Here is a 65,147-nt window from a genome sequence, read left to right on the forward strand (position 1 = left end):
CCCCGCGCCCCGTCCCGCCTCCTGTCTCCCCGCTCGCTGTCGAGGCAGCGGCGCGGCTAAGGGCACCCAAGGTAACCCCCGAGGTGCAGCCGGTGCCGGGCCCGAGGGCACCGTGCCCGCCCACAGCCCCGGCTCTCCGCCCCCTCCGGCTCTCCGGTCCCGTCCCGTGTCCTCCCGTCCGCCTCAGAGGGGCGGGCCTGGGCGGGGCGGTGTGGCAGGGGTTCTTTATGCGGCGGGAAGCCGGCGGCTCTCGGAGCTGCGGGTGGCTGCGGCCACAGAGAGGAGTGAGCCGGGCAGGGGAGAGGCGAAGAGAGGAGCCGAGGAGGAGAAAGAAGGAGAAGGAAACGAGCAGCGGCCGGAGTGCTGCCATTGTTCCGCACCTGCCGCCGGCCGAGACACGTGGCGCCGCCGCTGAGCCCCGCTCCTCGCACGCCGCCGGTTCACCCGCACGCCGTTGCCCGGCACCATGGGCAGAGGGGTGAGCGGCGGGGCTGGGGGGAAGCGCAGTGCCGGGAGCGGGAAATTCAAGGAGCCGGAGCATGGCTGCTCCCCGTTCCCCGCCGGCTGCGGCGGGCGCGGCTCCGCTTTGTCTGTGTGGGGGAAAGGGGGGGTGAGGGGGAGGCCACGTCGTGGCCGGGCCGGGCTGGTGAACGGTAACGGCCGTTAGAGGGCGTCGCCGGTGCCGCTGCCCCCGAGCAACGCGGCCGCCAGCCCGCCTGCCGCCTCCGGGAGAGGAAGTAACGGGCGGGGCGGGAGCGCGCACGGTGGGCCTGCCACAGACATGGCCGCGGAGGGGCCCGGTGCCGGTTCAAACCCACCGCCGTCCCCATCGCCGAGGTCTCCTTCAGAGGGGCCTCCAGCCTCCCGGCCATGTGGGGCCCGCAGCGCCCGGGGCTGGTGTTATCTGATGCCCTTTTGGAGCTGAGCTGCCGAGCATAGCTGCTCCCGTGTCTCCCTAGGAGTACTTTAGACTTGTTGAGGCGGGAGGAGGAAAGAGTTGTCAAGATTATTAGGGTTAATTTTCCTCTTGGTACCAGTGGGTGGTGATGGTGGTAGGAGGGTGGTGATAGCCCCTGGCTTTGTTGTGCATATACTGCTAATAGGGGTGGTAAAAGCCTCGCAGAAGGCCGTGCCATGGTTTCTGCCCTGTACCAGCGTTGTTTCTACCTCCTAGCCCGCAAGGAGGAGTTCTTAAATCAGATCATACCTTTTAACTAACGAAAAGTGAACGTGAAGGCTGTTGAACACAGGAGTGAAGACTTTTTGAAGTTGGATGTTGTGATCAAGTGCCCGTTTATGGAGCAGAAACACCTCTTGGGTTGCTCCAGTTTTATTTTGCTTTCAGAAAGTAAAGACCAGTTTCTGAATGTTACTGTTTGGATGCTTGCTTTTTCCTCTCCATTCAACACTTCCCTGTGTATCCTGTATAGTTGGAGGTGTGTAGACTTTTATTTACTTCTGGTTTAGACTCATTCCTGGAAAATTCCCAATTTCCTCTGCTCCTCCAGGAGAGGGTGAAGCATGCAGGGCCTTGAGATGCAGAGGTGGCAGCCGTCCCTGCCTGCAGGTGCTCTGTGCTTCCCAAGCACTGTGCAAACATTGACTTGGCTTTGCATTGTCCTCATCGGTGTGGTACAACAGGCGGCAATGTTGACATGACTGCCGGAATAGTAGGAGAGCTGCAAGAGCATGGCTGAAGGCACAGTTACTTGGAGAATGGAATTGTGAGGAGGCAATGGGGTGGGCTTTGGGGGTGTGTTTGTGTGTATTCTTTTTCCTCAGCGAGGTTCTTTTGGTGCTTGGCAGCCCAGCATGTTGTAATTCAGTCTGGTGGGCAACAGGTAGTGTGCACAGTAAGAAGTCATCTGAAAGATAAAACAGTGAGGGAGGATTTGGTGTTGTAGCAGTCTTCTGGATGATTTAAATCGTCAAAGAAGCCTTGGAGTTATGTGTGTATGTATAACAGTGCAGAAGGTTTTGGGGGTTGTGCACTACGTTGGCTGGACTAATAGGAGATACAAATGCCTTCTGATCCAGAAGACTGTTAGCTGTGTGTCTTCCACTTCAGCTTTCGTAGGTTGCATGGATAATAAAGCAGCATTTGGTCTGAACCCGAAGTGCCAACACGAGGGATAATTCAACAGTGTACAGCTGCCTCAGGCTTTCTTATAGCAAGACACAAGATTTAGCAGTGAGAATGCATGTGGGTAATTGGGGACCCCCTGAAAAATGGAGATGTGAGAGAGCAAGGCTTGTGAAAAAGGCAGTGTGTAGCTGCAACCCTGTACAGCATGTGCCTGCCCTGAGTTAGGGTGCCTGGAAAGGAAACTTCCCTTCCGTGGGAGCCTGGGCTGGAAGGAAAGTAGGAGTGTTGAGTGTGAGAGAACAAGTTCCTTGCTTCTGCGCCCGTGAGGAGAAGCCGAGCGGGGTGTCTGTTTTACTTTAAATGGTAACGGGACAAGGGGAGGGCCGTGAGCTGCCCAGCTATGTTGTTCAGCCCAAAAAGCAGATTATCCAAGGGGGTGTGTGTAGTGGAGGAAAGCAGACGGGATTTCATTTCTGCTCAGGGCTGCCTGGAAGCTGTCTGCAGGCAGCAGTGTATTTGACTCCATCTCCCTGGCTGCACAGGAGTAGCACGCAGTCGTTAGCAGGTGATTTGAGTTGCCTCTGGATTTCAGTGCTAACGCTTGAACCCAGTTCAGGTTTTTGCCTGTCATAAACTAGGGAAGGATTATTGCATAATGGACCAACTGAAGAGAAATGTTAGGAATCAAAGCAGTGCTTATCTGGTGCAATTAAGAAGTCTGAATAAATTACTGTTCCACCACCTTTCTTATTCCAAGTTTGTGTCACTATAGCTAGAGGATATGCCTTTTGCTAAAGAAAACCCTGGGCCTAGTTAGCCTATGTTTTTGCAAAGTGTGGTGTAACAGGTTGAAGGGTTTCTAGCAAGTGGTCTGTCCCGATGGATTATCACACAGCCCAGTGGGATCCTGACCTGCTGAAAAGTGCAGAAAGTTGTGCTTCACCCAGGCCTTTGCAAGGGGAAGCTGAAGTCACCAGCTCCTGTAGAGAACTGTGTCCAGGCCACTCATGTTCATGTGTTTGACAACGCCTACAGATGTCTAGTTTGATGGAAAGGTGTACTAATGTTCCAGGCAAAGAAGTGTGGGAGATGACACTCTGTAGCTGGCACAGCATTGAAAAGCCAGGAAGGGCTGGTCAGCTGCGCAGTTTGGTAGCTTTTGGAAAGCCAGCTCTGCAGCTGGGTCTTCAGGCAGCTTCTGTGAGAAGTAGAGATGTTTGTCCTAATATCCAGAGAAGACTTAAGGTGTTTTTACCCTAATGATAAAAACGCTTGCAAGGTTTAGATCCCCTGTGTTGGGAGGTAAACTTGTCCTTCCATAATCTGGGAAGTGGCACTGCATCCCCAATGAGCAATTACTAGCTGTTGAGTAAAAGCTGCTTTGTACTGGCCTACATGCTGGTCAGTTGATGCAGTTGATTAGACTTCTGATTAAAGATAGGCGATTGAATGCAGCTCTTGCGAGGGAGTAAGAAGGATCCAGAGGAGGTATTCACATCCCTTGCTAGGATTATATAGGGTCACAGAGTGGTATTTCCAGTCCAATAGGCATAGTCCGTACCATGACTCATCTGGTTAATATATTTACTGAAGACTGTCTCATGAGGCAGCAGCACAGTAACTTTTCTGTTTTCTCTGCACAGTTGATTATAATGACATAAGTACTAGAACAGACCAGGCCTCCAGAGACAGTGTAATTTGTTTTGGCTCTTACTTGACGTTTCTTCTTGGATTAGGTGATGTTAGAATAGTGTACTTCTGAGGCTGATTTGCACCCCTCCCTGGTGCAAATGGTTTCCTGGTCAATCAGACCTTGTGTTGAGAACATCAGCCACCAATGGCTCTGTTAGTCCAGAGTGGAAAAGCATAAGCTGTATCTGACAGATGATAGGATTTTCTGGGAGCTATATGAAACTTCTTATACTGGTATATACAAATGTTGTGCTTAAGTCAGTTGGGGGGGGGAACACTCCAAAGCTATGTTGTTTTTTCTGTGGCACTTTTGATGAGTCAGAGTTCCTAGGCCAAGTCAAGTAACGGGTGACATTTCTGATGAGACAGACCTCCCTTTGTGTTCAGGCCATGTGATTATTTCTCAGCAAGATGTGGGTCTGGAGTACCGTAAACCCTTCTTCTCGTTGTATGGCAGGAGAAGGAGGGAGAGAGCAGGGAAATCCTACAGTGGTGAGGGGTGGGATGAACCCCTCCTCCCCTGGCAGCCCAGCCAGAACTAGGCTTTTGTTGAACGGTTGGGCTCATCTTGCCAGCAGAGAAGCAAAGGCCCTGAAGGCACAGAAAAGGGGCAGGACTTTGAGGGATGTGTCTAGTTTAGATTTGAATGATGAAGCAGGAAGTTTCATACTCTGTGTGAAATGATTGTATGGCAAGAGCTGAAACCAATGCTACTGACTTACCTTTTGTGTGAGGGTGAGATGCAGTACTAAAGCAACAGAAGGGAGGAACTCTGAGCTCCAGAAGATGGATTACATTCAGGCTCAATTACTTGGGTGCTTAAAGAAACAAGTAACTGCTTTCTGTCCAGACTGCAGCTGATCGCTGGGGGTTTTGCTGAGTTTTTTTAAGCAAATCATGCTTAAACAAGAGCAGTGAACCTTTTCATGCTTACCCATTTGTCATTTGTCTCTGTAGCTGAACGATCTAAATGCCTGCCACCCTGTAAGCTGGGTAAGTTTCAAAGAACTAGGAGGCTTTTAGGTCACCAGGAAAAGCTTGCCAAGCTTTTCTTGGGGAAGGGGGGTGAAACTGAAGGTGATGGATTGTTACTGAAGGCACCAGCCCCTTCCCTTTCACTAGAAATCATTTATTGCCTCATGCAGTAATCAAGAAGCATGTGTTATATGTAGGACTGTGTTTGGACTTGTCTGCTAGAGCCCTAGCAGAAATCAAGAGATGTTTCCTTTGGAGACTGAATGAGAGAAATGTCTCATGGTGACTGTTTGTCAGTTGCCCCATGGCAAATTCTTGTGATGCTGGCATGCAAGAATTCTGCTGATTGAAGTTCTCTGGCTTTCACTTCTTTTTTTAATGAAGTGAAATGGGAGTTTTGGTGCAGGAAAGAGAATGTCAGGAATGCTGACAGTCTGTAGTTCTGTGTCCTTTTCCTGGATGAGAGGAGGCAAACTGCTCGGCTCCACTTATTCAGAGCTTGTTCCATTGCACAGCTCTATAGCTGTATGCAAGGCTGCGGGGGATGCCAAGACTGCTTTTACTGAACAGGGCAAGGGAAAGCATGTGAAATGTATGACTGTGGCTGCAGTGGTGTGCACAGAACTTTCTCAGAACAATAAAAACCTTCATCCTGATGTAACTGACAGCTGCTTTTAGAAAAGTCATGGGTTTATTTTGGGTTTTTTTCTGTTCTCTTTAGTGTCACTTTTGGTTTTGGTTTCTACTTCTCTTGGAGTAAATAATAAAACTTTCCCATGTTTGCTGCTCAACAGGACAGTTCTTGCATCCTAAGAACAGTTTCTGTGTCCAGATAGCTCAGGAATCCAGTTTGTGATTCGAGGTGCTCATGCAGAGATGAAGCAAGGCGATGCCTTTGAAACCTTTCCTTTAATCGTGTTAACAGTTTGACTCTGGTGCCACTAACTGCTCTTTGATCTCAAAAGACTTCTTGTGGAGCTCGTTGTGTGAAAATCTCATCACATAGAACTTGGCAGGGATATGGTGGGTCCCACACGGAATGGAAGGAAGGGAGAAGTTGCTATTGGAGGCTCGCAAGAGGCTGGAAATGCGTGGAGTACTTGATGAAGGAACTGCGCTGCAAGGCTGTGGTGGTGCCTGGTTTTGATACCTTCCAGTGTGTTCAGTTTAGGATGTCTTGCAGCTTAGGGTTATTTCTGCCTGTATGTAATTCTTCTGTATTTTTTCATCTTTTAAGTGATGTTTATATGTGCTACGTCACAATTTGTCCTTAGGTGCTTGTTTACTCCATCATTACAAGATCTAACTCTCTGCATGATTTCATGCAGAATTAACCACAGTAGAAGTGAATGAAAATCCATCTGAGTAAAGAAGCTTTAATCAAGTCGTCTGCTCTGTGAAGAGTAAGCAAGATTGAGCACAGACTGGATTTGTGGAAGTGTGCTATGGCTTTGTAGACCATTCTCAATGGTCAAACTGCCATAAATTGAAAGCAGATTTCTGTTGTGTAACCAGCTGGCTAGAGTGCCAAACTGAAAGTGTTAGAACTGATCCCCCAGATTTGAGCCATCAGAGCTACCACTTTTTATTTATCTTCAGTTGATAGGCTGCTCCCTACCAGAGGATGTGGAAGATTGAGAGGGGAGGAGGAGTTAAAGCCTTGAAGGGACCATACTTGTGCACCGGAGTCTTGGTTTCTTCTACTCTTTCGGCTTGAGCTGGAGCTTGTGCATAAAGACTGATTGAATAGCGTGTAGCCTGCTTTCTTCCCAGCTATACTTGCACAATGCCTGGCTTTAATCTGTCAGGGGTGCTGTTGAGCAGACTTGCCTGCTCACTAGCTTGTTTGTTGGGGTTTTTTTATTTATTGAAGTGGCCTATCTTTCATAGAGTCATAGAATTCTTTAGGTTGGAAAAGACCTTTAAGACTGTAGTCCAACCATTACCCCAGTGCTGCCTAGTCCGCTATTAAACCATGTCATTAAAGGCCGCATCTACATGTCTCTTGCATATCTCCAGTGATGGAGACTCCACCACTGCCGTGGGACTTGACAACTCTTTTGGCTAAGAAGTTTTTTCTAATCTTCAGTCTAAACCTCCCCTGGTGTAATTTGGGGGCAGTGCCTTTTGTCCTGTCACTTCTTACTTGGGAGAAGAGATCAGCCACCTCCTGGCTCCATTCTCCTTTTGGGCAGTTGTAGAGAGCAATAAGGTTCCCCCTGAGCCTTCTCTTCTCCAGACTAAACCCCCCTCAGGTCCTTCAGTAGTTCCTCATCACACTTGTGCTCTACGCCCTGCACCAGCTCCATTGCCCTTATCTGGTCCCCTTCCAGCACCTCAATATCTCTCTCATAGTGAGGGGCCCAGAACTGAATCCAGTATTTGAGGTGCAGCCTCACCAGTGCTGAGGGTACACTCAATCCCCTCATCTGGATCATTGATAATACTGATCCCTGGGGAACACCACTTGTGACTAACCACCATCTGGATTTAACTCCATTCACCATCACTCTGGGCTTGTCTATCTAACCAGTTTTTTTACCCAGTGAAGGGTATGAGCACCTGTTTCTCCAGGAGGATGCTGTGAGAAATGGTGTCAAGGGCTTTAGTAAAGTCTAGCTATAGACAACTTCAATAATCCATAATAATTTTGTCTGCCTGTCAGTATTGTGTGTATGGTTAGTGGTACTGCTGTAGAGGCTGTTTCTAATGGTATTGTGTCTTCTCTTTCAGGATGGAAGAGACAAGTATGAGCCCACTGCTACGTCAGAGCATGGCTCGAAGAAAAAGGGGAAGAAGGAGAGGGATATGGATGAGCTTAAAAAGGAAGTTGCAATGGTAAGAGTGTAGGGCATGGAAAAAGCAGCTTTAAGAATGGTCACTTCCCCCAAAGCTGTGTGCCTAATGTTGCTGGTGTACCAATAGCATGGTGTAACTGAAGACACTGATATCCCTTCTTGTTCCTGCTGTCTCCAAGCCAGTCATGCTGCAAATGTTTTGGCATAAAGGCAGACACACAGGCCCTGAAACATCACTTCTCAAAAGGCACTTGACACAGAACCCAAGTCTCTGCTTGCCTTGTTGCCCATAGCGCAGTCTAGCTGCATTTCCTTACCCAAGCCAGCACTGTCTGGATAGCAGTGGTGCAGGCTTTATTGTGCTGTCATGTGAGTAAGACTGCTGTTTTCATTCCAGCTGAGTGGAGTCTGTACAGCTCCATTTACTGCTGGCCTCTGCTCAGACCTCAGTATTATTCCTTCTAATAATGTTTGAGGCTGTTGGGAGTCTCTCCCATCCCCATCTGTAAATGTTGGGTGATGCTGTACATCTGTCTGTGAGTGTTATCCAGCTTAGATCTGCTCTCCTTGAAGATGATGCAGGTGTTGTTTCTGTGCTGTGGTTTTGATTCTGGACTTTCACATTTTTGGACCCTCTCTTAGGATGTTTTAGGGAAAGAGAAATCTAAAGCTTGCTCAGAGGCGTGATTGTGCCCAGTAGCAATGCTAACTTAAAGTATCTGCTCCTTCCAGTAGAACCTCTTCAGTGAGGCACTGCTCTGCACCAACATGATCCAACTGAAAAACAGCCTGGCTGTGAAAAGGAGCCTCTTTGAGGGAAGAAACACTGCTTAATCTGGCAGCATTACTTAAAAATGTGTGAAACTACAGGGTTAATATTCTGTACATTCTGACCTTCCCCCCCAACTCCTTTCCTTCCTGCCCCCAATCAAAAAAACAGCCCAACCAAACAAAAACACACCACCAGAAAGAAAACCCAAACCAAAGAAAAGCCAGCAGAACCCACTGAGGCTTCACAGAATCTTCTGGGAGTATAAAGGCAGCACTGAGATAGAGTCAGTTTGTTTGAAAAGCCATCGTGTCATTCCTAAATAATCACAAGAATGCTTAAGATGGGACTACTTTGAGTTGCAGAATGAGATAGAGATTCTCTTCACAGGGAAGATGTCTTAGGGTCCTGCTCTCTCATCAGACTGTTACAAATGGGAAACCTGGGGTGAAGGGTGAATTGCTGAGTTCTTTCTTATCAACCTGCAGGGACTGTGATCTCTTCTACCCCCAATCATTTTCTTGTCTTTCAGGATGACCACAAGCTGAGCCTTGATGAGCTTCATCGTAAATATGGAACAGACTTGAGTCGGGTAGGTAGACTTTATTTTCCCTCCCTTCTTCCCTGATCTGAAAAGGAACAGTCTCGGTTCAGAGCACTTCACAAAGGGAGATCTGGGTGGTCTGCATTTTTTTGCTTAATCTCCCCTCCTCCACTTGAGTTTCCCAGGCTTTGGGAGAGCTGTTGAGCTCACAAATAATTCTCTTCATCCTCCCCCTGAAGAGCCTGGCTGCACTGATTTTGTGACTTTATCTGAATAGTTCCAAGGTCAAGTTGATTCTTGGATTTATGTTGGGCTTTTTTCCTGAGGAGTTTGTAATAAAGGCAGATGTTTGTTAAGTTGCAGATGTAGTCTAGTGAGGTAACTAGCCCATACCTACAGACTTCATGGTGGCTAATAGCACTTAAAATGTTACCCTTTTATAGTAAGAAATGTGCAAATGGCCTAACTAGCCTCGAAGTCCAGTACGGAAGCAGTGCAGTGGCTTTGCACCTTGGCTGTTGTTTGCTTTGCTTCATGCATTCTTTTTGCATGGTTGTGTATAGCAACAAGTCTGCTCTTACTTTATAACATCAGACTTGCTTATTTCTGTCAAAGACCTTGGCTTCTGAAAGCTGAACTTCCTGGAAAGCTAATCTAAAGTGTCATCATCTTTATGGCCCCCAGCTTTCACTTGTTCCATAATTTCATAGAATGGGCTGTTCCTCAGATCTCGAGGTCTGCTGCTGTAGCCTTCTTGTCCTGCCCTTCTTCAGTGTTTGTAGCTCGATGACTCCTCCACCAGAATTCAGCATACTGTAGCTCCTCTTCTTGAATTTGACTTTCACATCCTGCACTTGTGTTGCAGAACCCTGGCTGTTGTGGAGGTCTCCATTACCTCTTAGCATCTCTTTGTTGCTGTGGTAGAACAGGAGCAAACTCAGAGCTACTTTTCCCAGTTGGTCTTGCCATGATGCTTATAAAGGAACCTTTCTTGTAGGGTTTAACTTCTGCACGTGCAGCTGAGATTTTGGCTCGTGATGGCCCAAATGCCCTCACACCCCCACCCACCACTCCTGAATGGGTGAAGTTCTGTCGGCAGCTCTTTGGAGGATTCTCACTCCTGTTGTGGATTGGTGCTATCCTCTGTTTTCTGGCTTATGGCATACAAAGTGTGATGGAGGAAGAGCCCAACAATGATAATGTAAGTAAAAACGTCTGGTTTACCTCAAGGGCATGCTCAGCAGCCTCTTTGGCTCAAAGCAGATTAACTTCCTTTAAGCATTCAGTCCAGAAGCTTTTCCCATAACCAGGGGAAATTCAGTGTGTGAGCTTAACATGCCTTGGAATACTTCCACATAATGAAATGAACAGCCAACTTCCTCTGTGTTGTGTTAACACTAGCTTGTGGACAGCCTTTGTGTACAAAATGTACAGAGACTGCAAGTACCTCCATGCTTTCTAATGGGGCACTCAAATACCAAGCCAAATACCATTTATCTGAACAAATTGCCTCTCAGGCAGATCATCTTCTGACTCACTTTCTCTGCTCCTTGTAGCTGTACTTAGGTGTTGTGTTGGCAGCTGTGGTTATCATTACTGGCTGTTTCTCTTATTACCAAGAAGCAAAAAGTTCCAAGATTATGGAGTCCTTCAAGAACATGGTGCCTCAGGTATGGAATACCTCATTTCCTTGAGATCTGCCAAGCTATAGCATGCTCAAGGTTATTAACTGTTTTAAATATTGACTTCAATTGCAAAAGGCCTGGCTATTAGTGTGGGTTACTAGCTCTTAATTTTGAGGGGTCTGTGAGACTCCTTTATGCTCTAAGTAACTATAATATACCAGGGTACTCTTGGGTTCCACCAGCTTACTAACATTCATAGGACACTTTCTCTGTTGCCTGGGGAGTTCAGTAACTGGTGTGATAAGTACTAAAATTCAGATTCCTTCACAAACAGTCTGTATCATAACTATCTTACTGTCACCTTGGCAACAAGGAACTTTAATATCAATAAAACAAAAATAGTTGTTTTCCTTAAATAATATGCATATTGGAGATAAATGTCTTGATACAAGCAGAAACCTCTTAGAGCCATAGCACAACTATTAAGATACTCTGGTCTTTTGATTCCCTTCTTAAGAGTTTTGTTTGACATAGGTTGTTTTTTCACTGTCTTTCAGCAAGCTCTTGTAGTCAGAAATGGTGAGAAGATGAGCATAAATGCTGAAGGTGTTGTAGTTGGAGATCTAGTGGAGGTAAAAGGAGGAGACAGAATCCCAGCTGACCTTCGGATCATATCTGCACATGGTTGCAAGGTACAGCAGCGACAGACTCTCTGAAAGCTTCATTGAGAAGGATGATGAATTGGTCTGGTTTCAAAGAATGTCTCCTATGCTGTCAGTGGGTGATGGAGTAGAAGAGAAGTGGGGAGAGTGCCTAGTATTTTACCTCTTTGCATTGCTGAAGGCACCAGCCTGCTTGTGTATAACAAAGTATTCTCTTCCATGTAGGTAGATAATTCCTCACTCACTGGTGAATCAGAACCTCAGACAAGGTCTCCAGACTTTTCCCATGAAAACCCACTGGAGACCAGGAATATTGCCTTCTTTTCCACCAACTGTGTGGAAGGTATGTGACTGTCCTACTTCCTTAAAGTATCAACAATGCTAGTGATTGAACTGCAAAGATAAGCAATGCAAATGCTCTGAGTTCAGTTGGTAGCTTACTCTTGCCATGCAGGAGCAGGCTGGAAGTTCCTAGCAAAGGCTTTGTCTGTTCCAACTGCAGTAATGTTTAATGGCCCAAGAAGACTCCACAGCACTGTTCTTTTCTGCTCAGACACACACAGCTATGTAGTGTGCTTTTGGGCATGACTGCCTTACTACGGCAGTATTAAAGTGCAATAATGATATCTTATGATGGATAACGTGATACAAAGCAAGATGGTTAAGTAGAGCTGTAAGGAATACTACAGCTGCTGCAGGAAGTAGGAAACTAAAACATCTCTGGCAGAACTTCCTGTTGTAGCTGAGTATGATGGTAGGCAGTCTTTGTGCTGAAGCCCAGAGCATCTTTTCCACTTCCACAGGGTGTCAAGCTATGACTTTTCAGTGATGGTGCAGAGTTCTGTCAGGAGAGGACTCCTATTGTGTCATCTCCTGATAGATTATCACCAGCAAACTGTTCTGTGCTTTTTTTGACCTGTCTTGGTTTAAACCCCCATTTTTCCCCTTCCTGCTCCTCAGAGGTGTGGGGGAAGAATTGAAAGAATGTAAACCCCATGGGTTGAGATAAGAATAGTCCAATGACTAAAGTATAATACAAAACTATTGCTACTACTAATAATGATAAAGGAAATAACAAGGGGAGAGAACATAAAACTAAAAATGGAATGGGAAAAAAGCCCCAAGAAACACGAATGGTGCCCAGTGAAATTGCTCACCACCTGCTGACCAAAACCTGAGCAGCGATCTGGGCCTTCCAGGTGACTCCCCCCAGTTTCTATACTGGGCATGATGTGCTGTGGTATGGAATACCCCTGTGGCTAGTCTTGGTCAGGTGTCCTGTTTCTGCTCCCCACTGGCTTCCCGTGCTCCTCCTCACTGGCAGAGTGTGAAACTGAAAAGTCCTTGATGGGGCAAGTGCTGCTGAGCAACAGCTAAAGCACTGGTGTGTTATCAGCCTTGTTCTCAGGCTGAAGTTGAAAATAGCACTGCACCAGATACTAGGAAGGAGAAAAACAACTGCTACAGCTGAACCCAGGACACTAACCCTCAAAGAAAAAAACAAAACAATACAAAAACAACCCAGCCAAACTGAAGGATATTCTTAATATTTCTCAAAAGCCTCAGGGAGAGAAAATGGGCCCTCTCCTAAAGGGGGGAAGAGGATATTGTCTACTTGAAGACAGCTTTTAATTCCCTGCAACTGGCACTTGATTCCCTGGCATTGAAGGGAGAGAGCTTACAGCTTGACCAGTCACATGAGAATCCTGTGCAGCACACACTTCCACATGTTTCTTATTCTACTAGAGATTAAGAAATGCTGCAGTGAGAGACTTTGGCTGCTGTAATGCCTACCTGCAGAATCTTGGGCAAAACTTGCTAAACTCTAGGACAGGCTGAACAAATTCAGTATTGTGTGTTTTGGGAAGGGTTTTTGTTTTCTAACACCTCTCTTTTTATTAGGCACTGCCCGTGGTATTGTCATTAGCACTGGGGATCGCACTGTGATGGGCCGTATTGCCAGTCTGGCTTCTGGACTTGAAGGGGGCAAAACTCCAATTGCCATGGAGATTGAGCACTTTATCCACCTCATCACTGGAGTGGCTGTGTTTTTGGGTGTCTCTTTCTTCATTCTTTCACTCATCCTTGAGTACACATGGCTGGAGGCCGTGATCTTCCTCATTGGGATCATTGTTGCCAATGTCCCTGAGGGGCTGCTTGCAACTGTCACGGTGAGTGAAGCTGGGAAAAAAGGCTTGCATGAGTTACATATATGACTTATGAAGAGGTGCAGTGCTTCCTGCTCAGTGTGCATTCAGAGGTAAACACTAAACTAATAGAAGGTACTTTGTGGTGAGTGTGTAGTCTTAGGCTTTCTGAATTTGATGTACTCAGACTAGCTGCCTGAATCTATGTCAAGTTCTGCAGCTCTTTACCTAATAAAGATGGGTCCCTAAGCTAGACCTGCACAGAGGCTTGGCTTTGTAGAACTGAAATGAGCAAGACTGGGAGTTCTGGACTTTTTTGTGGCAAAAAGGGGCTTTTCTGTTACAACTGTTTCTATACCTGCATGCACATGAGCCCTTCCAACCCTGAAGGGCTGGCGGAGCACCCTGCAAGCTTTGCTCTAGCCTCAGCTCTTGATCTGGGATCTGGCAAAGGTTCTTGTAAATTTGGTTTCCCAAAGACATAGTGTGAGAGACCATATTGAGAATATCTAGTTGTGCTCAGTTGTGGAGGAGGTTGACAGGGCTGGAGGCTTCCATGCAGTCTTAGGAAGCAGAGCAGCAACTGGAGTAGGTAATGAACAGTTGGGAGCTAGAACCAGCTAAGAGCCTCTGGCAAGAAAGGACAACTGGGACTGCTCGTTTCCTACACCAGTAAGTTGCAGCCCTATCACTAAAGCTATTTTGGGCCTTCTCATATGTGGCCTCCCTCCATCTATTTTGAGAATTCCTATGATTGGGGAACTGCAGCTTTAACTAAAATGTTACTCTGGGGCATGTTACTTGCTTCCAAATGCCCTGAAAAGATGGAAACTGAAGCCTTGTGAGTCCTTCTGGAAGCTTTATGAGGAAAATGTCACTTAAGCCTAGCAGCTGGGCCTAAATGCTGCTGTTTATTTTGCACTGGCAGGTTTGAGCATGGAGTTAGGGAATTGCTACAGGCACATAAGCAGTTTATTATTCCCTGCTCACGGTGAGTTGGGTAGCACAGTCACATCTAACCTGTCTTCTTCCTTGTCTCCAGGTATGTCTGACACTAACAGCCAAGCGTATGGCTCGTAAGAACTGCTTGGTGAAGAACCTGGAGGCTGTGGAAACCTTGGGCTCCACATCCACTATCTGCTCTGACAAAACGGGCACCCTGACACAGAACCGCATGACTGTTGCACACATGTGGTTTGACAATCAGATTCATGAGGCTGATACAACAGAGAACCAGAGTGGTAAGAACATCTCTGTGTTTGAGGAATTTCCCTTGGGCTTCTTGTACACCTGTACTTCTAAGAGCCCATGTTTCTAGCTGTCCAGTCCAAGTGAAGTTAACATTGCAAAGACTTCAAACATGACCTACAATGAGCATTAAAAGACTTAAGGTGTCACATAGAAAGCTTGCATTTTTCCACAGTTCTGTTTAATCCCTAAACTCCACACAAACTGCTTTTGCTCAGAGTTACTCCCCTGGAATTTGCGTTTCCTGAATGTTCAGTCCTTTGTTTGTCCTGTGTGTAGAAATGTTTGCTGTTCTCTACTTCAGAGTAGCTAATTATTTTTTGCCAGAATATATCTGATGAAGTTGCCCCTCCTTAAGTCTTGCTGCAAGTGTGGACAGCAAAGGTGTTGACCCTGGTAATAAATTGACCTGGACGTAGATGGCAAATTTCCCATGTTGAAATAGATGGGGTTTTCCCAAAACATCCTGGTTGTGTTTGCAGAACAGTAGCAATGAATGTAAGACTTCTGTGGGAAGTTTCTTCTAGGTATTGATAAGAATCTGAAATCTCAGTGTGCTGTGCAATTGAGAGGTATTTACCTGTCCAGAATGGTTCAGTACAACCAAATTCAGGAGTTTCCTAGCTGTCATCTACCTTGTGAAATGTAGTGCTTGCAACACATTCTTGGCGTAAATGTTTTTCACTGGTGCTACTGCACCCTGCCCCCAACCGCTCCAAAACATTGTGCTTCTCTGAGCCACTTAAAAAAAGCTGCTTTATTGGTCTTTAACAGTAACACATAAATAGTGCTATTTGGAAGCACTTGGTTTTGGCCTGGCAACAGTTGGCTTGGCTGCAGTAGAGATAAGCCTAGAAGATTTCACTTCATGGAAGGTGCATTAGCTTATCAGCTAACTTGCTGTTCAGTTCATCTCCCTTGAAGCCAGCCTAAGGGTCAGTGTGAGAAAAGCAGGATCTTTCTTTAAGGATTGTTCCTTTGGGAGCTATTTTGTCCAGTTCCTGGGTGATGGGTAAAGTGAGACAACATGGAGATGGAATTCAGCATCCCTTAGTCAGGCCTCTCTGAAAGAATGTTATCTGTCCAAAATTCCTTGGCTTTGCCAGCTTGGCTGCAGCTGGATGCTGCTGTTTAGTGGAATCTTGAAGGCAAAGGTGTTCTCTTGTACTGTTGCCGTTCCACCCTCTGGTCTTAAAACAATCAACTGCTCATCAAGTACCTGGGAAGGGAGGAGGTTTGAAAGAGATGTAGTGTGTTAACAGGCTCTGAGTGTTCCTGATTTCTGAGGTAAAGGCTTCTTGCTCTTAAAACTGGGGGATTTCAGGCTTGTTTTTTGAGGGGTGAGCTTTTTGACACTCTTTTAATTTCAGGTGCTTCCTTTGACAAGAGCTCAGCTACTTGGAGTGCTCTGTCCAGAATTGCAGGTCTCTGCAACCGTGCTGTGTTTCAGGCCAACCAGGAAAATATACCAATCCTTAAGGTGAGTTCCTAAAAGAAATGTAAGTCCTCTTCCCTGCCACTGCCCTCCCATAATGGTAATGAGATTACATCATGTGGCTGACAGGGACCTGCAAGTAGAGGTATCTGCCACTCTTAGTCTTTACTGCAGTTTGGTACTATTACAGAAGATGGGACTGGGAAGGTACATTTCCCACAGCAGACTCTGGACATTCACTAACAGTCTGTGTGGGAGGTCAGATGCTTCAGACAGGTCTAGGAAAGATAAAAAGCTTTCCTAGGCATTTCCCAGTGTCTGGCTGTTCCAACAGTCTCTGTCTCTGGCATTTATACGCTTAAATGCTACAAATGTCCAGTTCTGGGAGATCAGAGTAGTAGGCGCAAGAGCTGGGAGAGCAGCAGTCATGAGAGACTGTCTTTAGCCATTCTGTTCTCACTGGCAAGTCCTGGCTTTATTTAGGCTTCGCTGGCTCAGTGCTGGTGCAAATGCCAGCAGAACATCAATTTAAGTTCCTGCTTTTGAACTGTGACCCAGCCAGGGCTGAAATTAACTGAATGGTGCTTATCTGTCAAATACTAGTAGTGTTGCTTAGTAAACTTCCCAGGGGTGTTCTGGTACTCCAGTAATAGAAATGATGGGACAAACTATTTTTCCCTAGCACTCCTCTGACTGTAACTTCAGGTTCAGACCTAAGGTGAAGAGCTGGAGTTCTTCCCATCTAAGGAAGACTTAGGAGGGGGAAGTTTTGAAAAGTCTTTAGGTACTAAAAAGCAATAAAAAGGGAAGAAAGGGGAGGAAGGAGGGGAAACAAAAAACCCACGAAACCAAAACCAGAAAATGCCCCCCCAAAAAACCCCAAATTCTCTTGGATAGAGAGACCAGAAGAGCAAGAAATACTTAGTTTAAAATGCAGCAAAGGCAACTCAAGCAGGACATTGAGCACACACAGATCTCAAGGGCTGAGTACCCTCATCTACAGTCTCTTATCAGTGCCAACCTAATAGGACAAGAGATGGGGACAGATTGTCTTCCCTGCCAGAGGCTCACTAAACTGACCTTGTGTTAGGGTGGGAGAGCACATGCAAGTGTTTGTATGCATGTCATCAGTCTTCATATCACATTTGCTGTTCTTCGTGGCAAGGAATGTATGTAGTTAAAGTTTACCCTCCAGCTCTCTTTCTCTGGCTGCATCTGGTTATCTGACTTTCTCTGCCCTTTTAAAGGGCTGCTTGCCTTTGGCACCACAAGACTGCTGCTGTCTCAGAGTGAGAGGCCTGGCATTCTGAAATGCAGTATTTGTGAATAAATAATTCTATTATCTAGTGACACTCATATTGTGTAATGTAGAAGCTGAGATGAATACACCTGAGATGAATACGTTTCTTTAAAAATATCTGATCAACTGTGGTGAGTCTGCTGGGATGTACACACTGATAGTTGTCTCTTTCCCCAGAGAGCAGTGGCAGGAGATGCCTCTGAGTCTGCACTTCTAAAATGCATCGAGTTGTGCTGTGGTTCTGTCAAGGAGATGAGAGATAGGTATCCTAAAGTGGTGGAAATACCATTTAACTCTACCAACAAGTACCAGGTAAGCACTTTCACTTAAGGGAGAGCAGCTATGTGAAGCACTGGTGTAAATTTGTATGCAGTGTGCCTCAAAACTTTTGTTTAGCACCAAAATCTTGTCTAGCCATTACATGCTTGTAGACTATACAGTTAAGAGGTTCTGGAGCTGCCTTGACACTAAGATGTCAGCTGCTGAGAAAGGACCAGACATGTTTCCAACCTGTGCAGCAGTAGTGCACAGAGAGTGGAAGAACTCGAATCTTGGAGTAGGAATGAACTGCTTGAAAATTACATTAAAGGTAAAGCTTGGATATGAAAAAGGTCATTGCAACATCTGTGATTATGTGTTAATGTTAAAGAATACATAGGAATTTTCCTTAGCTGTTGAACCTATTTAAAGTGCAGGTAAATGAACACTAGAGCAGAGTATCACAAGCTGTCCTGAGCTGCTGTAATGGACAACACATTGAATGATGGAGATTACTTTTGGCCTTAGCAGTACATGTCTATAACACCAGTTCTATTTTTTCCACCCTAGCTGTCTATCCACAAAAATGCAAACCCCTCAGAATCCCGTTACTTGCTGGTGATGAAGGGAGCTCCAGAGAGGATCTTGGATCGCTGCAGCACCATTCTTATTCATGGCAAAGAGCAACCACTGGATGAGGAAATGAAAGATGCTTTTCAGAATGCCTACCTTGAGTTGGGAGGCCTTGGGGAGAGAGTGTTGGGTAAGAAAATGCAACCTTAAATTGAAAAGATCTGTCCCGTGTACTCCTGTGAAAAGTCCCCACAGATTTAGTGGAGGGTTGTACTGCAGTGTAACAGTAGTGTTGAGTCAAGGTCGCTTCAATGCGTATAGGAACAGTTCTGCTTTAGCCTTTAATGTAAAAGGAAGCCTGCAGGGTCTTATCTTGCCCAGCAGCTGAGTCCCCTAGATCAAAATGAAGCAAAGCATTTAGGACCTTCAGTCTCCCTGGGGCCACATGGGTTTGCTCCACTGCATGTGAACCAAGCTCTGCCTGGGCACCTAGCAACACCTACTAGATAACAGAACATGAGTGTGACTCCTGCCTCAGTATCCCTGTTATTGTGCAGCTGTTTGCAGAAGCAATAAGTGTTTGCCTCCTGATGTGTAGGAACAGAGTAAACATGGATTTGATGTGTTACAGGATTCTGTCACTTGGCTCTGCCTGATGATCAGTTCCCTGAAGGCTTCCAGTTTGACACGGACGAATTGAACTTCCCTGTAGACAAACTCTGCTTTGTAGGACTGATGTCTATGATTGACCCTCCTCGTGCTGCTGTGCCAGATGCTGTTGGCAAATGCAGAAGTGCTGGGATCAAGGTAGTTTATTCCTGGTTTGACAATAACTTTGCTCTGTGCCTTTGGGTATAAATGGCTTTGCTTACTCTCCGTGTTGTTGTAATGTGAGTGAGTGAAGTATTGGTCAGGATTTAACTACTACTAATTGAGGTTTCATTTCTGAGTTAAATACAAATGGTTATATGTTAATGGATGGAAAATAGAGTTGGACTCCAAACTGACAGGTGCTGATGACATGGTGTCCCAAAGCAAGCATGTGATTTGGCTTGAGTGTGTTCTGCATGTCCTCCAGCACTGACTGAGATGAGAGTGTGAAGAACAGGCTGGAAATAGAACTGAATCTGATTGGGGATTAACAATTTTCTGTCTTCCATCCACCTCAGTCCCCTGCATACTGGTAACAGATGACTACCTGTACCTCAGGCTTGCTCTGTGCCAGGGCTCGCTTGTAGAACAAAAGCCACGTGGCCTTTCTGATCTCAAGGGACTTGCCTTTGAGCAGTGTTGCTCTGCAGTACAGGCACGGCTTTCACAGCAGTCTGTTTGCATTTCAGGTTATCATGGTTACCGGAGACCATCCCATCACAGCCAAAGCCATTGCCAAGGGTGTCGGCATCATTTCTGAGGGCAATGAAACCGTAGAAGATATTGCTGCTCGACTCAACATTCCTGTCAGCCAGGTCAACCCCAGGTACTGACTGGCAGGGAAGGCCAGAGCTGTTCAGACAATTGAGCATTTACCTCTCTGTTTGCCTTGGATAATGCCTCAGCATCTTTCCCTAGGCACAAACAGCTTAGCTTCTGCTTAGCCTACCATGTTGTGGCTCTTCAGTGCATATCATGGGTTATATGAAGAATGCACAAGGCTGTCCTGAATGTGTGTGTCTCTTGTAAATGGGAAGTAGTTAGAAGTAAGGACTGTACAGAAAGCTGGCAGTTTCTTCCATTGTTTCCCTGCCCCATAGCTGCCTGTCCTGATTGTCTGTCCCTCCACTGGGGGAAGGAAACAGCTGGCTGAGTGAAGTCTTTTTCCCCTGAGCTGAGCATTTGCCCTGCCTGGTTCATGTCACAGCATAAGCACCATGTACTGGCGTAGCGTAGCAGACAGGAAAAAGTATCCAAAGTAGCACAGGGGTGGGGGTTGACTGTTCTGGGACCATTTTGAGCAATGATGTTGCAGGGCTTGAAATTATGTCCTTCTGCGATTCCAGATCTTTAAGTAGAGGGTAGGTTTAGTTTTGCCATCAAACATGTCAAGCTTATTTGGTGAGGTAACTTACAGGTAATGGGAAAACTCTGGTAAAAATAAAATGGGTTTGTTTAGTCACAATTCAGACTGAATTAGCTACTGAAAGTAAACTGCTTAACTGTTTTATATTGTTCAGAGAAAAGAGCTGTAATGCCTCTTTAAACTTGATCCCTCAAAGCCCAGTTCTGTCCCTCTTGCTCTCAAACTCTCTTCTGGGTCTGATTGCAGGTGGCCAAAGGGAGCAGGACTAGGACTGGGTATAGAGGAATTTACACTAGTCAGTAGCTACAAGCAGAATAAATGTGCAAATGGAATCCCTTCCTCACAGGGGTTAATGTTAGCCTTCATAGCCTGGTGCAGAACTTGAGGCATCCTCAGAAAATGTGCTTTGGCATAAGCAGGCTATTTGCAGAATGGCTGGGCTGTCTGCATTGCTTAGCTTGACCCAGCCTGTGTTTGGGCTGGAGGGTAGCCATGTAGTTTATGAACTGTGAATAGACACCCTGTAGAATGAAATTGCTTGGGGAAGACAAGTATTGTGGGTGAATTCTACTCGCTTCTCAAGGGTAACTTCACAGCCTAGCAGTGCAGGCTGAGGGTCACTGGGCTGTGTGATTGGGCAGGTCAGCAGCTGGCTCTAAGGGTGGGGAAGGAATTTCCCAGTCTAATGATGTCATGAGCTGTGTGGAGAGTCTCCTAGACCTATAAGGGATGGTATGTTGGGTTGGAGAGGTGGTATTTTGCCATAGCGTGCAGGGTACCAAACCAGTCTAAATATAACGCTGCATGCTTTTGTTGAAGAGTGTGAAATAGTCTGAAGTAAAGTGTGAGCTCTCTGTGAAGAGCCACATGTAGATCATCAGTCTAAAAGGATTGCCTGCAGAAGACCACAGCATCTCTTGTGATGTTGGAAGCTAACAGCCTGAGCCAGACTCTTTTATTGCAAAGAGGCCGAGCTGTGGAAACAACTAGTCTGTGCCTTGATTCATTTTGAAAAGCCATAGAAAGAATTAATCTCTCTATGAGTCTCTGGGGCTCTTTGTCTGTTGCTTGGCACTGTCTTTTTCTTTGTGTTCTGCATGTTCCTTTTTAAACTTCGATCATCAAACTTATGTGCAGAGTCTGCCTGGATTAGTATTTAGCACAGAAGGAACCAGTCTTTTCCAAGAGCACTGAAGAACTGTAGTAGGCAAATAAAACTAATGAGAAACTTAGTTTAACTTGTGAAGTAAAACATCATATTGTCTCTTGATTGCAGGGATGCCAAAGCTTGTGTTGTTCATGGCACAGATTTGAAGGACATGAGTAGTGAGCAACTGGATGACATCCTGACTCATCATACAGAAATTGTCTTTGCCAGGACATCTCCTCAACAGAAGCTTATCATTGTGGAAGGCTGCCAGCGCCAGGTAAAGAGAGGGAGTCCAACGATTTCATATGGAGAAATCCCCAGACATACAGATAGATAGATAGATATAGATATATATATATATAACTCCTAACCAGTGCTGCCTTCTGAGGTGGCAGGACTTAGTCCTCTGAGTGCCATCGTGTAAATGGCCAGACTTAAATCTCAGTCTGTCAGCAGCCACCAGCTGCTGATGTCAGGCTGCTCTACAATACATAAGGATCTTTCAGGAAGTATCTTAACTTTGTACTGAGGCTTTCTGCTAATCCTAGAGTGTTGAACACTTAATTCCTAAATGCTCTGGAGGTGCTTGAGAGAGGAGGATTCAATATGTTTATATATTGTCCAGCATCTCCTTTATCAGAGAACCATGCTGCTCTCCAAGCCTGATCAGAATGGGGAAAAGGGGTGAAGGGAGGACAAGGAGAAACTGAGGTCTCCTTCCAGCAAAGTGAAGTGTTTTTTTGTGCTTCATCACCTGAAAGATAAGAGAAAGCTTTTCTGCCTGAAACATGTTACATGATGATTTCATTTCAGTCTTTCTATCCCTCTCTTTGTGATTAGGGTGCCATTGTAGCAGTCACAGGTGATGGTGTGAATGATTCCCCAGCCCTGAAGAAGGCTGACATTGGTGTTGCTATGGGTATTTCTGGCTCAGATGTCTCCAAGCAGGCTGCTGACATGATTCTGCTGGATGATAACTTTGCTTCTATTGTCACTGGGGTTGAAGAAGGTGAGTTTATAACTTGTGTGCAGTGGTGGCAAAGTGGCATAATTCAGCAGTGTTACTGATTCCCTCTGGAATAGAGGTTTCTGGAGGGCTCTCCTGTTTTTTGAGCTTATCTCCATAACACGTGTTTTCAAGGAGGGCTTTCCTCCTTCCTTCAGAAGTCTTCTCCCTTTCCATGGGACTAGCACAAGCCTTTGGGATGGGTAACTGGAGGAAGCAGCTGAGTAACAAAGCTACTTTGTCCTTTTCCCTATCACGTGACCCTAGAGTCATCTTTGGCAGCTGAGTCTGACACATTTCCCTCCCTAATGGAGCAATAGCTCTCAAACAGGAGCAGAACAGAGGGTGCTTCCAGGGGCTCTTAATGATCCTCAGAGCCCAGGGCTTAATATCCTGCTGCTGTGTGCAATGAACCCTGATTGCTGTGCCCAGAAATGTTACTCTGTATAGGTGATGCTGTGCATGGAGCACAGTCTCACCTTTACATGCAAGAAACCCCTTCAAGTTGCTGCACTAGCATTTTGCTTTTCAGTGTTAATACTGAAGCTGCCCATGTGCTACTTGGCTGTCTTCTGCTGATAACTAAGAGTTACGCTAGTTGTTCTCTCTTCCTTGACCCAGGGCGTCTGATCTTTGATAACCTGAAGAAGTCTATTGCTTACACCCTGACCAGTAACATTCCTGAAATCACGCCATTCCTGATCTTCATCATTGCAAACATACCCCTTCCACTGGGAACAGTCACAATCCTCTGCATTGACTTGGGCACTGACATGGTGAATGTTGTTTTTCTGTCTTGAGAAGAAATGTGGGTGTTCTTGGGGTACCCTAAAGAAAGAAGAGGTGGAAGGAAAATGTTTAAATAGAGTTTTCTCTAGTGTTCTGATTTAAAATAAGTACCATTTGATACTCCCTGTCTTGCAGCTCTTTAAGTCTGAGGGCCCTTCAGTTCCATGTAAGGGCAAACTGGGAATGGGGAGGAGGATAAGGTCCTTTCTGAATACTACAGCTATGGTTTTTGGACAATGCTGTTTCTCAGACAGAACATATGGGGCAGGGAAGGCTATATGCAGTGGAGAATTGGAACTGTTCTAACAGTAGTCCTACTACCTCCAAAGGTCCCTGCTATTTCCCTGGCATATGAGCAAGCAGAGAGTGACATCATGAAGAGGCAGCCCAGAAATCCCAAAACAGACAAGCTGGTGAATGAGCGGCTGATCAGCATGGCCTATGGGCAGATTGGTAAGCTGGTCTGTTTTCTCCAGTGCTTATTTGAGCTCAGTGGTAGCAAGGGTTATACACCACCCTAACTCAGTGATCGTAGGGTTGAGGTTTGGGATATGTGAACCAGAACCTTGGCTGTTAAGAACTTGCTGTGATTCTGTGTCCATGCCACATAGTGGTGGCTTGCGCAGCTTGATCCGCTGAATTGCTTTCACAGTAATGTTGTTTAATTGCATAGTGCTGTAAAGGAACTGGCTGACAACCAGCTCTCCTCTGGTTCAGACTTGTTCAGCAAGAACATAGATCCCATTGTTAGTTTAATTAGAAGTAAAGGATTCTCTCCAGCATATCCCTAAACACACAGTATTAGGAGCCTTGATTAAAGGCAGCTACAGAGATGTGCCCAGTTTGCAGGACAGGAGCTCATGCTTAATTGCAGCAGACCTTGGGAACCTTCTTGACTGTATTTTGCAAGGGTTGGGGGTGGGCAAGGCGTAATGAGAATACAAAGAGTGTTTTATCTTGTGTCCTTGAGTACTGTGCCATCACAGCACAGGGCAGAACAGAAGTAACTCTGTACGAAGTTGGGAGAAGAAGCTGCTCAGCAAGAGGGATGCAGCTGAGTTTAATGTTAGTAGAAGCTATTTCTATAGCTGTTGCCTGGGAGACTGAGCCCCACAAGGAGCAATTTTTTAGGTGTTTGGGGTCTTATGGAGACTGCTTTCCATTGTAATTGCACTGCACAGTAGCTTCATCAGTCTTACCATCCTTTCTTACCTGTTCAGGTATGATCCAGGCCCTTGGGGGTTTCTTCACCTATTTTGTAATCATGGCAGAGAATGGGTTCTGGCCTTTTGGTTTGCTAGGGATCAGAGTTCAGTGGGATGACCGATGGATTAATGATGTGGAAGACAGCTATGGGCAGCAATGGGTAAGTTTTGAGGCAAAGCTTAGAGCCTGCCAGCCAAAATACAAATGCCTGCTAAACTTGGTGTAAGTTCCAGAGAGCAAAGGCAGCATGTTTGAACCGATGCTCTCTGCTTTGCTTCCTAGACCTACGAACAGAGGAAAATAGTGGAGTTCACTTGCCATACAGCCTTCTTTGTCAGCATTGTGGTTGTGCAGTGGGCAGACTTGATCATTTGTAAGACCCGAAGAAACTCCGTCTTCCAGCAGGGAATGAAGTAAGTCAGGCTGTCCAAGGAGGATGTATTCTCCAGCATACAGTATTCTAGTTCTTCATCCCAGCAGTGTCTGAGCATTTTGGCATAACAGTCTGGTGCCTTGGTAGTGGGTAAAAGAGGAAGTGGGGCTCTCCTTCTTGCCATACCTGCCATGGTTGAGACAGACTCAAATGACTTCGTCTGGCATTGTCTGTGGGAGCTAGCCCACCTCAAAGGACAGTGAGATGCTCCATTACAGAGTCTTGTGCTGCAGCTGAGCAGCTGACGGATCAAGAGATCTGGTGGCATGAAACTCAGCCTCCCTCTGATTTGTGATGAAAGCTATTGCTGATTAGTTGCTGACTTAGTTGTGATCTGGAATATCTTTGTCTGGAGACATAAGAGACCTTTGCAACAGCTGTGCCGTCAGCTTTGATGGCCTGGTAGTCCCTATCTGATGGATTTCTGGGCTAGACCAGAATATCTGTTTCTGTTCACTACCATGTGGCAACTAGATGTTTTCTTTTAGGATATCAGCTGGAAAAGTACTTTGTCTCTGACTGCTTTCCTGTTTCTGCTAGGAACAAGATCTTAATATTTGGTCTCTTTGAGGAGACTGCTCTGGCTGCCTTCCTCTCCTACTGCCCTGGCATGGATGTTGCTCTAAGGATGTACCCTCTCAAGTAAGTTCCATCATGCTTTTTTTGTGCAGCCAGCTGTACCACAGAACAGCAGTGCTTGGGTGGGGAGATGGATAAAAGTGGTTATGAGCTTGTGGAGCATGAAGCCTAGTTTTAACCCAGAAGAGCTCAGGCTGGAGGGTGCAAGTGATCCTTTGCTATAGTGTGGCACACCAGGGGTTTGATATTCTTTACTGCTTATGGAATATTTATATGGAGCTTGCAGTTTGGTGCACTACTTAAAGCAGCACAACCTCAGTTTTACCACTGTGCTCTAGTGCAGCTGCTGTTACACTTACATGGGGTATTTTTAGGGGTAGGGAACAGCATCCCTAAAGACAGTTGAATTGCTCTAAAACATAGGCCAGGTGATTCTTTACTAACTGATGATGGTGCCTTGTGCCTTTCTCTGTCCCCCTAGAAATAGTACTAGTAATGGTCTCTGGGAAGATGCTGCATACTGCAGATAACCAGCTTTCCTAATAGTGAGGAGGGTGCCAACATCTTAAGCATTGCTCAACAGCATTGCAACATTTCATGATGGGGTTTAGTCTCAAACTATGAACAGCCCTCTAGCTTCTGTGCCATGAAATTTTCATAGCAGAAAGATCCTAGTACACCTTGTGTCCCATTCAGAAGCGTCATCTAGAATTTGGTTCTGAAGTGCTGGCCTTTGCCCAATGCCTGCAGCAGCTAGATGTTAGCACGTGTAAATCATAAGGGAAATGAGTGCAATTCAAGTGAGCAGGGCTGTGGGCACAAAGGTTATGTGTGCTTGGAGGAAATGCTGCTAGATTAATAGGTAGGGAGGTGCTGGTACAAAGAAGCACAAAGGTGCTGTGACGCACCTCGTGTTGGAAATAATGGCCAAATAGTGGATTAACCTATTGCAGCAGAAAACTTGGTGGTAATTCTTGGCTTGGAGGGTTCTCAGCTGAACCACAGCTTTGTGGTTGCTGGCACAGTGGCAGGCTGGGACATGTCAGCCTTCTTGCATCCCTCTGCACCATGAAGTCAGAGCTCTGCTAGGCACAGAGCATCTTTGTTACCTGTGTTCTAACTGTCTTCTCTCCCTAACAGGCCAACCTGGTGGTTCTGTGCTTTCCCGTACTCCCTCCTCATATTCCTGTATGATGAAATCAGAAAGCTCATTATCAGACGCAATCCTGGTGGTAAGAACATGATGCTAATCTGTGTGTTTCCTTCCCTGTCTCCTCAGGCTGCTGAGCTCTGTAAAAGCTCTGACAGTGCTCAAGGACCCCCAGTGCAGATACTATGTGGTGCTGTGTTTTCCCTTCCTCAACACTAATAGTGCAGTTAGTTCAAATTAAGGACTTGTTCCTCTTCCTGCATTCTTGTGCAGCATATGGAAGTACCAATGGACTGATATAGATGGGAAAGACTGATAATTGCTTTGGGTAATTCTAGACAGCCAGAACAGGGCCTGAAAGCTTTGGCAGTTCATCAATTTGGCAAGACTTTTCCATTGTGATGGGTCACTTACTAGTTCAGGTGCTACACTGCAAGTTTGCAGAGCCTAAAAGGAGCTCTCATGAACCTCCTAATTACTCTTGCTTTAGGACTAACTCTGTTTTCTCCCTTCTTTTCTCTTAGGTTGGGTGGAAAAAGAGACTTACTACTAAAAAGCGCCTGTAAACCATTCCACGCACAGCCCATGCCACCTCTCCACCATCTCCCCTGTGTGCGTACTTCATCTTTGCAAGCGCAGACCTGTGCTTGGGCAGGAGTGAGCTGAAACTAAAGGAAATCTGAAGAAACATGGACTGGAGGAGAAAGCAATGGGGGAGGCTGGGGTGGGGGGAGTGTCTGACCATCAGTCCATGGGGATGAGAGTTTGGGTAGTTTTATGTGCCTTTTTGTTTTTGTAAAAGGAAACCGAAGATTTTCTATGTGGATTTTTACAAATAAAGATGGATTATAAGAGGATGCCCCCACATGGTCTTAGGTGGATGGTTTTTCTCAAGGCAAAAACTGGGTCAGGGCAACCTCCCTTCCCTGCTGTGAGGGTGTGGTGGTGACCAGCTGCTGGTGCTTCCCTTTTGTATAGTAGGGAAGCAGAGCTGCTTGATCCAGAGACAACAGCACATGGCTTTTACCAGCACTGGTACATCTGCCTATAGCTCAGTGCCTAATGTGATGAACTGCTTCCAGGCCCTTGCTTTTCAAAGTAAAGCTCAAGCCTCTGCATCTTTGCTACTTCTCACTAATATAGCACTGAGTGGAGAGAAGAGCTGGTGGCTGGATGTCTGCTCTGGCTTGCTGCAGGAGGCTGCAACTTGCTTGCTGGGCTCAGAATGTGAACAGGCTTCCACTGAATGGCACTTGGATCCCAGCAGCTTTGTTCTCAAAACCTGGCACTGATTTTCCTGCTTGCTTTGCCAAGCAAGGGATATTGTTTCCTAGTGTCCTCTGTGCATGCACATGCTTGCTCTGGTGTGGTGCTTGCCCCATCTTGATGCCTGCAGTGGAGCGAGGGAAGTGTCTGATCACAGGTACCGGATCCTTCACCTTCTACTTCTGAGGGAGGCATTTCTGGGTTCCATGTTGGCTCTCTGCACTCAAGTGAGTTGTGCTGCTTCCCTCTGCCTACTCATTTTACTATGTAATGATGCTTGTCTGGCTTCTGAGAACGCTGGGGGAGTGCTGGCCTTTTGTGTGTGGACAGTCACCATGAAGTCTCATTTCATGCTCCTACTGCTGTTGTACTAAAGCCACCTTTGGAAATGTTTCAGGCCCTTGGTCCTATTCCTGAACTGCTGGTCTGTGTCCCTCTTAGTATTCTGCAAAGGATCACTCCAAGCTACAGCACTGAAATGATGCAGTTAAAACTTCATGTTGTCATCCCTCCTCATTACCTTCTCTTAAGATTACTTTAAAGCCAAGTTCTCTCATGTACTGAACAATGTAAGTTTAATAGCACTAGGGAGGGGAGAAAAGGAGAAGCCAAGGGTGGCAACTGTTTTAACTTGTCTTGGACACTTCAATGTAGAACCCCTATATTAAAAATAATAAAGTCTTCCATTCATTGGAGTCTGCATATGCTAACAGCTGCATTGATGCAACTGGGCTTGAGGGGAGCCAAGCTGGGAAGGGGAGATGAGCTATACTGAGGGAGGAAGGAAGAAGGTGGGATGAATTTTGCTGGTGAGGATGATGCTTGTTCCACCCAGGCGTGACACTTGAACTTCTTGATTAGTACTTCAGCCTTCCTCTGAGTTCTGCTGCAATGGAGTTGCAACATAAGTGTTGCTTGTCTGATGCACAAGAGGAGAAAAAGGAACCTGTTTTTCCCCTGCTCTTTCAGCTTTAAACAGCCTTGGCAGTGGACCTCTTGCTAGAATACAATGTGTGAGGAGGGACTCCCAAGTGCTGCTGCTTCCAAAGTGCACATGGACAGGCCTTGTTCAGGAGTAGTGGCAGGGCTCTCATACCTCCGAGTTCCTGTGCCAGAGCTGAACCTGTGCTTCATGCTCACGCTGCTCCCGCCTAGGTTGTCCTTGCTGTGTAGTGTAGCTGAGGCTCCTTTACAGCCAGGTCCAAGGCATGTCTTGCAGGAGCATGTTTTGGCTACACTTGTTGCTCAGGAGTAACACCTCACCTGGGCATCTCACACCACTCCAGGAGCATCCCTTGTGTTGGCCAGTCTAGTTGCCATCTCATGAGAGAACACTGAAGCCTGGAGCAAGCACTGGCTAACAAAGGAAGCTTCACCACACTGTGGCTGCTCTAACTTCCTTGCTTGGATAACAGACTGGGGCAAATAGTGCTCCGATGGCTGGGGAAGGGAGCAGGTAACCAGGGCCAGGGTGGTGCTAAAGGCAACATAAGATGTTCTATAATGCCTCTAGATGTTGGCCAATATTTAGAAGCCAAGCAATATGTAGTAATTAGAGACAGTATTTACAGTGGCTTCCCCATAGCCCAGTGGGCTCTTGGCACACAGCTGAGCTCATCCTTTCCACCCTCAGAGCGTGGAATATGCTGGTGCCAACAGCATCTTTAACTGAAACCAAGGAGGAAGATTTTGCATGATGTGTTGTGACTCACCTTCTCCTACCAGTGAAGTGACCTGAAACAAACAGTCTCTGAGCAGATGGGCACAGAAGGGCTCCCCTTGAAGGCAGAGTTCACAGGGGACAGAGGGACAGCAGAAGCAGGGGCTGACCTGTACATCTCCTTTGCTGGAGATGGGGCCCTGAGGGTGAGGGCAAGGTACGGGGTATCCAGGATGATGCCCACCAGGCTTCGGGAGCCTCAGCAGACCCCGGCAGAGCAAGGACCTCCTTAGTGCCAGGCTCTTGCTGAGATGGTTATTTTGTCCCCAGTAATCCTTTGTTTCCATGAGACCCACCATTTAGTGAGAAGAAAGGCACCAGTCCCTGCTGGGGACCTGCTCCCAGCACTGTTCCTCAAGGGATAAACCAGACCTGACAGCAGCTCCGAGCCTCTCCACAGCGGTTGCTGTGCCCTGACTCCACAGCCTGAAACAAGGAGGGCAGAGCACACCCCTCCAACCTGTGAGGCCTCTGACCCAGCTGATTAGCCAGGACACAGAGCAGATTAACCCCAATTAGGTGGAAATGTATAAACAAATATATTCGGTAAAGCCTTTTGGACACGTTCCCCAGGAGCCTGGCTTTGAACACACCTCCCAGTGATCTCCCTTAGCTCACAGCTTCATACACACTCCATGAGCTCCCAAACAGTACTGATGCATGGGGCCCTTTCTGTGCTCTCCCATAGCTCCCTGCTGCAGGCTTGCTCAGACCCTACCCACACTTGCTTTAGATGTTGCTGTGTCTTCTCCTTTCCTCTCTTCTCCTCCAGCCTCCACAGCCTTCCTCTCTTTCCCTTACTCCATGTGCCACCCCAAGAGCCTCTGGACTCATGGGCTTTGCTGATGAAGAGTATGGCAGAGAATATCTGTCTATGGAAAGTTTAAGTTCCTATAAGGAGGGATAGAAATCCCTTTCATCCCACTCATCTTTTCTCCTATGAGATCTGTCTCCCTTCTTCTTCCATCCGGCTTCCCAAACCCAATAATGTCTTCACTTGCCTGAACCTCTTTGAGGCCTCTTCAGCAGACTGGAAAGCCATAATGGCCACTTTGGCCAGCTCTGGTATCGGCAGCAATAGGATCTTGCATTTCTGTGGTTCCTTTCACTTTAGAAAGCCCCAAATTTCCTGCATGGTACACAGAAAAATCCCCTCTGCCTCCCAGAGGCTTGTACTACTGTCAGGGCAACAGCCAGGTCAAACAGCCCGGAGGGGAGATCTGATTGGGAGGGAGATAATGGGAAGTGGAATGCCACTGGAACCTTCCTGCTATAGTGGAAAAGAGCTGTGCTTCCTAAGGAGCCTTGGGAAGGTTGATGCCAAATCGGATCCCCACACCAGTGCAGAGGCAAGCCAGAAAGTGAGGGGTGTATTGAAGGATGATGGAGGAATGGGAAAGCTCTGTGCAGGCAGAGCAGCTCCCTCCTCCCCATAGTGCTGCAGAGGGGAGGCTGAATGGCCAGCAGGAAAAAGTCACAGTAGGGTTTTTAAATGCAAAGAAAAGGGGAAAAAAAACAGGACTCTTGACAGGTTGTCATGGGCATGGACTGGGACCATGGCTGATGGGAACCACAGCTCCATCAGCACTAACAGGCTGAGAGCAGCCTTCAGTGATCGAGGCCCAAGGTGCATTGTGAGGCTCAAGGTGCATTGTGAAATCTAACCCAAGTGTGGTTTCTATGGAGGGTTATCTACGTTGGTCTTCACACCTGCCGGACATAAGATACTAATCTCAGGGTTCACAGCATAACAGATCTGAGCCTGATGGAGAGATAAACAAGACTTTGACAGGAGCACCATTATGGAGGGTGCAGCCTCACACAGCTCCTCAGCAACAGCACCAACCAAAGGAGCTTCTGGCTGTGCACCCTTGCCCAGACAAACTGACCCAGCTAACTTGTGACAGCACTTGGTGACCTGGCTTTAAAACAACCTCCCGAAGCCCTTAGTTCTTACAACACCTACCTGCCTATCCACGAACAGACTGGCTGCTATGCATTAGGTGGTGAGGATATGATCGTTTACACCCAACAATGCCAACCTGCAGTATCCATCCCTAAAAATCATGGGAACAGTGTTGTGTTCTGGTGTATGAGCCAGAGCATCGCATGATGGCTTCACCCCACGTCTGGGAGGACAAGACAGCACCTGATAGAGGATAAAACCAGAGCAGAACAGGCATGAAGCTTGGCTATGGAAGAGCTATTGTCTCAAAAGCTCACAAGAGATTTGGAACCAACAAGTTCATACTTATCTGCCCTGTGCATGGCATGGCCAGGGTGCGTTTGATCTCATGTCAGCAGCCCCACAGTCAGGTTTGCCACATCGTCAAGCTACAACCTGAAACACCTGAGCAAAGCCTCCCCCCAGCTCGGTGCTGCCCCAGCCCCAAAGCAGAGGAGAAGGGGAAGAGGCTTAGCAGGTGGTTGGGCTGTGTCCTCCCTGTTAGCATGTTTTCCACAGCTGTTTCCAGCTGTAACTGCAGATCAGCATCCAGGAACTTGTAGGGTTTTTTATTCTGAAAACCACTTTCTCAAAACAAACCAGTGCAACAGTCAGTGGAAATGTGGCTGTTCTCAGCTGCCCCTTTCTCACATGTGCTTACCCATGCACTCTTTACTTCTCTGCTCTTCTGAGGTTTTTTAGGAGATAAAAGTAGAAACAAATAGATGATTTTTTTTTTCCATGGAGAGAAGAATATTTCTGAGTGATCTTCTTAGGTGAATTACTCCTAAAGCAACAGATACTTGCAGGTTCCATAGAGTCATAGAATCAACTTGGTTGGAAAAGACCTTTAAGCTCATCCAGTCCAACCCTTCCCCAGCACTGCCAAGGCCACAACCAGCCCATGTCATTGAGGGTCTCGTCTACACAGTGTGTGAACACTTCCAGGGACAGTGACTGCAGCACTGCCCTTGGGCAGCCTGTTCCAACGCCTGAGCACCCTTTGGAAAGGAATTGTTCCTCATCTCCATCCAAACCTCCCCTGGTGCAGCTTGAGGCCATTTCTTCTTGTCCCATCACTTGTTCCTTGGGAGAAGAGACCGACTCCACCTCACTGCATCCTTCTGTCAGGCAGCTGTAGAGAGCAATAAGGTCCCCCCGGAGCCTTCTCCAGACTAAGTCCCCCAGGCCCTTCAGCCTTTCATCATAAGTGAAGTCTTCTCATTACTGTAGACCAGGGAACAGCTCGGCTGCACTGCTGACATCCAGCACAAGATGCTGGAAACAGTGTGATCACCTGGAAATACGAAGGCATGACAGGAAAGAAAACTTAGTACTTGGATGAGCACCATCAGGATCCACTGGGGAAGATCTATTTTGATCACAAAGAGAACAGTCAAGGCAGTATCCTCACTACCTCCTTTGGAAGCAGTCAGTCAGCCACAGTTTGCCTGAACCTTCCTGTTTTTCACTCTGGATTTCAGTGTGGTTTTGTAATCAGCTGTCTGAATTCATCACCTTTAACCCTCCATGTGTCATTGCTGGCATCAAGCAACTTGCACTGGTGTCAGTAGGGTCCCTTTTCATACCCTCGTGGTTTCATTTTACCAATGAGGTTATGGGAAATCCCCAACTTACTACCAAATTCAGAAGAAGAACTAAGCATCTCCTCCTCCTCTCTGTGCGTCATCCTTCAGTCAGCCCCTTGTGTGCAGCTCTCCACTTGTATTACTGCAGGCACGTGGCTGCTGGAGCTGGAACCCACCTCCCTGAAACACACACAAGTGGTATGAAACAACTGTGCTATAAGAGGACTTTTCTGCTTGTATTATCTTTACGGACTCACATCAATGGCATATCAACACCTGAACCCTCAGGCAAGATCTAGCTGTTTAAATACATGACCACAGATGTGTTACAGGCACAGCTGTATAAATACAGCCACATAAACCCTCTCTTGCCTGACAACCTTTCAGGCTTGAAGAGGCTTGTCCAGTGCTTCACGAAGAGCAGAACAATGCTATTGCTCCCAGGGTATCAGTGCGGCTTGACCTCCAGCAGCTCAGCATCCCAGCCCTGTCCTAAGGGGATCAGAGCGATGCCTCTGGATACCCTCCAGTAGCAGCCTGGGAAGGACAGAGCAGCCCCAGGGACAGAGCTCTGTTCAAACACACGGGGAGAGGCAGGGATTTTGCCCAAGGTTTCATGGAATTGCCTGAATTGCCAGCAGCCCTGGGGAGCAGGTTAGGATGTGCTTGTGGGGCCATAAGTATGTGATGGCTCAAAAGCAATGAGGGGAAGAAAAGCCAGGTTTGAGAAAGGCACCCTGCTAGAGTCAAGCTTGAGGAAGGAAGAAGTACCAAAAAGCCCTTTCCTTTGACAGCATCACCCTTACCAAGCCTTGAGCAGGGAAAGGGGGGTCAGCCCCTCTCTGTTGTGTCAGGCTAACATCTGTGGTCCAGCCCTAACAAAGCCTGTCCCACCTTGTTGAGGGACAAAAGTGTCCTCAGATGCCATGTGCTGTGCTGCTGTCAGCTCTTCACACATCCATGGGGTGAGTTCCTGCACTCGCTGTGTATGGTGGGGACACAACCCTCCATTCCCACAGAGGTGAGGCAGGATTCAGGGTTAGGTTTGATGGAAGGGGATGTGGCACAAGCAGGAAAAGAAAAGCCCTTGAGCCCCGCAGCAGCCCCATAAGTGAGTGCACAATGCGTCCCACCACGGAGCACTGGTTCCCATTGAAGCTTTTCCTCTTCCTGATGCTCATCCCTGACAGCTGGTGGCACATCTCTGGTGCACCCTGGATAGTCATGGTATTGGCTGAGGCTGTTCAGCTCATACCTGTTTCTTGCAAAAAAAAAAGTGAGAAAGGGGATTTTTGCTTTCCTTCATTGTAAAGCATTTGGAGCAGAGAGATTTTTCTATAAATGGCAACTTTATGGGGAAAACTATGTCCCCCTTGGCCTAGGAGTCGAGAGCTAGCCAAGTCAGAGATATTCCTCTGTACTCACGCCATTCCCAGCTCCCTTAAACTTCCCATCACCAGCCAAGGCTATGCATTAGGGAGCACAGGACGGGGGGTGAGTGGTAAGAGGATAAGGGGTTCTTAGGAGAAGATCAAATCTCAAACCATCATATTTGCATTCATTAGGAGGCAGTAAAGAAGCTAGGCAGGCAGGACAATTAGAGATAAGGGCAAGCAACATGCTGTTCCCAGCCCGAGGTCCTGCCTGCTGGTTAAAGTGGGGGTACAGCCCAATGCATTCTTGACATTTTGTTCTTCCAACTGATGCCAGGTCAGTTCTTATCAGAGATCTCCACGGCCAATGGTTTTTCATAGTGGATAACACTGCTGAACTGCATAGGAAAAAATCATAAACCTCTGTCCTAGGCAGCTGAGCAGAATGTTCCCTTCCCGTCCTCCACATGGGGGTATTTGTGGCTTTACCTTTTCCACTCTTCTTCACTTAACCTCTTTCCTGCCTCTGACAGGAATCTGACCTTGTACATGTCAGCCTGTCCTCCCAGCAGAAGTGGCACATGGAGCTCCCTCCTGAGTGGATTTTGGCTAAATCTTAAGGATGCTTTTGCTGCTGTTCTTCCTTTACACTGACCTATGTGAAGCTGGACTTGGTGTCACCCTCCTTGTTCTGCTCTGCGTCCAGCTTTCAGCTAAAGCAATATTTGGGGAGCTCAGTTCTGTGTGCTGAAGCCGGGCGAGCTGGGGATGCAATCCAGCTGCTTCCCTTCAGATTCCGTGCTCCAGGATAAGAAAGCTTTCCAGTAAGCAATCACACCCCGGTGCTAACGGTGACAAAAGCACACCCTTGCCTAGGTTAACACATGATAATACTGTTAACGCAAGCAAGGTGCTGCTCTGCCCTCCACCCCTGTGTACAACAGCTTGAGGCTTTTCCAGGACTTCCTGGGATGAGTCCTCACAGATTAGGCAACGAGGGGCATGTTAGTTTGGCTTCATCCATACATATATAAACACACATGTCTACACAGACATACATATACCTTTGTAATCTGTGTTTATACTTACACACATGACACTACTTGCAGATTACTAGTTGTTCTGCAGTGCTTTGCAATGGAAGTGATCTTGAAACTGTGTTAGCAGGGCATCCAGGAGATTTGCTCCTTGGCAAGTTTCTGAGCCAGTTTAGGTCCTTCTTTGGGTCTTACCCAGAATAAGCAGGCTTATTTTCCATTCTGTCCATTCTTCCATATTGGCAATGATAGGCATCAGCAGCCACCAGTATGAATCTCTTCTGTACAGACTGCTCTACCACAGACCCACTGAGCTGTAGCTGGTCTCATGCATTATCACATTATAGCATCAGATGTCAGCTATATCCAGCCATGTTTACACTGGCATGGCTTGCATGGCTTGCCTAGGGCCCACAGGTCTGTGTGCAGCCATCCTTGACCATACACCTTGTTCTGAAGCTCCTAACTCCCTTCCTTGCAGTGCTGTGGATCCCCAGCTCTACAGTTTCAGGACCCTATTTGCCCATCCATAGCCATGCTTTTGGAGGGGATGTGCTGTATTGCTTGGCACAGCCAGGGTTAGTTCTGGCTCTCCAGCAGTCCTCCTTGTTTTCAGTTCCTCTAAGGGAGCTGGCTATACTCCTCTTTTCCTTTCTCCTCCCCTAAAACTACCAAACCTATCAAGCACATCAGCTCCAGTAGGTGTAAGAACTAGGACTATTTCTTGAGGTCTGATTTCCTTGCACCTTGTGTAGTTACACAGAGTGAAACACTGTTTGACCTTCCTCTGCTTCTTCACGTGGCCCCAAGCTCCAGTGGAGCTTTAAGTGCTCCATCCTGCTCTGCTGTTTTCTCTGTATGCCTGGCACTGTGTGATCATCGGAGATTATCCAATAATTCAGGTATGAATTTGCAGGACAGGGGCCTGCCTGTGGTCAATAAGGAGGTGCCTTTCTGTTTATTACATGCAAACTCTGCCTGCCCCTTTTCTCTCCCAGGAAGTGTTTCCCAGCACCTATAACTGATGGAAAGCCTTTGATAAGGCCAGGCTAAATGGGGCTTGGAGCAACCTGCTCTAGTGGAAGGTGTCCCTGTCTATAGCAGGGGGTTGGAAGTGCATGGGCTTTAATGCCCCTTCCAACCCAAATCAGTCTGTGATTCTGTGATTCTATGATACAAAAGCCTGGAAGCCACAGGACTGCCTGTTCCCAGTTCCTCGCAACAGCAGTACTAGATCTGGGAGAGCAAATCACATCCCCACAATTCTTTCCAACCTTACCAGACCAAAGATTTTTTCCTGGCTTAGATCTGGACACTGGATTACCTTGGATACAGGAACAAGCCACAGCAGGGCAATCCTTGAGAGGTTTTCCAGCTCAGCCTGAACACATACCAGACTGTGTCTCTATCTGCGGCCAATCTCTAGCACTTTAGATGATAGTCAGCCAGAACTGTCCTGATTTTACAGGAATATGTAGCAATGGGGAGCAGGTAAGCAAGTGTCTTGCAGACAGAGACAAAATCCAGCCAGACTGCATGCCTTCCTCCTAACCAGGCAGGCAGTAAGCACATCTATGATGGAGAAGGAAGCTTCAGAGTGCTCTCTGCACCTCAATCACAGCTCAAGAGCAAAGGAAAGCTGCTTCTGGGCACCAAGTGTGCACTGCTCCAGGTGCCACAATGTGTGAGGACACCAGCAGTCAGATGTCCCTGTGACCGGTGTCCTCTTCTCCCAAACCCCAGAGGAAACTTATTGGTCCAGTGTCTACCCAAAAGTAATGTTCACTGCCCTGCTCACTTGGGTGGATGTGATACCACTGGTATACAGCAATGCTGATTTCAGCTGTTTTAACATTATTTGCTTCTCTGAGGCCTGTGTTGGCAAAAACATTTGATCTCCCAAGCAATATAAATGAACAGCTGCTTCCTCCAAAGTAGGAGGTAAATAGAAGGGGTGAAAGTGTGTGTGTGTTTGTGGTGCTCATGCTACAAAGGGAGAGGAAATGAGTCTTGGTGCAAAATAAGAGGAAGTGGGAGAAAAACAACACAAAGCAAATGCTGCATCCATTGAACAGGACTCCAATTGGTATCTTGGCTGCTTTTTTGACTAACTTATGGTATCACTAAATCCTATTCTCCTCATAGGGAAAGAAACCCTGCAACTGTGCATTGTCAGCGTGATGGAAGAAACAACGGCAGCTGATCCTGGTTGGGTCAGTATTACCCTCAGTCTCACAGACTGGCCTTTGTTCCCAGAGCAGTGACAAAGGGCTCCCTTCTTTCCTTTACCTCCCTCGAGTTGCTCATGTTGGAACAGTGCGTATTTTAAGACTATATTGGCTATGGGTGGCATGATTTAGCCAGCTTCTATCAGGACCTCAACCACCCCTGTCCTTTGGGAGGTATTCCTCTCATTCATCAGTGCCCTCCATGGGCAAAAGCTCATCTCTTTATCATCTGATCGAGCTGTGTGCTCCTGGGAGTCCATTGGTGCTCAAGATAATGCTAGGTAGATCATAAGCTCTGAGCTGACAGGTCTGCAGGATATCAGGGGTGTGCACAGTGCTCCTACTGCTTTCTGGTCCATCTCTATGGTTACCCTCAGCACATCCTGAACTTGCCACTCAGTTACTCTGCCCTCCTGGCAGAGCAATGAGTGCAGGAGAAAGAAAGGTGGTGTTGGTGAGTGCTGGCGTTCATCAGGGTGACCACCTTCTCCCCTGCATGGAAGAATAGACTTCAGAAGCTTTTTGCAGTCCTGAGAAGCAGCAAGTCATCACTGCTGGGGTAACCCCAGCCTGTGGTGCATGCTTTTCAAGGAGATGTAGCCTCTCAGCTGGTGATCTTTGGCAAGAGGCTGTGCCCAGCAACTGGTAGAGGGAGAGAGTCAGCAGGGCATTGTGGTGGGTGGCAGGGCTCTTCGAGACAAGGGACTGAGCTGGAAGACACATTTCCAGCATTCAGATGTCCTCTGACTGGTAGTGCCTCTGCCTTGGGCCGTGAAGGTCTCCCTCCCAGCATCTGCGTGTTGTAAATGGAGAGCACAGACAGTAGGGCAGTATCATAGAATCACAGAATCACAGAACCAGCTTAGTTGGAAAAGACCTTTAAGATTATCAAGTCCAGCCATTACCCCAGTACTGCCAAGTCCACCACTGAGAGTGCACCTGCAAGGCCATTTATTGTGATCTCAGTATCCCCAGTCTGCTTACTCTGCACAGCCACAGTGTGAGCTATATGTCAGGATTATTCCAGCCATAATTCTAGTGCTATTTATCTTCTATTTCACCTTCATTACATTTCTCATGTCCTTTGTACAGAGGAATGAACCTGTACAGAAACCTAAGAAGACACAATATAGAGCCCATGCCCTCATGCATGCAGGTCCTAACATGCAAGAAGACACATTCAGAGACATATACAGAGAGACTCACTTGCAAAACACTGATCTTACATGCATAATAGAGCAGTACACATAGATAATGACAGACAGATATGTTCTAGTGCTCTACAAGTGTCATTGTCCCCTGAGGCAGTCTGGCAGAAGGAAAATAGTACACTGGATTTCAAGCTGATGTTTCCATGTCTCCCTTTCAGAAAACAGGGCTCTGAGGGCTGCAAGCAGCAGTGTATGGAGGAGCCAACACAGGTGCCACAGCCTTTCCTATACTTTTGATGTGTGGAAAGACCTCAGCAGGAATATCACATGCTGGCCACAGTGTCAGCACACAGGTCACACCACGGGGAGATGCCTGCTGTCAAATGGCAATCTATCTTTGGCAGCTATGTCTCCAGGTCATGTTTGTACAAGCGTAGGGCAACTACGAGGAGTGGCCTTCCTTGAACAAAAGATGAACATATCAGGGTGGAAGTCAAACAGGTGGAGCTGACCACATCAGTAAAAAAAAGGGGCTTGTGATTCATGATCACCTTCTCTCTCCAGCTCCTTGGGAGCTGAGTTTTTCCCTTTGGGCTGTGCCTGATGCCCAGCAACACGACTCACATTTAGCCTAGCAGACACTGGTGCACAAGATGTGAGGACAGGCCTGCCTCTGTCCTGAGGCTTCCACAGGCAGCTCAGGAGCACAGCTCATACTCTTTTCTGAGGTCTGGGTCCTGCATTGTTTTAGAGTACGGATGGACCAGATGACTTGACATAGGTGTAGGGTAAGTTCAAGAGAGGAATATAAAAGATACTTTGTGTTGCAAGACATCTTTCTTAACCCATATGTTTTTGTTCCCTTACCTTGTGGGATACTGCCCAGAGCCCCATGAGGAGCTGTGGTCGCATGTCCACTTGTATCAGAGAGTGCACAATGGTAAAGGCTGTGCTAAGTAGGCACATTCTGGGGAGGTCAGCAAAGAAGTTTCTTCTTTATGCTAATAGCAACCACCCATGATTCAGATCCCAGGAGCAATGAGACCAAGCACTATGAAACCAGGCAAAAAACACATGCCCTTGTATCTATGACATCTGGGGGCTTTGACCTTCAGCAGCAGGAGTGATAGTTACCTACAGCTTGGCTTCCTACACAGAGCAGGGGGAAGGGCTCAAATTTAAGCTTATTTGAGACCGGTCAAAGGAGAGAGTTTGTCTCCACAGCTTGTTTTTATGGCACACATCTGGAAACAGTTTACATGTGGCTAGAAGGAAGCCTATGTGTTATTGTGGTTAAAATGACCTCTTGGTGTCTAGTCTCTATTTTAAGTAGGTGATGCATACATGTTCTCATGCCAGAGCTCTTCCGTCTTTTAGATGGAATAGCAGTTCTCTTGCACTGGGATTTACCCGTCTGATGTACTTATAGGCAGCAATCATATGCCCTCTTAACATTCCGTTTGCTAGGCTAAAAATAGCAAAGACCATCTAAGCTTCTTCCATCACCTTCTTCTTTTCCCCCAGATCACTCAAATGCTATTCTTTGCACTCATCACAGTTTCCCCCCTCCTGGATGGTACTTTTCCCCTCCTCAGTACTGCCAATGCCTCCTTGTTCCATCTCTTCAGCTAACAAACACGATTTCCCCAAGGTCACCAGTGAAGGCATGAAATTAACTGGTGCCAGAACCAGCCCCTAAGGAATCTCATTTGCAGTCGACAGCTACTTCATGTTTCAGGGTCTCTTCATTAAACAATTCCTTACCCATTTTTCAGTTCAAGTGTGAATCTCTGCACTCCTCTGCTTTCACAACTTGCCAGCCACCTGCTGTGAAACTTGGACTATTTTGTATACCCCACAACTGATGTTTAAGAAATGATCTTTTCTCCCCCAAGCATAAAAATAACTGAAAATATCTTTCCTAAATCTATGTTGAATTTTATTCCACTGTCTATTGCACTTCAGTATCTTTAATTAGTCCTAGTCTAGGAGAGTCCTAGTCTAGGATAAAAAGAAAAGTTGTCCTAGCCTTTGGCTCTGGAAGTAACCACATCCCTTTCTTGTTCCTTAGTTAAAATTAGGTAAAATTGTTAATACTATGCAATTGTGTGGTCCCCATCCAACCTTCTGTCAAACAGGTTTACTGAACATCAATGCTATTGAATTTATTACCTGATGTGTCTCTGGGAACCTTCTGATCTGAACAAACCTTGTGAATTTTGGCTTGACCTCTGATGGGACTGATTCTATTTCCAGACACTTTCAGCCATCAATTTGTGATCCCCTTCCTTTATACCCTCTTTCCTGCAAAGATGAGGCAAACCCTTCAGTTTCTGAGGCATACCTTGACCTTAGCCACATGATGCAGAGTCTGATCTCTTGCCTTGTTCTTTTTACCTTTAGAAAGAGCCTCTGTCTGCACCCTGCCATGTCTATCTCACCTTGATTTCTGCCAACTAACATGTCTTTTTCCCTAAACATTGTGCCCTCTGCAATACAGATTTCTTTGCTGACCTCTCCCATCTTTCACTAATGGAATTGTTTCACCCAGGAGCCACATTTTCTATGTGCTCTCCCTTCGCTGTCTTGTTGAGGAAAGCAAGTTAGCTTTTGTCATGCTGAGTCTCGATGCTTTCCACATACTCGAGACTTTAATTGCCTCTTCGCTTCAGTCTCATAGCTCCTCTGACCATGCCAGTTTTGAGGCTGAAAAATCTTAGATGTGGCCCCATGCTATTTACTCTTCCATTTAATTTAAACAGGATCAGTCAGTGAAAAGTCAAGGTTAAAAGTTATCTTCTGACACATTGCTCTGTAATGTCTCACTGGTTAACAAGTTCAGGTCAAACACAACCACAGCTCTAATTAGTTTGCTTCCTCTTTAGTGAGGAAATACGTTAGCCAGTGAATCCAGGAATACCTGAGCCCAGCCTATGCTAGTAGCAGCTTTTCTCCATGTAGGAAGTTAAAACCTGTGGTAATGTCAATCCCTGGTACTTTCTAAGCACATTAGACACCTTCATCAACCTTGGATAGCTGCAGCAGAACTACAGCTCTCTTTCCTCAAGGTGATTTGAACCAGACTTTGTTTTATCACTTCTGCTGCTGCTTCCTCCTTCACACTCAAGAATATCATGCACAAGCAATGCCACCACACATCCCACTTTGCTCTTCTGAGCAGCACAAATCCTTCAGTCTCAGAGGTCCAGCCATGCCAGTTGTCATCCTTCCTCCCAAACTGGCATACACAGTTCCATATCCTAGCTCTTCATATTGCTCATGAGCTCCTTGTCTTAGTATTCAGGCATTTCCATTGTTTCTCGCAGTTTCCCATATATACTGGCTATATGATCTTGGATGGATTATCAACCTCCTGCTCAAATTAGTACTACGCTCCCGTTCTTATATGTTTCTTTAGTCATCTCTATATCTTAATACCTATGTTCTTCCTCCACTGGCACTTCAAAAGCCAGCATGGAAAACACACAAGTCCCAGCTACAAAGCCCTCACATAATCCCAAGTCCTCCTCCCCACATCTTAGACTAAATCCTGTCTCGGCATCTCACTCCCAGCAGGCTGTGTTCCTCCACATGCACACTCAAGCTGCCAAGGAGAACCTTCTTTCTGTGGATGCCATCAAAGAGACAACACATTGCTGGCAGCAGCTCTCAAGGTAACTGTAATGTCTGAGTTATGGATTTGCTTTTCTCTTTGGACATGTTTCACTGAGGTATGTAAAGTGCCTTGAGCAGTATCTTCCATTTCAGTGGGAATCCAGCTCCTTCATTTGTCTCAACATGAAGGGAAATCAGTGGATTATTCTCTTTTCCCATCAGGCTCTTCTTCAGTTCCAGATCCCCTCTGTAACATGGTGATGATTTGTTTTAAAGTGCCCCCAGTCATTCAGACATCTTCCCTGGTGCTTCTGGGTGTCTTCAGCTTCATTTTGTCCCTTCCCCTTTCCCTTTGCAGCTCCTCCTGAAGCCTCTCTTCCTGGACTTATGCTTCCCTGACCTCAAGCCATTTTCATCTCCTCTTTTCATTCTCTGTTGGGTTTAGATTTCCTTGTTGCTTTTCCTCCCCGTTCCCAGTTCACAAGCTTTTTCTTGAATTTCAAATGATGCAGCAGCAGGGAAGAACTTGCTAACATGCCTGATAAGCTCTGCTCTGATGTTTGTTCAGAAGGTATGATAGGGATGACCTGAGTGCATCCCTCTCTACACTGAAAACCTGAGCTTCCCAAAAGGCCTGTGAGATATCATCAGTATAGAAGCTGTAATCCTTATTTAGCCTGATCCCAGCTCTAAAGTGGCCTGCTGACTTAAAGCAGAAAGGGTGTGCTGCAGCAGCACAAAGCCAGAACATACAGCAGCTTCTACTTCCAGACAATAATTTCCATTAAAATCTCTAGTTAAGAATCTCATTTCCCCAACAGGTAGGCAGCTACTACTACTCATATCATACATCACGGTGACAGACAGAGGTTAAGTAACCTGCTTGTTGTGACTGGCAGATACAGACGCTGCTGCTGCCTGCCCCTCACTGGATGAGAGCTGCCAGGGGGTGATTTGCCTCTGTTGTAGGTATCTTCCCCTGACTGTGCTGCCTAGAATCCCTGGTCCTAAACAATTAACTCAGGTGGAGGCAGAAACAGTGGACCCTAGTCCAAGTGTCATACCTCTCACTCCCTTCTGTTATCACCTGAACCACAGTCCTTCCCACAGCATTCCTTCCTCTTTTCACTTGAACACAACACTGTTCAGCACAGCAGCGCTCTGTAGCATAGCTCAGGTAGGTTCCTCCTGAGTTTCCTCTGTTAAGTTTTCACCCCAGACAGATAGGGTTGCATTGTCCAATGCCAGTGACATGATGCTCCCATTTGCTGGGCTGAAGTGCCGCGGCTCAGGAAAGGACGGTGGCAGTATCACAGGACTGCCTCCTCTCACCTCCCTTTGGCCTTGCTCAAGGTCATGCTGCATGGCAGCAACAGGAATAGAGCTCACGAATGCCACTTCCTTATCCCACTTGTCCCAGGGCCAGGCCCGGCTGGGAAAAAACAACACCCATGCAATACCAAGGTGTTGTTGTAGAGCTCCAGAACAGGTTAACACTCGTGCTGAAACCCCCACCACACACACAATAGGCAGCAAGAGGTGCCAGCTCCGGAGGCCTGGGGACACACTGTGCTGGAAATGCTGGGGCCCCATCCAGCTGCACCAGCACTCCCTTGCCCGTGGGACTGTGAGTTCCTCTGCGGGAAAGCAGCAACGCCCAGCCCGGCAGGAAAACACTGATTTACAGACAATACCCAGATGGGATGATTAAGCAGCACCAATGCATTGTCCAACACGTGAGCTATGTGTGTGTGCCATGAGCACACCTGCACTCCGTGCTCTATGCTGCTCTTCTCTTTGGCGAAGGTCTGAGCGTTAGGGATGCTTTCCCTCAGAGAGACAAGGGAACAGCAGGGCATCCCCAGAACCTGACAGGCAGCTTCAGCTCTACTCCAGAGAAGGGAGATCTGGGAGGGTTTCTATTATAGAACCTCAAGAAGTTTACGGACTTGGGCACCCAACCACTAGAGAGTAAAATAGGCTGCTTTGACTTCAATGGAAAAGATCATGCATCACAGGCCACTGCCAGCTAATGAGAAATTAGTCTGGACAATTAATCAATACACAATCTCCTCCACTAATCATTGATGGAAGATGAGCTCCATCCCTCAGGAAGGGCAAAAGCCATTGAGCTAAGCCATTTAGCAGCATTTATTCATATCCTTGGTGGTTCAATAACTTGAGTCTTGCCCAATAGTATCAGGCCTCTGAGAGCTGGGCAATATTGTCCACCTGGGAAAAAAACCCCAAACCCTCCAAGACACAACAGGTATTGCTTAAGGGAAAACCAGCCTTTTAGTGGAAATGAACACTTAAATGCAAATGCCTCTAAATTTTAAATTCAAATGTCTTTAAATTTTCAACCACATGTGTGCAGAAAGAATTTCTGAAATACTCTATGCAAATTGTCAAAACCAGTCCTTTCCTAAGGGGAATACTCAAAAATATATTAGGCATATACTAGGTATATACTAGTCTTAGTGGCATCAGAATGCCCTGCTATGGAAGTCTACCATGAAGAATTCAAAGCCAATTTGCCCTTCATTCATTCCTAAACCCAAGCCTTCCCTCTGGCAGGCACAAAGTGCTCTGTAAGAAACCCGGCCCTGCAGGTAAGGTATGTTCACACTTGTGTAAAAAGCCTGTGTTGAAACACAGACAAGGGACCACGTCACAGCACCGCTGTTTGCTCAGCACAGCTGGTTTCATGGCTCCCTGATACAAGTCCTGCCCTTGTTGAGCTGCAGTGGTAAAACTATCACTTGATAGTTGCAGGTTGTCGCTGCCTGCTGCATGCAAGGCTCAGGCTGTCCCTGCACAGCCAACAGAGCCCTCCCATTGCCCCCTCCGCTAGCCTAAGTAACCTGTGGAGAAAGGCACTGGTGCTCGCAAAGAAGCTGTTTACTTATGCAGTTGCCTGCTGGGACTTATTTACAGAGTACTACTGAGAGCCACCAAATCTGCTTGTGTAGCTCTGGAGACAGTTCAAATCCTCTGTTCCCAGAGCAGTGATTAATGCTGTATGGAGAGAAGCTAGGACTGAAGATAAAACAGCTTTCAAAACAAGAGGCTCTGATCTCAAACTGAACAAACATTTCCCCCTGCCTGTGTCAGCTGGTTTGATTTCCACTAAAAGGGCAGATTGCTTTGGACACTGCAGCCATTCCAGTGAATTACCTCCCTCCTAGCCAGAAAGAGCCCCCTCAAGCACCCTTATCCTGCTCTCTCAGTTAGATCGCAGGCAGAGCTCCCTCAGCAAGCAGCTAGTGCAAAGTAGGCTCAGAGGTTAAGTTCCTCAGCTCAGATCATGGCAGGAGCAAGACTATACTCCTTAGAGCCCCACCTCATCATAATTCTCACTTACAAACAGCCATAGGGCCAGCGTGTGCTCAGGAGATGCACCTGATCCTACCGGCAGCAGATCCGAATACAAAGGCATCAATGCAACAGCTAAACTCACCCTTTGAAAGAACTACAGGAGCCAGAACAGGATTTTCTCACAGTTTGAAAGCATCTCTGGGCAGGAAAGACTTAATTGCATTGGCAAAGACTTACTCCGTGCAAACAAGGGGCTGTGGCAGCAACATGCAGAACACTGTGATAGCAGCAGCGCCTACATGGTGTGGTCCTCTGAAAGACAGGACCGACCCCCCCCTGCCCTGTCACACATACTCAGAATACATGAAACAAAGGGAATTATTATTAACAGCTCTTCAAGGCTGTGGCTTTTAGTCTACATGTAAAATGCATGCAAGTATAGACATATATATGTGCAGGCATACACCATTGTCATACATATGCTCATGCTGTGGAAAGCCCATCCATCCCAAGCAGCCCTTGCCTCGGGTTCTGCTCAGGTTTAACCTTGTGCTAGCCTTTCCCAGCTGAGCCCAGAGAGAACACCGCTATTGTGAGGGCCAGGCCCTTTCTGCCATGCCAGCACACGCAAAGGCTGACGTTTCATAAGCCGCCTGCCATGAGGAGGACAAAGTCCCGTTGAGTGGGCATTGGCTCTGCCTTCCCTCACAGATAGCAAGGGATCAGCTGAACGCGAGGTTGGCAGCCTCCCAGGGCATGGTGCAAGGCTAGCCAAGCATGTGAGGTAGAGTCATTATAGTGCCCTGTTCCCAACGAACTGAAGACATTCGCTTTCATCTCCAACTAATTTCTGTTCCCACTCTTTCCAAGCAGAGGAAGAAAGACGCACACTGTGCCAGGTCACCTGCTGTGAAAGGTATCTCTTTGTCTGTAGCTTGTATGGTTATGGTGAGGCCACGAGCCTTTAGTGTCTGCATTCAAGAGTAACATCCAGTCAAGGTGTAAAGTAGCAACAATAAATACAGGCTCTTTGGGAAAGAGGGAAGACAAACTGACCTAATTCCATGTGTTTTCCCATCACAATGGCTAAGGAAGCTAAAGCTTGCTAGGGGCAAGTGAAGAAGGCTTGCTCTTTCCCTCTTATGCTCTGGCTGCCCAGAACAAGTATTCGAAGCCCTGGTATCTCCTCAGTCACACTGAACACCAGAAGCAGGAAAGATGAAGCTGTAGGACCTCTCTCAGCACTTTTGAACTGGTTTAGGGCACAGAGCAGTCAGGCTCATGAGTTAGCCACGATCCTGAGCACATGAAGGGACTTCTTTCTGCTGAGAGTAATCCTAACTCTGCAAGATTGTTGTGTGTTTTCACTGTAACTTGATTGTGTCTGTGAATCAGATTCACTTGCAATTCTAAGTGAAAGAACCCACCTATAAACAGTGATTTATGGCCAAGCTGAGCCTAAGTGATACAATGTACTGGAGACACCTACTTCTGCTGGGATGCTGAATGGAGAGTTGTACTGGGAAACTGCTTGCATGCCTATTGACCATGAAGTAGTGGAGATGCCTAGAGTCCACAAAGCACTGAGTTGCAAGGTCCTGGTCGTAGGCAGACAAGTCAAGCTCTCTGGTTGCAGAGCGGTGTCTGTTCCTCCACAAGGGTTAGACTGAGACTGACACAGCCTCTGAGCTGCTCAGAGAGAGACAGGAAGAAGAGAGGAGAGACTACTGTGCAGGCTGGGCAACCATGTGCAGCCTATGGGGTCATATGCGAGGAAGGTGACCACAGCACAGCACTGCAGTACATGCAAGGAGGGGGACAGGACAGCACCACGTGCATCCCATTCAGCCATGTCTTGGTGTTAGCAGGGCTGTAAGCACAGAGAGCCAGTGTGGAGCCAGCCTGGAGCATGCACAGCTCATTCCTCAGTCACTGCAGTCCTTTCACAGGGTGCCAGTGAAGCAATAGGGAAAGAGTCAAGGAAAGCTCCTGAAGAAAAGCAAGAGCCACCACAAACACACCAGACTGAGCCCAGCAGGAGCGAGCGTGTGCTGTGTGTTGTGCTTTTAAACAGCACTCAGAGAAGTAACAGAAGCCAGTGGCTGGCTCCCAGGAGCCCTGGCTCCCATGGCCAGCCTTGCCAGTCACCTTGCCTTTTGGCTTTGCCAAAGCCCCAAGACCTCTGTATTTCTGCTGCCCTGCTATTACAGCAAAGGGGAAGGACTCCTTCCACAAGACGCCTGCCCTTGAAAAGAGCAGAAAGAAACCAGCTCAACTTTGGCCAGCAAAGACAGGGCAAGCTTAATGCCTGTGTCACATACAGGGGCTGCCTGCCAAAGTGCTTGGAGCACAGATCATCAGGAATTAAATCCCCAGGGAAATAGCCAGTGTTGCCCATTTGTTTTGTGCTTTGTCCTCCCACAGGTGGTGAAAGGCAGAGGCTCAGGCATCTATCTTTGCAGAGAACCTGAGCATCACATTGCGGACTCAAGCCAAACATGCTAGCACCTCCTGAATCCTTTAACCTGATGCACCCCACTAAGAGCATCTCAGCTGCTTCCCCCTCAGCCAGGGCCCTTCTGCAACCTGGGGGCATGCCAGAGCCCTGCAGGGGTCTCAGCCCCATGCACCCTTCCTGCCACTGCACATGCCCTTCCAGGTCTTCCCATCCCCTCCAGGTTCAGCAGCCACAGGGCAGAGAACTGTCCTCTTCCATGTGAGAGAAGGGGTTTCAGACAGGCTTTGCAGCACAGAAACCAGACCAGCTCTCTGCTATCCCCTCCCAAACCTAAGGTGACAAGCTCGTCGGTAGAGGACCCCTTCCTGGGTGGCTGGCATCTCTGAATCATACATGTGGTGTATCAGTCAAGTGAAACTAGTCACAGATGGATTTTAAAGTACTGGATGCTTCTCTGTCCCAGGGTCTGTCTCCTCATTTGTGCTGCTGCTTGACAGCCTGCTGGGGCCTCTGCACATCGTCCAGGAGTTAACGCTTTATCTAGAGGTCCAAGGAAGCTTGATGGAAATTGTGCTAGTCTTGAAATGCCAAAGGTAACTTTTAAACATTTCCTTCCACTCCGATATGTTGCTCGTAGAAATGTGTTCTGTGATAAGGAAATGGCTCTGGACCCAGGCAACAGCTGGGGAGATTATTAATGAAAATCAGTGCCACAAGTCTGTCGCTTTCATCCATCTTTCCCAAACACTACCTTCATGGAGACCAAGTGCATCACTCTTCTAGCTCTAGGGAGGTGAAGTGAGACAGATCTCTAGCTGTGCTCATCCTGGAAAGCCTTCTTTGTTCTCATTGCACAGGATCATTTTCCTACCGTGCAGCAGATGTATGTGAGGAACAGCAGTGGCACAGGGAATAATGACTCTCTCTTGTTTAATGATTAACTCATGCTGTCGCCTGGTGCCACACGTTCCAGCAGACACTGCAAGGCAGGCAGGCTGTGCCCACTGGAGAGCTGAGCACGAGCTGGGGAGTAAGGAAACACTGCTGTCTCCTTCTGATCACTGATGTGCTCTGACCTGCTCATGCTTGGGTCTTCCTGCCCCAACAGCTCTTTGAACACTGTGGGCCCTGCAGAGAAACAACTGACAATGTGGTGTGCTATTTCAGTAGAGGACATAGAACTATTTCAAAGAGCAAAGCCAAACTACATAGCGGGATTAAGACAGGAAGCCAAGTGAAATTCATCTCATTGAGTTCTCCAGCTGCTGTCAAGCTCTCTCTTGCCACCCGTCTCTGCTTGGTTAGCGAATGGCCGGGAACAGATCTACAGCACAAAGATACAGGTTTGAGGAGAAGCTGCTGGAAAGCAAACTTTGCTCAAATGTTAATGCTGGTTCCTCACAACCAAAGAATTTTTGGGGAAAAGAACTTGTCAGCTTGAAATATTGTTGAAATATTGTTACCCTTTTCTAAGTATCATAACATTTAGACAGTATTTAAAGCAAACAAAACAAAAAGCTCACCACAGGTTTACAATACTTAATTATTAAAAACCAGAAGGTTAAAAGTTTAATTTATCTGAATAGTTCTAAACCAAAACATTTTAAGGTTACTGAAATAAAATATTTCAAAAAGGGCTTTTTTTCTTCCCTAGGAAAAGATCAATTCTTTGCAATGTTAGAGATTTTAACTGCTTCTCCCAAATCAAGATACATCTTTTTCCACCACACCTTGAACCTTTGAGTGGCTTTTAGAGAAGCAGAAAACAATGAAACAGAGAGGAATTTGGCTGGGAAACAACAAACCAAGATCTCAACCAGAATCCTTTCCTTGAGTGAAAATGACCACAGGGTTAGCAGTGACGCTTGCAGCCAAGGCTGAGACAACTGTAGTTTTAGCAGAACTTCCATTCATAAACATAGGTCTGAAATGCCAGCAAGTCTCCACTGCCTGGGGCCTGAACTCTGTTCCTGTACCTCTGTCTATTTTAAGGTGTATCCCATACAGTCCTTTCAACTCTTCATGGCCTTTCTAGGCCTTCTCCACCCTCTGCACTCATCAAGCACTAGTCCTGCTGACGGCTTGTGCCTAGTGACCGCTGCTCCACGTGCCTTGGAGGCTGCCAGCCAAGCTTTGCTGCCCTGCTAGTCCAACAGTCTGAAATGACCTTCAGGAGCTTGGTGAGAGTACACAAGCAGATTGAAGCTGGTTGTTCAGCATCCAGAGATTAGAGCAAACAAGAGAAAACAAAGCTGGTTTGTCTTCTGCAAGACATCATTGTCTAAGAGTTAGATCTGCAAGCCTCAAAGCAGAAGCTAAGAAGAGCCAAGTGCCAAGGTAACCCAGACTCAGGGGACTGGAGGACTCCTGTCTGCACTACCAGTGAGAAGATTACAGAGCACACCTAACTGGCACTAATGCATGGAGTCCAGTCAGTGCCCTACCTTCTACAGTCAGTCCCAGGCAAATTCTGTATGGTAGCATCATCTTTGATTCAAAGTGGTAGGGACCCAGTCCAAACCAGGAACAAACTTCAGTAGTGGGCAAGCTTCAGAAGAGATCCTTGAAAATACTTCCCAACTAAATGTCCTGGTAATGTTCTGGTCATTCCTGAGAGCCCTGATGCAGATTTTATCTGCCTTGTGACTGCTGAATCATACGATGTTCTTGTACTTACCCCCTGAGTGCTTCCAGAGCACACTGGCTGGGGGGATGCACAACAGCACATTTACACCCCAAAATCTGCAGGTGGTTCCTTAAGTCCTTCAGAGGAGGGGTGATTGATCTGCAGAAAGGAAAGTGGGGAGGATCACAACAGATCTCAGCTCCTTGCTTTTTGCTTAGCACCACCACATGCGTCCTGCAAAACCCCATCCATAAAGGTGGTATCCTAGCTCAGGGGGTAATAAAGGATTTATGGCTAAAATCCTCTCTCTTCAGTCCTTGAACAAGCAAAAGATGGCTCCACATTCCCTCCCAGGCCCATCAGGCTTGATGATGTGTGACTAACCCTTTCATTGACCAAAGCCAAACCACTTCCCTCACGTGATCTTACATAACTGCTCATCTATTTTGTTAATGAATGGAGCTTGAGAAAATTTCCATTGCCCAAGGCCCTGAGGGGAAAACGCATGAGCACCGTCTCCACATTCCCTGTGCCAAGGTGGGATTTTCCTATGGATTGACTGAGTACAGTGGTGTTATTTTTCAGTTGCTGTCATCCGTGCCTGGAATGGTAAGCTAGCAGCTGGCAGCCCCTGTCTGAGCCAGAGGCAACAGGAAGAGAAGCAGGGACATCACCACCATAGCCATGACTGCTCCTATTCCCAAGCTGTCTCTGGTCTGCCACAGTCAGGATAGGAAAGTCCAATGCTGGACAGCAGTGAAGAGGCATATTCAGGTACCTGTTGGGTGTATCGGCATGTCAAAGGCAGACACACCAGCATTTACAGCAGGTAGGAGCTGGAGAGAAGATGGGGATATCCCAATACTTCTAAAAGCCCATACTGATGCTTCAGGCTTTCCAATTTTAACTACTTCACTGCATTAAAATAGGAATTACTTTTACCATTAAAGTCCTGCTGGGGGAAGGCTGGGCAGGGGAGAGCTCTACTTCTCCCAAAGCAATGCCATGCAAAGGCAGTTGTAAGTGCTAGACACACGTGATCGTCAGAAACACGATTCAGGCTGTCCTCCAAGGATGTACTTTGGAACCAAGGTATTTGTTGGGAGTGCAATGTGGGCTCCCTGTGGCGTCAGCTACAAATTGCATGGTTTAGGAATGCTACTGAAGCTGACAGGATAGCTAGATTGAACGTGACTGGACTGCCATGTGGAAGTTGCCACACTGAAATACGGGAGGATGCTCTTTTCTTTATAGATTTATAGGGATAAAATGCAAATGCAGCCTTAGGCTCTGTAATCCTTGGTCCATGTACAGTGATGAGTAAATATTTAACTGCAGGAAGAACATTCCCTTCCACAGATCGAACCAGCAGAGTTAATCAGTACCAGACTGTATCCAAGTCATGGGTGTCAAGAGTTCAAGGCAAGTTCAAAACCTTGAGGATGTTCAAAGTCTTCTACTAGGCCTAGGCAGTTGCTGTTTCTCCCCTGGGATGCTCAAAAGGAGGATCTTTTCACCTGCTGAGAACACAGGATGATTAACTCGCTCAAGGACATGTTCCACAGAGAAGGGGAAGTGCTTGAGATGTGGCAAACAGAGTTTGAAGATCTTCCTGTTGCAACCAGATGGTGCTTCAGAAGCTTGGGAGCTGGGCTGGGCTGGGCAAGCCCTGGGGCAGGTCTGGAGACATTTCCTGGTCTGGCAGCACACTGGATGCTCACCTGCAGTGCTGATGACAGAAGCTGTCACTGGTCATAGCTCTCAGGCTTTGGAAGGTGCTTGGCTCCTGTCAGACCCTACTGTTACACAGCAACACTTTTCCAGTTATTCTTTTACCCTGTAGAGTTAATGTGCCCTCATCTGCCTCTCCCTTGCAAAGCCAGTCTGTTCCCTTCAGAGATTACATAGTAGAAAGAAGGTTGTGAGTACTTCTCCCTACAATAAAACAAGCTCCTCCAGACATGATGTAGTTCATATTTTCCTATATGTCTGCAGGGCTTGCACTGCGCTCTTGGAGCCTTGGAAAGAGAGCTAGTTGCCAGCATACTTTCTCCCCCCTGCACCACTGGCTGGCCAGCTGACGAGCTGGGGTCTTGGCTGCTGGTTATCTCTGACTTTTGCTGGTGCTTTGGAGATGTCTCCTTGTGGAGGATAAAAACACTCCAAGAGTATAATATTCCTTTTCAGGCCCATATCTCCTCTGGTGTCTCCACCTTGAGGTTCAAGGTGAATGTTTCCAGTCCTCTGCACCAATCACTATTCTTTTCTCTGGAGCCCGTTTTGCTTGAAAGGACATCATTTGAAGTTAGGAGGAGAAAGCAGGGAAGTGTTTCAGTGTCCAAGTCCATTTGGATGACTGAGCATTGCTTCAGCCAAAGCATTCAACATTTGCTATTTGGGGTATTTCAACAGTCAAAAGAGTCAAATATTTTACCATGCAATTGAAACCTTTCTGTATTATTCAAAGCTCAACTCCTCCTAGAGGAATGACACGTCAGGAGCTGTAAAGCTAAACTGAATTTTGGCTACAAAAGAAGAAAGCAAAAGTCTGTGTTGCTATTTTTCACCTTGGATTCAAATCCTCTGGACTGAACAGCCCTCACTGGGCACTGTGTAAAGTTATTCCGTAAAATAAGATGACAGGGATCGAGGGGCCCACACTAAGCTGATTAGCACAGCCAAAGCCGTATCACATTGCCACAGTGGAGTCATATGATTGAACACTGGGATAAATAATTAGGAAGCTTCCCATGGAAGGGGAGTAGCTGGGACAGACCATAGAAGACAGGAAAAATGGGCAACTGGGGTGTAGCCAAGTTCTGATACCCTTTGCCTGCCATAATGCAGACCAAAAAAGCAGGGGTAGCTTTTGCTTTGGGTTTCATCTCCCATCAGCTTCCCCTCCCAATACGTGTTCTACTCCACTGACGCAGGACTCACTGCAAGACAGTTGATGTCACCCTGCAGCCACATGGCACCATCCCACCAGTCTGCCCTGCTCCAGCCTCCCGGCAGAGAGGGACAACATAGAAGGCAGCATGCTCATCAGACAAATGGGCTCACATGGGCTTTGAGACTCCCGTAGGCAGCATGGGATGTGGTGGAGCTGCAGGATGGCTACCCTTCTTCACAGGCAGAATACACAGCTTGTGGAGACCTCATTGATGTATCACAGAACGGCTTGGGTTGGAAGGGACCTTGAAGCTCATGCAGTCCCAATCCCCTGCCATAGGAAGGGACACATTCCACTAGACCAGGCTGCTCAAAGCCCCATCCCAGGACTAAGGGGAGCACCCCAAGATGGTACCCACTGGCAGGTCCAGGAGGGGGAAGCAGCACCTGATTCTCCTCCAGCTGTCTCTATACAATAGTATCCTGGGGTGCATCAGGAGCAGTGTGGCAGCAGGTCAATGGAGGTGATCCTCAAGAGCTCTATTCCAATCCTAATGATTCTATGATAATGGTAGCTGGGGGCAGGCAGGAGGGAGGCACCACTCCAGTGACCACCATGGAGCCCCAGTGCAGCAACTGGGGGGCCTCCTTCATCCTGGTGGGACTTGGGCACCGGAAAGGCATGGGAGCAAAGACAGGGGCTGAGGGTTTAAAAGGATAAACATAAAGGCAAAGAAGCAGTGAGTGATGGGAAGCAAGCACGCAACCATCCTAGGGAACTCATATTATTAAACAGGTCTGAAGCCCACCTGCCACCAGGCCTGGCCACAGGGATGTGCTTTCCATGCATGCAGCGCTTTTACAAACCTTTCCTGCTGTCAGACTCTGTGTTTAAAAAAGAATCCAGCAGAAGTTAACCTTCTCCTTTACCCACAGCTTTACCAGCTCTTGTTTCTTCACTGTCTTTCTTGCCTTGTTGCAGGCTGAGGTTGTTTGCCAGAAAATAAGACAAAGGCTTGTTGCTGCCAGAATCTGCCCTCCAACAACAAGGAATAGCAGTAAGTGAGCAAGAAGGGACAGACAGAGCTGCACAGAGAGCAGAAGAGAATAGCTCCTATTATTTTGGTAAGTTGCTGTTGACTTTGAGGCAGGACACTTGGGGAAAGGTAACAGCTGGTGTTAGACAAATGATACAGCTAGGAAAAACAGAGGGGCTTTTAGACACACAAATCCTGCTTCCGAGCTGCAGCAAAAGGCTGTAAATGTCAGCCTAAGCACAGACAGGAAAGATTTCTTCTAAGTCTCTCTCTTTGGGGAAAAACATGAGGCTCTACAGGGAAACTTTCCTGTCAGCATGGAGCAAAACAGAGGCAAAACTAGATCCCTGATCCCAGCTCTTCTGCAGTGAGATAGTGCTTCCCCACCTCTAGAAGCCTGTGCTGGGCCCATCAAACAAAACCTGTTATGGTGTTGCAAGAGCACTCCTAGCACTTGTGAAGCACCAGCAGATGCTTTGCCCCACTGCATCACTGCACACCAGCAGTTTCCAAGTGCCGCTCAGACTCAGCCTTGCTGTGCTAAGCTGCGATTTACACTGACTCCAGGGATTTCAGGTCAACTCGGGCTTTGCTGCAAACATCCATTGTGTTTTACAATAAAAGCAGCAGTTTGCAGGCCCTGAGGAGGGAGATCAGTGTTGAGCAGAATTCAGGAACTGCACTAGCACTAAAAGAAGCAGGCGAGTTAGAGAAGGCACAGCACAAGTACACTGTTGAGCTTCAGCTTAATGATGGTCAGGGAAGCAACTATGTGCTGCTAGGTTACAGGGTCAAGCAGCAGTTGTGTATCTATTAGTGATGGCAAAGTCGCTAGAGGACCTGCCTCATGCAGCAGACAGTGCACACTGTGTTCTGGGATCTGTATGCCTGCTTTAGGCCATCACTCCCGATTTGAGCTGCAGTGCCATTTGTCTTTAGGCAGCAGCCTTGGCTTTGATATTGTGCAGTAGGATTTGCATTCAAGGATAATCATATTGAATGTCAAGAAGGAACCCAGCCTATAGGCAGCAAACTTTGCTCCTGTGACCGAGGCTCAACTATGCAATTTCCTATGGCATGCTGTGGACGTTTTCCAACCTGCTGTTTCAGGCAGGCCTCACCCTCTGCTTTCCCCCTGTTATGAAACTGTAGAGATGCTTCCTCTGTGACAACACTTTCGTTTGGGAGACAAAAAGGCAGGAGTGATCATCCTTGCTATCAACAAGCAGGTGTCTCAGATAGCAACAAAAAAACCAGCATCAATAATGGAGAGGGTAGAGAGAGAGAGATGCAATGAAGTGGAGAGAGGGAAGCCAATCAACCTAATGAAATCAAGCACAAGGTTAGCAAAGGGCTATTTATAGACTCCAACTGGTTCAGCCCTGTGCACTTAGAGGCTGCTTCAAACTGGCTCTTTAACAACAGTAATAATCATAACAGAAAAGAAAGAGAAAAAAAAGTGAAAGCTTGGAAAATTCACTGCCGGAGGTAAAGCTTTAGAGCCAGGGCTGGCTGGAGTCAGAAGTAACTGCATTACAGAGAGATTGAAAGGTTAATAGGAAACCAGCTGACACTGAAAGGGAACAATTAGAGAGGTTAAGGGGCTTAATATTAGATTAATGGTTGCCTGGAGGAGCAAAAGCAGAGGTTTCAGGAAAATGGGAGAACGGTGGGCAGAAGGCTGTTGTTTCATGGATGGAGAGACCCCATGCTGGCTCCTTGGATAAACTGGAAGAAGGTGGCTCTGTCATTCCTTGCCAGTCTTGCTCTGTCTCCTGTTTCCTCTTCCTCTCCTTCCACCTCTTTGTCTCTTTAATTCTCTTTGGGTTTGCTCTCCCCACATAAGTGCTGTCTGTGTGGTCTTGTCTTAGTGTCTTCCTCGTGTTTCCCCTCCATCCTCCCACTGTCTTCTTAAAGGTCATAATAACAAAATGATGCTCAGCGTTCCCATGGTTCTTTCATTCCTCCCCTGTGTGCCATCCTGCAGAGGCAGGGGTGGTGGGGATGACACTTCTATCTGCATTACCCATAACCAGAAGTCAAAGCTACAAAGAAAGAGAAAAACAAAGAAAGAGCTGACAAAGATGACATGTCTGTTCCCCAACTAGATGGACAACACTGACACTGGTAAAGTCCCTAACTACCACCAGCCATTTTAAAAGACTTTTTAGCAGGAAGATGTTGGACATATTGCAGAGAGTACTGATTTAGCAAGATAAGAACTGGCATGGATCTGTGGTGTCTCTAAACCCCAAACGGAGGTTGAAGATACTAAGAGGGGATATTCAGCATAAGGAATGAGGTCCTACAAGACAAAGGACCATACATACGCTGCTGCTGTGTGCTGGGCTGAGCATTAGGGTTCAAACACATCTCTTATAGGAAGGCAACCAGAGAAAGGAGGATGTTCTGTAGCTCAGAGGTGCTGGATGTTCTCACAAATCCTTCTGCTGCAGAGAGGAGATAAACTGTTCTCCTTTCCCACACTGTAAGATGAGTAGCAAAGGATTTGGGATGGACTCACTGCACCTGTACAGTGCAAGCTCCCCAGCCATAACCTGACCTGTCCTGTTTCCCCATGGTCACTGTGGTTGCTAACACAGTCTGTCCCCTGAGAGTCCCTGTACCTCAGTGCCAGGAGAGCCTTGTCACATAGCACCACCAGCTGCTGCTCAGGACAGCACTGGGAGCATTGAACTGCTCCTTGCACCACCCTGAGACACCCAGAGAGAAACCCTCCCCTCCTGCACCACCCATGGCTGCTCAAGGATCTTTCCAAACGCACGTGCTCCTCCCATGGGACAGGGAGAACTTTCCCCGAGTGCCTGGCCCTTGGCAGTTGCTTGTGGACTCAAACAAGCGTGAGCTGGCTGGATCCATCTGTACCTTACACCGCTTCCCACAGCGCAGCCTCCCCTCTGAACATCTTCCTGGCAAGATTAGAAAGCAATGCACTCAGCACTTCCTTCTAGGGCTGTAAAAGGCAGGCTGCACAGGCACCTGACACTGAAGTTTCCTCACTTGTGATAATGACAGTGAATGTCCAAGCACAGATGAGTGCATATTAGCTCCAAAACACTTTAAATGCCATGCTCTGGCTTAATGTAACCTATGAGATCACTCATGGGTGTTAGAGGGGAAAAGACCAAGGACAATCCAGCTGGGATCAGAATGCAACAGCCTGTTTTCTTATATCCATGACAGCTGAGCACTGACTTCTTCTTACACCTGGGTCACTGCTGATTGATAGAAAGACCAAAGAGATGCCTAAAGAAGCATTCACTGGATATATTATTTCCTCAGGTCTCTTTCTTTTAAGCAGCCACATCTACTTAAAAGCAATGAGCCTGAAGAGACGGACTCTCCTTCCCACCTTCCCATCCTACACAGGAGTATTTCTCAGGTCTAACTTAAACCTCCTTCCTGTGTCATACCCCCAGAGCTGCATCTCTGCTTCAAAAGATCTGCTATCCTCCAGTGCTGACCTCTGCTAGAGCCCAGGTGTACCCGTCACCTCCAGCCTGCAGGAGTTAAAAAGCACATTGCAGCTGAGGATCTTGAAGTGCTGCACAAACAGCCATTAGTCCTCAAGCCACCCCTAGGAGCCCGGCCTGTAATTATTTGGCTCACTATTTATCTCTGGAACTCACTGTGCCCATTCCCCCACCCTGGGGATGAAGGAAGGTAAAACAATACCCACTGTTTCGTAACAAATTGCAAATTAAATAGAGTGCAGCTCAGGCGTTTTCCATAATCACCTCCTGCAGGCAAGACAAAATGTAGACCAGCTATTCTTTAACAGTTAGGTAAACTTGGACACAAAACTGAAGTGACAGACTCCAAGTGAGACAGCCAACAAGTGGCAGAAGAGTTCTGAGAGCCAAAGACAGGAATCCTACCTCTTGGCTTCTTGCTTTATCAAGTGAATTGTTTTTCTCCACCCGCACTTAAAGATGACCTTCAAAGGAGAAGAAATGCCGCTTATGCCTTTTATGTGCCTTTGTAGTAGATAAAGGAGCCTGGAGGCTTTCAGTCCAAAGGAAAAAGATTAAGTGTTTTTCCACTTGCTTCCTTATTGTTAGAAACGCAGGTCCTCAGGACCCTAAAATTCTCCAGTCTAAGACTAGATCATGACAAAACCAAGAACAAATGAAAGACAAGAGGGCAAGAACAGGGCAGAGGAGAGGGGAAATCAAGCCAAACTCACAAAGAGCTGTTTGCAAGCAACAATTGCATAAACACAGGTAACACAATGACGCACAAAGTATCAGTAAGAAATTATGTGCTTCTCAAGAGCTGATTCTCCCTTGGCTCCAGCCAAGGGTGTGAGGATCCCCAGAGGTCAGACTCTGAGAACCCCAGGAGATCTGCATGAGGAAAAGAAAAGCAAAAAAGAAAAGGATCCTCATACCTTTTTCTTCTTCTCAAACAGAAGCCAAAAGTGGCATCAGATCTCAAGTAAGACAGACCCAGCCTACAGGAATGGGAAGGACTAGGCAACAAAGGCGAGCAATTTTTATGCCTCCTGTGTTGGCCAGGTTCTTGCAGAGGAATCCCTGGAGACAGATGCTGAAGGGAAGGAGCATGGGGATGGGTGGGGTAAGCCGACAATACAAAAGGCAATTACAAAGTTAAGCAGAGGTGAGGAAAGCAGGACAGGGCTAGAGCAAATGTCAGCACGCAGAGGAAATGGTCCCACTTCAGTCCAGAGAGTAGAAAGGTCACTCAGTCAGTTTCTAGCTGACAAAGCTGTCCCCTCTCTACTCTCTTCCCACAGCTCTCCCCCCTACCTGTTCCAGGGAGGCAGCAGGACCACCCCTCTGGTCTAAGCCCAGAAGGCACAGTGCCACCTATACCTGTTTAAACTACTCCTGTGGCTGGGACATTTAATCACAGCTAGTCTGCACTGTGCAGGCTTTGCTCTGATTTAACAGCCTGGGATCAAAACCTGTGTGACCAGAGGGTGGAGGGAAGGGTGATGGGTTCATGGTGGTGTTACTGTGTTGAAAGAAGCACATTAGGACAGGTTCTGCCTGGATGTGGCTGAGGGGTACGCAGACTGTGTTTGCACTTGGCTGCAAGTCACTGGGCACTCCAAGGGCTGAAACCCAAGTAAGTAAAAGCCTTTCCTTAGGAAATCTGTTTTCCTAGTTCTTTGAAAATCCACTCAGGTAGTTCCTCCAGAACCCTCCAAGCACAGAGCATTAAAGAATAATCTGTTAAAATCACCTCCCTCCTGATCAACTACCTGCCACTAATACTTCATTGCTATAGCTGGGTGTACTGAAACCCAGGAGATGGCCAAGAAGTGTAACCAAGTGCAAATCTTGTGGCCACCCCTTCCCTGTGGCAGGAAGTGTGTAAACACACTCACTGCCCAGCCCACAGCCCCCTCGCGTCATTCCTGAGCTTTCCAGGCCAACCTTGTGCCTTGAGTTACAACCACATTGTAAAAGAGAGCCAGAAGGGACTGCGACGAGCTCATTGGCAGAGATGCCCCAGCAGCCAAGCAATTGCTGATGCTAGAGCGGTGCCTGCTGGCCGCAAATCACAAGCACTTTCTTTCTCTGAAGTTTTATGATTATGAACCAATCCCAGTATAATATACAAATATAATTATTTGGTATAACTGATGCAGTTTTGATTATGCAACTCCCTGGGAAAGCTGAGATTATAGGCAGTGTCATCCCAGCAATCTTTTTTACCTGTCTAATGATGGATGCTAAGAACATAAGGCACCTTAAATCCCTGATAGCTTCTGAAAAGCCTGGCATTTCACATACCTTTTACATACAGAAACATACTAAAATGCCAATAATGCCACTGTTATGCAAACTGAGTGGAATGGGTGTCAAAACTCCCTGCTGGGAGGGACAAATGAAGCTATGGGTAAAACAGCTCTCATCACAGAGACAGTCTCTCGGATGCTCACAAAATGATGAATACTAAAACGATGAAATCCCAAAGAAATAATCTTCAGAGATATAATAGAATGCTCTTTTGCCACGTTCAGAGATGTATTACAATGTGTTATACTGGACTTTGTCCTCAGCCCAAGGATCTGGAGGCAGTTTAGATATGAACAAAAGAAAATAGGTAACGTACTATGTAGTTCCTGAACTTACAGTATGAAAGAAAATAGAGCTCTATCAGAAGACTGGGATCATGTCTCCCCTGAGCCTGAAGCTCTTCCATTTAACAACACACACCTATCCATACACAAACACACAGAGAACCCTGCTCCTAGGACATGACTTCAAAGTGTGTAAGACTGGTAATGGCAAAGGGATGCATCCATCTTCATGGGTCTTCCAGGAGCTGAAGCAGTACAGCAAACTCTCTCTTGGATCCTGTTATCTCACTGATGGCAAGTAGTGGCCATGGAGTTGGAACTAGATGATCTTCAGGTCCTTTCCAACCCTAACTATTCTTTGATTTTATGTTAAGCAACCTCAGCTAAAGACTTCCCATTCATCACATTTGTTTGCTATTCTGTCACACTTGAACTGTCAGGCTGACATTTTACATCCTCAGCATTAACAGGGCAGATGTAGCTGGGAGGTGGGCAGGCAGAGAAAACCAGCAGTAAGTCTGTTAAATGCCTTTCTGAAGAACTGGTTGTTCTCTGCACTGTTATTTGACCTTACCTGTGCTGTACATAAACCAAAACATTCAGTTGAATACATATTTTAGGTAGACACTGGTCAAATGTCTGCACTGGACCAGCAGCTGCACAGATTTTAACCATCGTACTGTTTCAGCAAATGGCAGCACCCCTCTCCCCACTTCTGCTCCAGCACAACTTGGTGGAGACTGCTATATCTAGGGAAAATGGACCCCAAACAGTTTACAACCCAGCACAAACACTGATCTCCTTGCAAATACTCTAGTAACTTAAACTGATTGTACTCTAAAAGCTCCAGTGCACTAAGGGGCTAATAATCTACTTCTTCCTTCCCCTGCGTGAGGGGGTGCAAAATACACAGATGCGTATATGTTCATATACATAAACACTTGAACACACATAAAATCAAAGAATGGTTTGGGTTGGAAGGGACCTTCAGAGCTCATCTAATCCACCCCCCTGCAATGAGCAGGGACATCTCCAACTAGATCAGTTTGCCCTGCCACATCCAGCCTGGCCTTGAATGTCTCCAGGGATGGGGCATCCATCACCTCTCTTGGTGATCTGTGCTAGTGTTTTATTTCCAGACATCATTGATCTTCACCTAACAAACAAGCCAAAGGACCAGCTTGTACAGCTCATTTATAGACAACTTTTCTCCTGAATGCACTGTTTCTCTCTCCAGCAGAAGGAGAGGACAGGAGCACAGGTGACACCATCTTCTCTGCTGCCTAAACACATGGAATTTCACCCAAGCAGAATTAATACATGGATTGCCATGCTGAAACTGTGTGTTCCATGTTTCCTTATGTGTGCAATGGAACATCTTGCTAGTGGTTTGAAGCTGCAGCTGGAGGTGAACAGAGCTCTACCTTAACCATGAAGGCCCTGAGACTACAAGACACACGCAGGAACACCAAGTCTTAGTCATGTGTGCTCCTTAATCAGTGAACACATCTGACAGACTTGGTTGTGATCTCACTGAGAATCAGTTTGCCCATCTGTAAAACAGCGACTGCGCCACTCCCTGTCTGAGAGCATAGGAAATGTGTTTGCACACAAGTCAAGTGCTATGGTGTTAGAACTAAAAAAAAGAAATCTGAAAGAAAGAGAATTACTTTAAAGTACATCTCAGATTACGCCTAAAAGAAAATGCCAGGGGGCTATGCAAAGTTAATGCAACAAAATCAAATCAAATGTCCATTTACTGCCAGTGACAGGAATCTGATTAAAGTACTGTCTATTTTCAGAATGTATTAAGTACAGGGGGAATGACAAGATTATGCAGAAAATCTTGAATTCGGTATTCTCTAGTCTTTCAGCTTTTGGTTTTGTCACTATAATGAACTTTTGTCATAATTCATTTGGCTCCAGAAGTAGAGAACTGAAAACCAAACAGATGATAAATAATTATAAATCTGGAGCCCATTACTAACAATTACAGTGTTTCAATTCACCATATACTTGTGTGATACCATAGCAATTAGAAAAAGCATCTTCAATGAGTTGTCGATATGTTTCAGAGTTGAACCAGAGGGCTCTCATACTTAATCGGCACTGTTGAGTAAAACCTGTGCTTCAGAGCCATGACAGAGCCAAAGGAAATAGCAGCACTGCCCAGATGCACAAAGGTTCAGGCTGCCACTCTGCCACCAAAACCTTCTTGCCTCCTTTTCAAGCATGGTCTTCCTGTATTGGTCCTCTGGCTTGAGTGACAGACACCAAGACCACCCCCACCAGGCACTTTCCTTGACTAGTTTGATTGAGTTAGTTATTCAGGTTAGCTTAACAATCACCTAAAACTGACAATTTGCAACTGGAAGTGAAACCTCTGAATATGTATTTATCAACCAGACCTGGCAGGGAAATGCTAGAATCAATGGAAAGACATGGCTCCTTTTTTGCCAGGACTGCAAGATACAGCCTATTGCAGCAAAAGGCAAGCATTTTAAGAAATGATTCAAGGATAAGTTTATCCTTTGAGCCCTAAAACCCAGTCTGTTTTGCAGTACTGTACCCAGAATTTCTGGACCTTGTTTGCATGTACCTCCAGCTCCCATTCATTGCTCAGTTGCCCTCAGTTCCATCTCCTGGTCCAACTCTACACTCTCTTCTCCCTTCTCTTCCCCAGGAACCAAACAGGATCAAAAATGTATACTTGAAGAGCATTGAATCCCTCAATGAAAAGAAATGGCAAAAAAGCAAAAGCAGATATGATAGAAGAGGAAAATACATTCTAAACAGGGAATAAACTTGAGATTTAAAAGGCTAGAAATACATTTTTGTAAGTAGAGAAGCCTAGTTTGTCTCTCTAACTGCTAGGAAAAAAAACAGCAAGTTTTGGGACGCACAGGCCCACCCTCAGATATCCAACAGGAATAAAGCAGAAGGTGCCTTATACCCAAGTTTTATATTTGGGCCATATAAAACTTGACAAAGTAGAAAATTTGAGCATAGGATATCATGATTTCCCCTGTGACTGCGCTAGATAAGCCACAGTGGCCCACATGGTGCCCCACATTCAACTCTACTCACCACCTTTCAAGGAGGAAAGTCCCCTTGAGGTCAATCCTAAGCAAAGCTCCTCAGAACTGAGTCCACAGAAACATTTCATGTCCCTGTACCTAAACCACAGTTTAAACTGCACCCAGAGACAGTGGGAGCACACAGGCTCATCTCCCCCTTTCTACTTCGGTGTTAGTGAATTAACCTGCTACTGCAGGTTGTAAGCCTGTGTTCCAGCAGCAGTGTCCCACATAGGGCATGCCATCAGCTCCTTGCAGTCTGCCACATGTTATCAGCTGCTGGTTTTAAGGCATAGATACAAGTTTGCTCAGGAGACAACCATGCTATCTGCTGATGTTCCTGCTGTCCCTGACTTTTACTGCTCCTCACAGCTCTGCCTTTGGAGCTCTCTATGAAGTTTTAGCTCCTGGGCACCAATGAAGTTTCTTTCAACTCGCACAACTTCTTTTACACTGTTAATCTGTTAACAGATTGTTCCCAGCAGTTGCTCAGCCAATGATAAAGTGGGGACGGTGTAACTTTCCAACAAGCACAGATAGATCCAGGACTGGGTATTTGCAAATGACCAAAAGTTCCCCTGTGCACATCAGCACACAACAAACCTGCCTTGACATCTGTGGTTTGAGTTTGATGCCCCAGATCCATAACATCAGTTCTACACCAGCAGTTGAGCTCTGATCTCATTTATTTTGGGTTTAATGAGGAGCAACTTTTCCCGCAAGCACTGCTTCTGAAGCTTAAAGACAGTATAGACAGGAGAGTAAGAAATCAACTGGGGTGTGTCTTGTGACCACAAGTATTCAGCACCAGCTTCTACTCGCTTTGAGTCTCACCATCAGCATGAGAACAGGACTGTGGGGTGTCAGAGGGCAGGCTCACTCCTGGAGTAGAGTCAGCATTTTCTGGACTTCAGTCATGTACAAGCCACAAGTAACTGTCTGCATCCCGAGTGAGCCTCTGCTCTTTGCTATTGAAAACTGCCAAGTTTTGCATTCACTGCAAGATAAAATAGGGCATACATTTTTCATAGAAAAAAAAATGATTCCCACAGGTATTACTTGAAAGGGGTCTTCTGATTTCAGCTGATGTGGACTGATTTGAAGGGCAGTAGCAAATCAAGTAGTAAATGTTCAGTTCCTAATCTGTGCCCATCATTTGCCTAGTTTAAAGAAAAAGAAAAAAATGAGTGAATTCCCCACACAGTCAGATTTGATACCACAGACACCAAAGACCGTGGTGTGTAGGGTGAGTCTTGGCAGCTACAAACATTTCTTGCCACTTGCGTTCCCTGTGTGTCAC

At 46.8% G+C, this 65,147-nt stretch overlaps 1 protein-coding gene across 1 annotated transcript; it reads left to right on the forward strand.

Annotated features, from left to right (window-relative positions):
- Positions 1–221: 221 nt before the first annotated feature.
- On the forward strand, positions 222–27,307 carry ATP1A1 (ATPase Na+/K+ transporting subunit alpha 1). Its single transcript, XM_005146654.4, has 23 exons — positions 222–478; positions 7,487–7,591; positions 8,853–8,912; positions 9,862–10,065; positions 10,421–10,534; positions 11,047–11,181; positions 11,377–11,494; positions 13,054–13,322; positions 14,341–14,539; positions 15,917–16,026; positions 17,459–17,593; positions 18,110–18,302; positions 18,744–18,919; positions 19,453–19,589; positions 21,406–21,556; positions 22,120–22,288; positions 22,907–23,061; positions 23,404–23,527; positions 24,295–24,440; positions 24,563–24,693; positions 25,254–25,355; positions 26,433–26,524; positions 26,967–27,307. The coding sequence occupies exons 1-23, from the start codon at positions 467–469 to the stop codon at positions 26,993–26,995; spliced, it is 3,066 nt and encodes a 1,021-aa protein (XP_005146711.1). The 5' UTR covers positions 222–466; the 3' UTR covers positions 26,996–27,307.
- The last annotated feature ends 37,840 nt before the right edge of the window (positions 27,308–65,147 follow it).

The sequence above is a fragment of the Melopsittacus undulatus genome, chromosome 2, assembly GCF_012275295.1.
Source record: "Melopsittacus undulatus isolate bMelUnd1 chromosome 2, bMelUnd1.mat.Z, whole genome shotgun sequence".
Classification (NCBI taxonomy): domain Eukaryota; kingdom Metazoa; phylum Chordata; class Aves; order Psittaciformes; family Psittaculidae; genus Melopsittacus; species Melopsittacus undulatus.

Excerpts from the sequence above, each read along its gene's own strand:
- ATP1A1 (XM_005146654.4), top strand. Across the intron at positions 18,303-18,743 it reads CCTTGGGGAGAGAGTGTTGG|GATTCTGTCACTTGGCTCTG; the intron begins GTAAGAAAATGC and ends GATGTGTTACAG. Across the intron at positions 23,062-23,403 it reads TTGACTTGGGCACTGACATG|GTCCCTGCTATTTCCCTGGC; the intron begins GTGAATGTTGTT and ends CTACCTCCAAAG.